The sequence below is a fragment of the Somniosus microcephalus genome, chromosome 2 (genome assembly GCF_052327205.1).
Source record: "Somniosus microcephalus isolate GS21.2 chromosome 2, FLI_Smic_1.0, whole genome shotgun sequence".
Classification (NCBI taxonomy): domain Eukaryota; kingdom Metazoa; phylum Chordata; class Chondrichthyes; order Squaliformes; family Somniosidae; genus Somniosus; species Somniosus microcephalus.
Window position 1 is genome coordinate 292,861,893 of NC_140988.1, and position 72,089 is coordinate 292,933,981.

A 72,089-nucleotide genomic window follows, 5' to 3' on the forward strand; every position below is an offset into this window, starting at 1 on the left:
CTTAAGGTGATGGACTACTTTTTGATGGCTCCTGTACATTGTAGTACCGGTGGTGACCACACCGGTATATAAACCCTGCAGAGCAAAGTGTATCCCAGTTCAGCCCTGACCCTCAATCACTAAAGACCTGTTTTATTATTTCTGTAGTCTGTGTCCTGTTATTCAGCATAACTACATTTGAAAACACAGACTCAACAGTGGCGACGAGTCTGATCTTACCTAGCGGCAGTTGCATCAAAGGAAGCTTCGTCCTCTGAAACAGGCGTCGAAAAAGGACATCCATCCTCAACATCCTGCTGGGCACTGCATCGCACGGGAGGCCATCGGGAACCCGGGTTGGTTTCTGGCCACGAAGTCAAACATCAGTGAACATCCCTTCGACGACAGCGGCGGGTAAGCCCGATCGAGCGGCACGGGGGGGAAGTCGGCCGAGTTGTCAGTAAGAGAAGGGGAGGGAAACGATGAAAAGGGCAGAGAACACGACTGCAGCCGGTGTCAGGGGCTGGACTGCAATCGGGGCAGAGACGCGCAGCAGCCAGAAAAGCGTTTATGACCACAAGGACCGCGGGCACGGCGGGGAACAAGAGCAGCAGCGTAGGGGAAAATAAAGGACCACTGGGAGGCGTGAACGGCAACAGCGCGGGAATCACCATTTTGAGTCGGCGGGGGAAGAAGACAAGCGCGGGAAAAGCCGCCAAGCGCGGGAAGCCGCCATTTTGAAAAAAAATTAATAAATAAATACAATAATAATCATATCCGAAGGAAAGGAAACTCAACAAGGATGCCAAAAACGGGTAACATCACTGCTTTTGATAACGATGTGGAAGATTGGGCCACTTATGTGGAACGCATCGAAGTTTACTGTACATAGATACATAGATACATAGAAGATAGGAGCAGGAGTAGGCCATTCGGCCCTTCGTGCCTGCTCCGCCATTCGATGAGATCATGGCTGATCCTTTAATTCAGTATCCCGTCCCCGCCTTCTCTCCGTAACCCTTAACCCCTTTTGCCCGTAGAAATATATCTAATTCCCTCTTAAATATATTTAATGAGCTGGCGTACACTGCCCTCTGTGGCAATGAGTTCCACAGGTTCACCACTCTCTGAGTGAAGAAATTCCCCCTCATCTCTGTCCTAAATGGTTTAGCCCTTATCCTTAAATTATGTCCTCTAGTTCTGTTCTCACCCGCCAAGGGAAACATTCCTTCTGCATCCAGTCTGTCTAGACCTGTCAGAATTTTATACACTTCTATGAGGTCCCCTCTCAATCTTCTAAACTCCAGTGTGTACATCCCTAAACTACATAGTCTCTCCTCATAGGTCATTCCCGCCATTCCTGGTATCAGCCTGGTGAATCGCCGCTGCACCCCCTCCATGGCAAGAACATCCTTCCTCAGATGAGGCGACCAAAACTGTACACAGTACTCGAGGTGTGGTCTCACCAGTGCCCTGTACAGCTGCAGCAAGGTATCCCTGTTCCTGTATTCTAACCCTTTTGCTATGAAGGCCAGCATACCGTTTGCCTTCTTGACCGCCTGTTGCACCTGCATGCTCGCCTTCAGTGACTGGTGTACAAGAACACCCAGGTCTCTCTGTACTTCCCCCTCTCCCAATCTATTGCCATTTAAATAATAATTTGCCCTCCCGTTCCTGCACCCAAGGTGGATAACTTCGCACTTGTCCACATTATAGTGCATCTGCCATTTATCCGCCCAATCGCCCAGTCTGTCCAAATCGCTCTGGAGCTTCCTGGTCTCTTCCTCTGAGCCCACCCCCCCTCCTAGTTTAGTGTCGTCTGCAAATTTGGAAATGCTGCATCCGACTCCCTGATCCAGGTCATTAATGTAAATTGTGAACAGCTGGGGGCCCAGGACAGATCCCTGTGGTACCCCACTTGTTACTGCCTGCCATTCAGAAAATGAGCCGTTTATTCCAACTCTCTGTTTTCTATCTGACAGCCAGTTCCCTATCCACGCCAAAACTTTCCCCTTTATCCCATGAGCCTCAATTTTCCATGCTAATCTTTTATGTGGGACCTTATCGAAGGCCTTTTGGAAGTCCAGGTACACCACATCTACTGGCTCTCCCCCATCTATTCTACCAGTTACTCCCTCAAAAAATTCCAATAGATTAGTCAAGCACGATTTACCCTTTGTAAATCCATGTTGACTCTGTCCTATCCTGTCCCCATTTGCTAAGTGCTCCGCTATTTCATCCTTAATGATGGACTCCAGCATTTTGCCCACAACTGATGTAAGGCTTACAGGTCTGTAATTACCTGCTTTTTCCCTACCCCCCTTTTTGAATAGTGGGGTAACGTTAGCTACCCTCCAATCCATCGGCACTGTTCCCGAGTCTAATGAATTCTGAAAAATCATCCTTAGTGCATCCGCTATCTCTAGGGCCACCTCCTTCAGTACCCTAGGATGCATGTTATCAGGCCCTGGGGATTTGTCCACCTTCAATCCTTTTAGCTTCCTTAACACCATATCCTTAGAGATATTGATTTGCGTCAGTTCCTCCTTTGCCAATGTCCCTATTTTTCCCGATATCCCAGGGAGGTTTTTTGTGTCTTCCTTCGTAAAGACTGACCCAAAGTATGCATTTAGTTGATCTGCCATTTCCTTATTTCCCATTATATATTCCCCCGTATCTGACTGCAATGGACCAACAACGAATGAGGTACCGGAGGATAAGAAAGCACTAACCCTATTAAACTCGATGGGTGCGAAGACGTACGGGTTACTAAGGAACCTTGTAACACCAGATAAACCAGTAGGGAAGAGTTTCACGGATATTATTACTATCCTGCAAGAGCATTTAAACCTCACGCCGCTGCTGATAGCGGAACGATTTAAATTCTACAAAAGAATTCAACTTAAAGAAGAAAGCAATGCTGAATTCCTAACCGAACTGCGCAAGTTATCAAAGTACTGTCAGTTCGGTACAGGACTAGCAGACGCACTGAGAGATAAGTTTGTGTGTGGGCTCCTAAGGGAAGGAACCCAGAAGCGACTGCTAGAGGAAAAGGACCTTACGCTGGACAAAGCTTTCAGCATTGCAGCATCGCACGAGGCAGCAGCACGAGGCGCTGCAGAGATACAGCAAAGGCCATTGGAATTCAGCACCAATGAAATGGCATTGGGCACAGTAAAGTGCTATCGTTGTGGAAGGACAACGCATGACCAGAACCAGTGCTGGTTCAAAGATAAAGAATGCAGGCAATGTGGCAAACTTGGTCACATAGCGAGAGTATGCCGGTCAGGAAAGAAGACCAGCAGCAAAAAGTCACCGCAGGAGAAGTACAAAAAGGTACACAAGGTGACAGAGAACAGTTCGGATGAACAGAAGACGGATTCAGACTCCAGCAGTAAGCAACTGGGTTGTCTGAAAATACATAATGTGGGTAACACAGCAGACCACCAAACTATCTGGGTCATGCTTCGGATAGCAGGAGTCCAAGTGAAGATGGAATTGGACACTGGGTCGCCATTAACGGTCATGAATAAGCAAGATTACAAAAGGTTATTCTCGCACATTCCCCTGAGGGATACGGAGATTGTATTGAAAACATACACGGGGCAAATAGTATACCCCAAAGGAAAGATAAAGGTAAACGTGGTCTACAATGGTAAAGAATTTCAGAAAATGGACTTGTATGTGTTACCTGATGGAGGTCTGCCACTACGGGGACGGGAATGGATCCGGAGAATAAATGTGGACTGGCATTCCATACAAGCACTGACTGTAGGTGCCTGTAAGGAGGACGACGTCAAACCTAAACGACTGTCCAAAATCTTAGACGATGCTAAGGAGGTGTTCCAACAAGGACTTGGAACACTGAAAGGAATTACGGCAACCATCAAGGTTGAAGAACATGCAAACCCAAAATTTTTCAAAGCCAGACCGGTGCCTTATGCGATACGACCTGCTGTGGAAGCAGATCCGGAAGGGCTAGAACATTCAGGGGTACTGTCCAAGGTGGACTGGAGCGAATGGGCTACACCCATTGTTCCTGTCATGAAGCGTTCGTTGAACAACAAGCCGGGGGAACCTGGGAAGGTTCGCATCTGTGGCGATTTCAAGATCACTGTTAATCCGGTGCTTCACACGGTGCAATATCCGCTTCCACGGATTGAAGATATCTTCGCTTCGCTGTCTGGCGGGAAACACTTCACTAAGATAGACCTGGCGCAGGCATACCTACAACGGGAAGTTGATGAAGCGTCACGTCAGTATCTCACGATCAACACGCATAAGGGCTTATACCAGTATAATAGACTGGTTTTTGGAGAGGCATCGGCTCCAGCGATTTGGCAAAGGGCCATGGAGCAGGTATTGCAGGGAATTCCAGGCACACAATGCTACCTGGATGACATCCTGATTACAGGAGATAACAATAACGATCACCTCGCGAATTTGGAGCAGGTGCTCATCAGATTGAAAGAATATGGGCTCAGAGTTAATCGCCAGAAATGCGAGTTCTTTCAAAAGCGAATCTCGTACTGCAGCCACGTCATTGACCGGGAGGGGCTCCATAAGTCACCTGACAAGATCGAAGCTGTGGTAAAAGCTCCTGCACCGGAGAATGTATCCCAGTTGAGGTAGTTCCTCGGGTTGGTTAACTATTACCATAAGTTTCTTCCAAATTTATCCACGGTGTTACACCCGCTAAACACTCTTTTGCAAATGGGAATACTTATCTCCCGCCAAATCATAGTCCTGTCTTTGTAATAATTTTGGCGGGCAGAACTCTCTGCAGGGGTGTTTTGTCTTCGTAACGGGAGTCGGTGATAGCTTAACTGGCCTTCCTGGGCCGATAATGTCTTTGCTTTGTTACCGTAACTTGGTTTGTATATTGATCGGTCTGGAGATTGCCCTGGATGGCTGTTAAACGGCTTCTCTTTGTACAGGGTAATGGGATAAAGTGTTCGTTCAATTGTCCACCCATTTCTTGATGGGTCTCATCCTGCCACCCAAATCTGTCCTGTACTTATAATCTAATCAATATGTATACTCAGTTCCATGAGTTTCGGCTTCCCGAAACTGGTTTCTGCGGGCTTTTAATGTCCTCAATCCACAAGCCTGTCTGGCTTGCAGTAACAGAAATTCAAATGGTCCCAGAAGCTGGTCACGAGGTCTGGCGGCCATTTTGTGTGCCCTTTTATCAAAGGTTTCTCTGTATAAGCTTCTTTTGGTCAATAAAGCTGTATATTTAACCCTATTTTTCTACGTGATTACTTAATGAAAAATTTCGCGAATCTTACAGTCTCTCAGCCTCGTGTGGGGACTTAAGAAATTTAACCATTACCTGCAAGGCCAAAAGTTTATGCTGCTGACAGGTCACCAGCCGTTGGTTTCCATTTTCAACCCTAAGAAGGGTGTTCCGGTAATGACGGCGCAGAGGCTTCAGAGATGGTCCCTTTTCCTAGGGGCACATCAATATGATATTGAATAAAAGGTACAAAACAACATGGTAATGCTGATGGGCTGTCACGCCTGCCACTACCTACAGCGGAAGAGGCACCGGCAGTTGACCCTGTAGAGATATTTCACTCGACCATCATCGAATGCTTACCAGTCACCAATGCGGGTATTGAGAGAGAGACCCGAAATGACCCGACACTGTCTCGGGTCTACGACTTGACAGTGAAGGGATGGCCAGCACATGGCGAACCACTGTTACCAGCATTCTCAGCCAGACGAGAACAGCTGTCCGTATGTCAAGGAACATTGATGTATGGTACAAGGGTGATTATTCCTCCAAAATTAAGAGAGAGAGTTCTGAAAGAATTGCACGAAGGTCATCTGGGGGGAGTCAAGATGAAAAGCCTTGCTAGAGCTTATGTGTGGTGGCCAGGTATCGACAAACAAATAGAGGATCTGACTAAAAGCTGCTCAGGGTGCCAAAAAGTTCAAAATGCACCTCCAATTGCACCGCTGCATCCGTGGGAATGGCCTTCAGCCCCATGGCAACGTGTGCATATCGACTTTGCAGGTCCATTCATGGACTCCATGTTTTTGATAGCAGTAGACGCACATTCTAAATGGCCAGAAGTGATTAAGATGTCGACCACTACCTCTGAGAAGACGATCACAGTTCTAAGAACCATATTTGCAAGGAATGGGTTGCCGGAGCAAATATGTTCAGACAACGGACCACAGTTCGTGTCAGAAGAATTCCAGAAATTCATGAAAAAGAATGGGGTGAAACACTATACATCTGCCCCATATCATCCGGCTACAAATGGGTTGGCCGAGAGATTTGTTCAAATGTTCAAAAAGGCGATAAAGGCCATGAGTGAAGACCATATTCCACTACAACACAAGGTGGACAATTTCCTGATGGCGTATCGAAACGCCACGCATTCAGTGACAAATCAAAGCTCTGCCATAATGTTCTATAACAGAAGGTTGCGGTCCCGGTTGGATTTGTTAAAACCCAATGTGCGAAGGGAAGTCGAAAACAAGCAATTCCAGCATGTAAATAACAAGGCCACTCGTAGTTTCGAAATAGGACAACCAGTGTTGGCCAGGGACTATAGGGATGATAAATGGCAACCTGGAACAATTCGTGCACGACAAGGACCCTTGATGTACATGGTAGACGTTGGAGGGAACGTAATACGACGTCATGCTGACCAACTTGTGGAATCGAGAACAAGGGTCGACCCCATGTCTACGGCAGAGACACCAATTGAAAAACTTATGGAGCCTGTAGCATCTACCTCAGACTCGAACGTACCTGATGATGTTCAATCCATAGTAGATCAAGTGGATGAGTCACCCCAGCAACGAGAACCAGAGACCCCTGAAAGGCGTTATCCGGGCCAGATCAGGAGGCCTCCTCAGAGACTGAATCTTTGAACAGTTGTGTGTAAATTGTATATATGTTATCCATGTAATGTTTAATTTGGGGTGTACACTGTTAAGCTAAAAGGGGAGGAATTGTAGTGTATGTAACCTGTACCACCTTAAGAGGATACCTTAAGGTGATGGACTACTTTTTGATGGCTCCTGTACATTGTAGTACCGGTGGTGACCACACCGGTATATAAACCCTGCAGAGCAAAGTGTATCCCAGTTCAGCCCTGACCCTCAATCACTAAAGACCTGTTTTATTATTTCTGTAGTCTGTGTCCTGTTATTCAGCATTACTACATTTGAAAACACAGACTCAACAGTACCCTTGTTTTAAAAGGGAGAAAAGGATAAACCAAATAATTACAGACCAATCAGCCTAACCTCGGTGGTGGGAAAATTATTGGAAAGAATTCTGAAGGGCAGGATAAATCTTCATTTAGAAAGACATGGATTAATCAAGGATACTCAGCACGGATTTGTTAAGGAAAGGTTGTGTCTGACAAACTTGATTGAATTTTTAAGGAGGTAACAAGGAGAGTAGATGAGGGTAGTGCATTTGATGTAGTGTATATGGACTTTAGCAAGGCTTTTGATAAAGTTCCACATGGCAGACTGGTCACAAAGTTAAAAGCCCATCGAATCCAGGGCAAAGTGTCAAGTTGGATTCAAAACTGGCTTGGAGACAGGAAGCAGAGGGTAATGGTTGATGGGTGTTTTTGTGACTGGAAGGCTGTTTCCAGTGGGGTTCCGCAGGGCTCAGTACTAGGTCCCTTGCTTTTTGTGGTATATATCAACGATCCTGACTTAAATATAGGGGGTATGATTAAGAAATTTGCTGATTATTCTAAAATCGGCTGTGTGGTTGATACTGAAGAAGGAAGCTGTAGACTGCAGGAAGGTATCAATAAATTGGTCAGATGGGCAGAACAGTGGCAAATGGAATTCAATCTGGAGAAGTGTGAGGTAATGCATTTGGGGAGGGCTAACAAGGAAAGGGAATACACATTAAATGGTAGGACACTGAGTAGTGTAGAGGAACAAAGGGACCTTGGAGTGCATGTTCACAGATCCCTGAAGGTAGCAGGCCAAGTAGATAAGGTGGTTAAGAAGGCATATGGAATGCTTGCCTTTATTAGCCGTGGCATAGAATACAAGAGTTAGGCCTCAGCTAGAGTACTGCGTGCAGTTCTGGTCACCACATTACAGGAAAGATGTGATTGCACTAGAGAGGGTACAGAGGAGATTTACAAGGATTTTGCCGGGAGTAGAGAATCTTAGCTATGAGGAAAGACTGGATAGGCTGGGTCTGTTTTCCTTGGAACAGAGGAGACTGAGGGAAGACCTTATTGAGGTGTATAAAATTATGAGGGGCATAGGTAAAGTGGATAGAAAGGGCCTATTTCCCTTAGCAGAGGGGTCAAAAACCAGGGGGCACAGATTTAAAGTAATTGGGGGAAGGTTTAGAGGGGATTTGAGGGGAAAGTTCTTCACCCAAAGGGTTGTGGGGGCCTGGAACTCACTACCTGAGAGGGTGGTAGAGGCAGGAACCCTAACCACATTTAAAAATACTTGGATGTGCACTTGGGATGCTGTAACCTGCAGGGCTATGGACCAAGAGCTGGAAGTGGGATTAGGCTGGATAGCTCTTTGTTGGCCGGCGCAGACACGATGGGCCGAAATGGCCTCCTTCTGTGCTGTAACTTTCTATGATTCTAGGGAGCACTTCACAGATGGCAAGCTTTTCTAGTGTATCCCGTGCAAGAACGTGAAGGTGTTAGAAGAGCAAGAGCTGATATAATTTAATGGATTTGGGCTTTTTCAGGAATGAAGAGCTCTTGAGATGGAAATCAGTATTTGCCACAAAAGAGGAAAACAAGCTTCTTGGACATAGTTTTAGCCATGTTGTTGTGGGAGTTACATTTGAGATCATAAGAGATAGTGAGGTAAAGATGTCACTAGATGAAGAAAGACAATGGGGTGAATCTTAACCCCCAAAAATGGATGGGTTGGGGTCAGGTGAGATGTTAAGGGGGAGAAATTTGTCTGGTTAAGGCCTCCCGTTAGTGCCTGGCATGGTGAATTCAGCGACGCCGGCAAACTTCAGTGCCGGATTAGCGCTGGCGCTAACTCTTACAGTCTGGGCCTCTTGCGCCTCGCAGATCATGATGTTTTAAAATGCGCAGCACCCCGTTATCGCCCCGGATGTGAAATTGCCTCCCGCCCCCTGCTGTATCGCCAGGCGTGAACAAAGGCAGGAATCTGAGGCATTGTCACCTTGGCTGGCCACTTGGGGAGCACTAATTAAAGGGAATGGTTTTCAGGTTGGCCAACCTTTATTATTTGCACCAGTCAGCTGCCTGCTCAAAGTTTTTGATGTTCCATTGCTGCAACATTTGCAAGCCCTCCATTTTGTGAGAGTGTTTGGGGCTGTAATGGCAGTGGCGCAGGTCGCCTTGCAACGCAGAACAGCTGACAAGTAGGTTGCACACCATCATTGGCCCTTCCACTCAAACAAGGGAAGCAACTTCTGATACCATTAGCAATGCACTCCAAATTGTTCAGCGCTCTGCCGCTACTGCCCCACTCTCGGACTTTAGCACCCTAAGAGAAGTGGTTAGCACTTGATTTAGTGCTCCCCTTCCCTCTTGGAGCACTAAAGCTGAATTTCCCACCAAGAGAGAATCATTAGCGCATGGTGCTACTTTTTCTACTTTTCAAAAGTTAGCGTCTCAATCGGTGCGCTACGGAATTTCTAGTCCTTGATCTTTAAGAATCTCAAACTCAACCCAACTCCAACCCACCCACTTCCTGTTTTAACAGGGGTGGAAAAAGGGTCGGGCAGCCAACCCACTCCCAGAAGGTGGGTTGGCAAGTTAAATATTTTAACGAGGCTGGTGGTCTCTGATTTAACCAGCTTTGCAGGTTTAACCCTGGCCAGCGGGTTTCCCAGGCCTCAGGAAACCCGGCAGCTGAAGAGAGGCAAGGACAGCTTCAGGGAGAAGGTAACTGCTTCTCTCTGGCCCCCCAAGCTCCCACGCCCTTCAGACCCCTCCCTATAAACCCGCCCCCCTCTGCCCTGGAGTCAAGGGTTGGCTTCCCCTGGGGTTGGGGGCCGGACCACCCTCCCCCACGCTCCCACTAGCAGCAGCAGGTGATTTACCTGCACTGCAGCCTGCTCCAGAGTGCTCCCTGCCCGACTGGAAGCCAAGCCTGTCAATCAGACTGACTTCGGGCAAGATCCTGTCAATGTAAAACTGCACACGCTGTGAAGTCAAAAATATACGAGTTCACAATAGAAATTTTGTTCCCTCCCCCATCTACGCTGCCCACCCCTGTCAAGATCGGGGCCAACGAATCCCATCAAAGGGGAAAGGTAGTAGCTGCTGGTTGAATGTGGGAGAGAAGCTCTGCCTTTGAATGAAAGAGTTACATTTATACACTGCCTTTCATATCCTCAGGATGTCGCAAAGCACTTCATAGCTTATTAAATACTTTTGAAGAGTAGTTGCTGTTGTTATATAGGGTGCTAGAAATTAGTGTCAGGAGATGGCGCTAAAGTGCCGTTGACAGCTGTAACGACAGCTGATGCCAGTTCCAGTGCTGCACACCATATCGGTGTTGCCGGTAGCGCTGCCAGTAACCTCGATCACCAGGGAGCTCGCCATGATGGAGGTCATGACGTCAGTGAGTGTGCAATGCTCACTGGATGCCTGATCTCCCAACTTCATTTTAGCCAAGGTTCGTACCGGCTGGAGAAAGCAATGACAGCTTCAAGTGGCGTGCAGCAGCAGGAAGGGCTATTTAAAGGGGTTCTCACCAATTACTCGCACCTGTGTGCTAATTCTTGCTACTGGAAGAATTTTCCTTAGTCATTTCAAGATTGTTTTGTATCAGGGAGTGTTCTGGCAAGTACAAAACTCCCTCATTATTTTTGAAAGACTTCATAGTACAATACTTGCTAAAAATCACTCACTCACTTAATGTGCAGTTGGTGCATGACTACAGACAGTGAATCCTCACTATCAATGCCTGCTATCCTGGATCCATGCCACAATGCCTTCATCCTGAGCCAGCACTCTTCCAGCCACCACATCAAGCTCGAGGGTGGCTGCTCGGAGACCAGGGCTATCCGCTCTCCACCTGGATCATGACTCCCCTGCGCAACCCCAACACTTGTGCCCAGCACTTATATAATGAGAGCCATGCTGCCACCAGGAACATCATTGAGCAGACCATCAGCTTATTGAAGCAATGGTTCTGCTGCCTTGAATGCTCGGGAGGAGATCTCCAGTACTCGGCGGAGCGGGTGTCTCATTTCTAGCGAGCCACTCAGTGGTATTTAAGAAGGTGGCTCACCACTAAGGGCAATTAGGGATGGGCAATAAATGCTGGCCACCCAAGCACCGTCCATATCTTGTGACTGAATAAAAAAAAACACCAGGCCGTGCAACGCTGCCGCGTTCAAAGGCTCCTTCCCTCCCTTAAAGGGAAGGGCCATCGCTGCCGGCTCTGCAATATAAAAAGTACCTACCTGAACCACCAAGGCAACCACGATCCCGCGCGATCAGCCCGGCACTCAAGCAGAGTGCCAGGCTGATCGATCGGCGGCAGAAACCCTAAAAACAAACTGGAACAAGAAAGGTAAGATTTTTTTACTTACCTTGGTCACCTCGCCTTTAATCATCGCCCCCAAAGTGGCCGGCCGCCCGATGCACGCTTCCTGCAGCTGGCGGTGTTTTAGACCGGCGCTGCTGCAGGGGGCGGAAGTCAATTTCGTGTCCGTGGCGTTACTGGAGCGATGCGCACATCGATGATGTCATGCTCTCCAGACGAAGGAGATCGGGGCGCAATGCCGTAGCACCGCCGCAAAACTCCCGGCAAATATGGCGGGAGCCGATGCCAGCGCCGCGCCCATTCGCAAAGCCATTTGCACCCCGTTAGCATCCCCCGGGGGCACTAACAGGAGGCGCAAAGGTACCCAGTTTTACCCCCTCTGACTCAGAGTTGAGTGTTATCACTGGGGAGCGCTCTTGCTCCTCCCAGCTCCACGGGAAGGGTTTTGAAAAGTAATACTAATATTTTAACTTACCATTAGGTGGCAGCCACGGGGGTCGTTGAATAATCCTGAACGGGGCAGACTCGCAGCTCAATGATAATACATTTTGTTAAGGGGTCCTTCAACAGGAGTTAGGTCTCTCATTAACATATTCAAGGAGCCAAACATCCCACAAATATAGCAATGGAAACTACATCTACGCAGAGGCTAAATTGGTCTGCTTTGGGCTCATTTGATGCCCGAAAAAAGGGGCACAATGCATACCAATGTCTATTCCAGCATATCAAAGCACAAAATTGAGGGATTATATAGAGTGAGATGGTGGACACACAGCTAAAATTGTGTAACACCATAAAACAACACCAGGTATTGCTCAACTAACAATACTGTAGTTGTTTTTTTGTCAGTTTTAATTCAGGTTTTGGAATCCTTAAGAGCAAGAATTGAGGAAATCAACACTGGAGGTTTGAGTTGAAAATCTTGGCTTCAGTTCAATCTAATACTCAGATGCAGACAATGTTCACCTCCCGCTGATTTATGGAACAGTCTGCTATTCCACTCTGCTCTGTCTCCTAGCCAGATTAATTGTGGCTGCAGTAAGAAAAAAGGCGAGGGAGCTGAAAGCAAGGTACATGGTGGATACTGGGACCTTCAACTAAATATCAGTGACCTTATTTCAAAGCAGTGCTGACCAAAAAGAAATGTCATACTGTAATAAGCATTTTTTTTTGCTGTCAGAAGGATTCAAGCCAATTTTGGAGTTCGCGTACTCTAATCATCTTTTTTTCCCCTTGGTTCCTTGATTACAAATTCATAAGTTCCAGTACTTCAGTGTGTGAGGCAATGTAAAAGATCACCATCCTTTCTTCCATTTGTACTCCCTCCTGGGAGCTGCAGGGACTACAACCATCAAGTTAAATAGACACCAGTTTCAGTGAATAGACTCATAGGAGACCTTATAAATCATACATGTCAAAAATCTTGAAAGCATCATTAAAGACTGAAATCAATCCAAAACCCATTACGCTTTTTATCAGGCGCTTAAACTGTAACTTTCTTATATAAAAAAAATAGGTTTTGCAAAAGGCCATACAGTATGAATAAATTGTATTTTTAAACAACAACTTCAAGTCATCTGGAACAAAATCTTCAACTCATTTTGTGATAAAATAATAATAAGCCATTCACTGGCCCTGCTAAGTACACTGACCAGGCACGTACTCATCTGTGCATCTCTCCTTTGTACACATTGTGATGAGCCCCTCAGGCTAACTACTGGGAGATTCTAATCATGAAAGTAATCTCCTGCAATATTTAAACACTACTGAATGGTTGAGGCTGAAATACAGACATCTGCGATCATAAACCATTGGCCCAGAATTTCCTGGAGATATGTGTCCTTGTAATGGCACAGCTACATCACGGGGCCTGATTTACAGCACAAAAGTCACAGGAAATTATGACGTAAGTAACTTCAGCCATTACTTATGCCACTCCATAAGTTCCTGAGACTTTCCTGCCGTTGTGCCATTTCGCTTGCCGAAACCGTTGAACAGCTAATTATCATAGCTCCACCCATTAAAATCAATGGCGAGATCACTGGGATCACCTCTGCCACTTAAACCATTGTGGAATGCATCTGGTGGGCTCAGTAAGTTTAGTGTAATCACAGCAATCGTAGTTTACTGTTTAAATTAAAAATAATTGTGTTGCTCTCATTAGGTGCTTTTTTTATTATTCAGTAATGCAGTTCTGACTGTGTTGAGGGTCACTGGTGCAAAGTGCAAAGCAACAGAAATCATATATATCGGGGGGGGGGGGGGGGGGGGGGGGTGGCGGAGCGGATTGACAGTCCCCAGCCTTAAATTACCATCCGAATGTGACTTTTTTAATATGTAATTCCGATCATTAATTCTCTATGTTGTGAATGTAGTCGTTATTGATCAAAATGTGTCCATTTACATAGAATTACATAGAATGTATAGCACAGAAACAGCAGAGTTGGCCCAACTGACTATGCCAGTGTTTATGCTCCACACAAGCCACCCTATTCACAGCTTATTAAAATTCAACAGCAAATCAGAAATAGCACTGGGATTACAGACTGCTTGAGCAACTGAAGACTAAAAGCCTCTGGTTTCTGTGATGTCGTACAACTGCAATGGGAAGGGGTCAGGCGTTATTGTTCCATCTAATGAACTTACCAGACAGATATAAAAACAGTTCATAAGGCGAATCAGCTCTCTATAATTTGAATTTGTGCCCGTTTCTGTCTGTCGGTTCAACCTTCAAACATCTATTTTAAAAACTTCCGGGCCTGAATTGCATTACATCGCTACGGGTTTTTTAATTGGCCATTCGCTGTGCCACTTCTGATCCATCACTATGTGGTGTATGCTAATCAGTTCTTCGGCAAATTAGCGTAAATTCACCAATGGAGATTTGGGGCACACAATGCTCTAACTGATGGCATTTGTTACCAGAATCGCCGTTGCAGTATTTCCTGACCAGTATTTCTTGGTTTAAGTGTGCGTAAGATTGGTGAAGGCGCTAATGTATCTTCAAGGGCCAAAACAATGAAGGACCTATTCTCCATCTGTAAAATGCCTCTGACCATTACTATTTGCTGTGATCGCTGAATTAATAAGCAAAATGGAATGCATTGCACTAGAATAATCAATGCAACAAATGAGAAGGCAGCTTGCAGCCTTAAACCTTTCTTTAACCCAAAATGTAAACTGCTAGGGCATGGCTTAGTTTCTCATAATCTAATCAAAGAAATACTGTAACTGAGAAAAGACAATCCCGGATTTTCATTCCTGTGTGCAGCCACCAAATTGTGGGCTGACAGATCCCCAATTGTAAATGATGTGGCTGCCTGTTTACTTAGTTATCACTGACTGGCTGGCAATGGTTGGGACGGACATCGTTCAGAGCACTCAAAAATGTAAAATGTGACAATTCTCTTTCAGAGTTCACATGCCAACAGGAATGAAAGTGCAAATTCATCTACAAGGTCATGTTGTCTGCATACAGTTTGCTCGCTGCATGCAACTTATTCAAAAACTGACAACCAACAAAGAATCCAACACATTGCCTACTGTACATAATTAAATGCTGTTTGTGAAATATCAGGTAAGACAAAATGGGGAAAGCTTCCAAATATGGGTATTTACAATGTGTGCATACAAAAAGCTACATTGTGCATGCCCAAATTGCAAATTTTCACTGAGGAAAATTATTCAGTTATCTCAACTAATTAAAACAAATGCAAAGAAGCAGCTGCATATAAGCTACTGGGATTGACAGTGAGTATGCTTCCTGCTAGTTTGAAAAATGGCATACTGATCCAACAAAAAGCATAACTCACAGAGTTATCAGGCAATTGTTATAAATGTATTTCTGGTGGAATTCAATTAACAGCATTAATCTAAAAACAGTGTACCTATAAATGAAGCTTTTATTAACTACATTTAAATACCCTCACACATACATATGGATTACAATGAGCTCGCAGGTCAGCATCAGAGATAATGGTCAGAAAGAGGAATGCTTTCAAGTAATATAATATGGATCGTTATTTATATGAAGTTTCTGTTTGTTCCTATAGCATCTAATGATCTATTTTTGAATAAATAATTTCAGCAGCCATTATGATCTTGCCAGCTTGATCAGCTCTTACAGATTATCTATACCTTTTAATGTATTTTACTCTCAGAACCAGATTCGTCTTTTTTTGAACAGTCATTCATTTCAAAATTTGTTTTCTGTCAATTGCACAAATCCGTCTGAGCTTCGCATTGTTTATGACTCGTGTACATTTCAACTTGATATATAGCAGCATCAGCACAGCAAAGACAAAGGAAGCTAGGTACACCTCACTAATGTGAATAAAAATCCAAACTCATGCTGCAGAGTCCCAGACCGACGTATGAAGGAAAACAAATTACTCTATGAAGAGATCGGAACGATATGTTAAACAGGAAAGTTATTTTAATGGGAGACTTCAATCAACCAAATATAAACTGAGTAAACCCATGTGTTTTAGAATCAGAGTTTGTAAATGTAAAGTATGGCTGTTTCACGACCCAGTACATGAAGGAAGCAAAAAGAGGACATGATCATCTTTACCTGGTACTTGTAATGAATGTAGACCATGTACAGGAAATTGAAGTTATAACACCCCTAATGGACAGCAGGATAATGTTTAGCATGATCTTTAGTATATCATTTTAAAAGGGCTAAATTCAATGAAATGATTTACCTCAACTTCTTTGAAGAAGTCCCAAGGGGACTGTGGAAAGCCCTGCGACATAGTGGCCTGAAGTACCAAAGGAGGAGATTGCAGGGGCTCTGACACAAATTTTCAGAACCTCTCTGGCCACAGGGGATGTGCCAGAGGACTGGAGAACAGCTAACGTAGTACCATTATTCAAGAAGGGTAGTAGGGATAAACCAGGGAATTACAGGCCAGTGAGCCGAACATCAGTGGTAGGGAAATTATTGGAAAAAATTCTGAGGGACAGAATTGGTCTCCACTTGGAGAGGCAGGGATTAATTAGGGATAGCCAGCATGGCTTTGTCAAGGGAAGATCATGTCTGACCAATTTGATTGAATTTTTCGAGGGGGTGACTAGGTGTGTGGATGAGGGTAGTGCAGTGGATGTGGTTTACATGGTTTTCAGTAAGGCTTTTGATAAAGTCCCGCATAGGAGACTGGTCAGGAAGGTAAGAGCCCATGGGATCCAGGGTGCCTTGGCACATTGGATCCAAAACTGGCTTAGTGGCAGAAGGCAGAGGGTGATGGTAGAAGGTTGTTTTTGTGACTGGAAGCCTGTGTCCAGTGGGGTACTGCAGGGATCGGTGCTGGGTCCCTTGCTGTTTGTGGTCTACATTAATGATTTGGATGTGAATGTAAAAGGTATGATCAGTAAGTTCGCAGATGACACGAAAATTGGTGGGGTGGTAAATAGCGAGGCGGGAAGCCTCAGGCTACAGGACGATATAGATGGGTTGGTCAGATGGGCGGAACAGTGGCAAATGGAATTTAACCCTGAAAAGTGTGAGGTGATGCATTTTGGACAGACTAACAAGGCAAGGGAATACACAATGAATGGTAAGACCCTAGGAAAGACAGAGGATCCGAGGGACCTTGGTGTGCATGTACATAGATCCCTGAAGGCAGCAGAACAGGTGGGTAAGGTGGTTAAAAAGGCATATAGGATACTTGCCTTCATTAGGCGAGGCATAGAATATAAGAGCAGGGAGGTTATGATGGAGCTGTACAAAACGCTGGTAACGCCACAGCTGGAGTATTGTGTGCAGTTCTGGTCGCCACACTATAGGAGGGATGTGATTGCATTGGAGAGGGTGCAGAGGAAATTCACCAGGATGTTACCTGGGCTGGAGCGCTTCAGCTATGAAGAAAGACTGGACAGGCTGGGGTTGTTTTCCTTGGAGCAGAGAAGGCTGAGGGGGGACCTGATTGAGGTATACAAAATTATGAGGGGCATAGATAGGGTGGATAGAAAGGAACTTTTCCCCTTAGTAGAGGGGTCAATAACAAGGGGGCATAGATTCAAGATAAAGGGCAGGAGGTTTAGAGGGGATTTGAGGAAAAACTTTTTCACCCAGAGGGTGGTTGGAATCTGGAACTCACTAACTGAAAGGGTGGTAGAGGCAGGAACCCTCACAACATTCAAGAAGCATTTGGATGAGCACTTGAAATGCCATAGCATACAAGGCTACAGACCAAATGCTGGAAAATGGGATTAGATTAGATAGGGCTTGATGGCCGGCGCGGACGCGATGGGTCGAAGGGCCTCTCTCTGTGCTGTATAACTCTATGACTCTATGACTAAGTTTCCACTCGGTTGTGCTGTTTTATTCAGCGCAACAATCCAGTGCAAAGATTGCGGAATTTCAAGCAGAAAATACGTCCTGCACAAATTGAGTTTCCGCGATCTTTTGCGCTAGTATAAAAAATATTATGCTCGAAGCTGGCCCCACCCACGAAATTGGCAAAGCCTCCCCAGATCGAATTAATTACCATTGGGAGTTTCCGCTAATTGCACTCATCTGCAGGCCTTCGAGGAGGCTCTTAAAATTAAGTTGGTTCTTATGGGTGCATTTTAAAAGCATTTGAATAGAATTTTTTTTAAATTTACTAAGAAACTGACTACACAGTCATTTTCAGTTATTTAAAATTGGGTTACTCACAGGTGGTGGACTAGATCTCTGATTAAAAATGCTTATTTTTTGTGACAAACCTATTTTCAGCTGGATTAAACAAACTGCATCAAGTCACCACTTTTAAATATATCAAGGAATATTTTTTAAGGCTACAAGTCAAACTCAAAGCTGTGGGGGTTCAGGATAAACTCTAGGAATGCTTAAGAAACTGGCTGAAGTGCAGGAAGCAACAAGTACTCATTAGAGGAGTTACATCGGGGTGGGGGAGAAGGGATGCTGAGTGAGGTGTCCCAGGACACGGTGTTGGCACCACTACTGTTTCTCATTTCCATAAACAACCAGGACTCAGAAATTCTACACAATGTGGTTACATTTGCTGCTGATATAAAATTGGATGGAGCAGTGGAATCATAGGAGGCAGCTCAGAAAATACAGAGTGACTTAGACAAAAAAGGGCAGATCAGTGACGGATGAAATTTAATGCAAATAAGTACAAAATAATGCACACAAGATGGAAAGATAAGCAACATATACTCAATGAATGAAGCGTAAAGTGATACTAAACATGTCTAATCAATGCAGAGCAGCAATCAACAAAGTCAATAGAATGTTGAACTACATAGCCAAAATAGGTGAGTGTAAGTCAGAAGAAGTCATGAATCTGGTCAGACCATAACTTGAGTATGTATTCAGTTTTGGTCGCCAAGACTCAAGAGAGATATTTAAGCACTAGAGACATTGCAGGGAAGAGCCACATGGCTGATCCCTGGTATCACTGATCTACATTATGAGGAAAGACTGAAGAGAATCAGGCCGACCAGCCTAGAATGGAGGCATCGGAGAGATGATCTTACAGAGGTATGTAAGGCAGAAAGAGTAAATCCGGAATATTACTTTAAATTAATTCATGGGAGTAGGAAAGAGGACACAGATTCATACAAGTAAAAGGCAATTTTAGGCCTGGTATCAGGAAGTCTTCACACAAAGCTTGATCAACACTTGGTAGAGTGCCGGAGGTAAAACCCTGAATGCATTTGGATGGATGAACTAAAATGATCCTCATCCATAATTACGTAAGGATGTACAGGAGTAGGGTAGGGAAGGCAAAGTGATGGGGATGTGATGAGTGGCACCGGAGGATGAGGTTGAGCGTGGCTTTGCAGTAATGTTTTGTGATCTACTGAGATCATTGAAAGGTTTGTGTCACTGCAGCCTGGTCCTCCTGACAACATCCCTGCTTGTGTCCTCCTGTGCAATGTGTAATCAGGCTGCGTTGGTGTCCTGGGAAGGTCTCTTCCACCCATTGGGAGTCCTGCATGCTGTGACTCCCTCCATAAGCATAGAGAGCCTGGATGCAGCTGTGCACCTCTGTGCAGTGCTTGTCAATGTTTGCAGCACCTCAATACTGCAGAACACTGACAGCACAACTGTCAAAATGAATGTCGATGTGGCCCCTTTAAGGAAACCGGCTGATGACGCGTCGACATCATCAGACCCGCTTCCTTTTAATTGGCCTGGAACCTCGCAGGGCAAAATCAGTTGGAGGAGGTGGGATGAAGACGGGTGCGGGGTTTGAGGCTGCTGCCTACTCTGGCCATACCGGACTCGCTAGCGAAATTGCAGACTCTGTTGTCTCTTGGTATAGCTGCTATCAGGCATGAGTTGCAGGCTAGGCTGGAGTATTCTGCCTGATTCCTCCTCCCACTACCAAGAGATACCATAGCTTCTACTCAGTGTGTCTACAACTGGGAACTAAGCCAAGTGGGATAATGGATGTTTGTTCTCCCACTCAGTTCCTCACATCAATGCCCCAATATAATTAGACAGTGATAATTAATAAATGTTCTACAGTTCCTGTTGTTTCTTGTGCATAGCCCAACTAAGGGGCAGGCCTGCACCTGGAGTCTATCCAGGCCAGTCCATCCCAGATGCATGCTGTCTGTTGGGTGCCCATAAAGGAAAATCTCCCAATGTAAGTCGACTGTGAAATTACTCTGCATGTTGGCACAGTGTCCTCACAAGTGCCGCTTCAGGGTCATTCCTAAGAACCAAAACAGCCCACTGGCATTTTTGCTTTGTGAACTCCTTTCAATCTCAGCTGACCATATTTTACCCTTGCAGCGTCCCAATCTATTGCAACAAATGTATGCATTATTACAAAGCTAAGGGACTTTGCTCAAAGAACACGGTAAACTGAGAGCCACGTGGGTCATCGCATTTTTCATATCTATTGGGGAAGTGATTGGCATAAAACCCATGTAAAATGGGAATAATCTGAAGGGGTGCGTGAATAGTAGAGAGCAGCCTTTTGAAAAAAAAATGAAAACATCAAAATGCTGGAAACACTCAGCAAGTCAAGCAAGATTTGCAGAGAGAGGAAGGTAGGGCTAATGATTCCAGCCTATGACCCTTGATCAGAACCGGAAGATGTTATAGATGAAAACAACTTATAAGGAGGAACAGAGCTGGGAAACGTGGGTGGGGAGAAAAAAATTGGTGAAGGACAGCAGATGATTAAATGACAGAAGTGATAATGGTGCAAGATAAGGAGGGAATAAAGAGAGAAATTAAAAAATAGAAAATGGTTACAGCAGACTAGTAGAGGGGAGGAAAGCATGGAAAATCTGGCTATTTGGAAACTGTTCCAGTGGCCCGGGAGTGTGGCAGAAGAAAAATGCAGACACCAGTGGTGCAGACCACCCAGCTAGTAATTTTTTTTAATTCGTTCTTGGGATGTGGGCGTCGCTAGCAAAGTCAGCATTTATTGCCCATCCCTTATTGCCCTTGAGAAGGTGGTGGTGAGCTGCCTTCTTGAACTGCTGCAGTCCATGTGCTGAAGGTACTCCCACAGTGCTGTTAGGGAGGGAGTTCCAGGATTTTGACCCAGCAACAATGAAGGAACGGCATAATATTTCCAAATCAGGATGGGGTATAACTTGGAGGGGAACTTGAAGGTGATGGATTTCCTATGTGCCTGCTGCCCTTGTCCTTCTAGGTAGAAGAGATCGCGGGTTTGGGAGGTGCTGCTGAAGAAACCTTGGTGAGTTGCTGCAGCGTATCTTGTAGATGGTACACACTGCAGCCACGGTACGCCGGTGGTGGAGGGGGTGGCACTTTAAGGTGCGGGATGGGGTGCCAATCAAGCGGGCTGCCTTATCTTGGGTGGTGTTGAGTTTCTTGAGTGTTGTTGGAGCTGCACTCATCCAGGCAAGTGGGGAGTATGCCATCACATGCCTTACTTGTGCCTTGTAGATGTGGAAAGGCATTGGGGAGTCAGGAGGTGAGACACTCACCGCAGAATACACAGCCTCTGACCTACTCTTGTTGCCACAATGTTTATGTAATTGGTCCAGTTAGGTTTATGGCCAAAGGTGACCTCCCAGGATGTTGATAGTGGGGGATTTCACGATGGTAATGTCATTGAATGTAAAGGGGCGATGGTTAGACTCTCTCTTGTTGAAGATAGGCATTGCCTTACACTTGTGTGGTGCGAATGTTACTTGCCACTTATCAGACTAATCCTGAATGTCATCCAGATCTTGCTGCATGTGGGCATGGACTGCTTCATTATTTGAGGAGTTGTGAATGGACCTAACGCTGTGCAATCATCAGCGAACATCCCTACATTTGACGTTATGATGGATGGAAACTCATTGATGAAGCAGGTGAAGATGGTTAGGTCTAGGACACTGCCCTGAGGAACTCCTGCAGTGATGTCCTGGGGCTGAGATGATTGACCTCCAACAACCACAACCATTTTCCTTTCTGCTAGGTATGACTCCAGCCAGTGGAGAGTTTTCCTCCTGATTCCCATTGAGTTCAATTTTACTACGGCTCCTTGATGCCACACTCGGTCAAATGCTGCTTTGATATCAAGGGCAGTCACTCTCACCTCACTTCTGCAATTCAGCTATTTTGGCCATGTTTGGACCAAGACTGTAATGAGATCTGGAGCTGATGGTCCTGGTGGAACCCAAACTGTGCACCGGTGAGCAGGTTTATTGGTGAGTAAGTACCACTTGATAGCACTGTCGAAAACACCTTTCATCACTTTGCTGATGATTGAGAGTAGACTGATGGGGCGGTAACTGGCCAGGTTGGTTTTGTCCTGTTTTTGTCGACAGGACATACCTGGTTAGTTTTCCACATTGTCAGGTAGATGCCAGTGTTGTAGCTGTACTTGTAGAAATTGGCTAGAGGTGCGGCTAGTTCTGGAACATAAGTCCTCAGCACGACAGCCGAGATGTTGTCGGGGCCTATAGCATTTGCTGTATCCAGTGCGCTTAGCTGTTTCTTGATATCACGTGGAGTGAATCGAATTGGCTGAAGACTGGCTTCTGTATAAGAACATAAGAAATAGGAGCAGGAGTAGGTCATTTGGCCCTTCGAGCCTGCTTCGCCATTCAATGAGATCATAGCTGATCTTCTGCCTCAACTCCATTCACCAGCCCTATCACCATATCTCTTGATGCCCTTACTAGTCAGAAATCTATTGACTTCTGTTTTGAATATACCCAATGACTAAGCCTCCACAGCCCTCTGGGGTAGAGAATTTCAAAGATTCACCACCCTCTGTGTGAAGAAATTTCTTCTCATCTCAGTCCTGAATGGCCTATCCTTTATCTTGAGGCTGTGGCTCTTGGTTCTAGACTCCCCAGCTAAGGGAAACATTCTCCCAGCATCCATCCTATCAAGCCCTGTAATAATTTTTGTATGCTTCAATGAGACACCCTCTCATTCTTCTGAATTCAAGAGAATACAGGCCTAGTTTACTCAATCTCTTCTCATACGACAGTCCCGACATCCCAGGAATCAATCTCGTGAACCTTCGGTGCAATCCCTCTATGGCAAGTATATCCTTCCTTAGGTAAGGAGACCAAAATTATACACAGTACTCCAGGTGTTGTCTCACCAAGGCCCTATATAATTGGAGTAAGACTTCCTTACTCCTGTACTCAAATCCTCTTGTAATGAAGGCCAGCATACCATTTGCCTTCCTAATGGCTTGCTGCACCTGCACAGTAACTTTCATTGACTCATGTACAAGGACATCCAGGTCCCTTTGAGCACCTGCATTGCCCAATCTTTCACCATTTAGGAAGTATGGTGTGGACCTCAGGAGGAGGCCGATATGAATCATCCACTCAACACTTCTGGCTGAAGATGGTTGCAAATGCTTCAGCCTTGTCTTTTGTAATTGCGTGCTGGGCTCCACCATCATTGAGGATGGGGATATTCATGGAGCCTCCTCCTTTTCGTAGTTGTTTAATTGTGCACCACCATTCACGACTGGGTGTGGCAGGACTGCAGAGCTTTGATCTGACCTGTTGATTGTGGGATCGCTGAGCTCTGTCTATAGCATGCTGCTTCTGATGTTTAGCATGCATGTCACCCTGTGTTGGAGCTTCCCCAGGTTGGCATCTCATTTTCAGGAATGCCTGATGCTTTTCTGCACTTCTCATTGAACCAGGGTTGGTCCCCTGGCTTGATGGTAACAGTGGAGTGAGGGATATGCCAGGCCATGAGGTTACAGCTTGTGGTGGAATACAATTCTGCTGCTACTGATGGCCTGCAGCGCCTCAATAATGCCCAGTTTTGAGCTGTTAGATCTTTTCTGCATCTGTCCCACTTAGCATGGTGGTAGTGCCACACAACACGATGGAGGGAGTCCTTATTGTGAAGATGGGACTTCACCTCCACAATGACTGTGTGGTGGTCACTGCTACCAATGCTGTCATGGACAGATGCATCTGCGACAGGTAGGTTGGTGAGGACGAGGTCAAGTAGGTTTTTCGCTCGTGTTGGTTTTCTCAACACCTGCCATAGTCCTAGTCTGGCAGCTATGTCCTTCAGGACTCTGCCATCTCGGTCAGTAGTGGTGCTACCGAGCCACTCTTGGTGATGGACATTGAAGTCCCGCACCCAGAGTACATTCTGTGCCCTTGCTACCCTCAGTGCTTCTTCCAAGTGGTGTTCTACATGGAGGAGTACTGATTCATCAGCTGAAGGAGGGTGGTAGGTGGTAATCAGCAGGAGGTTTCCATGCCCATGCTTGACCTGAAGCCATGAGACTTCATGGGGTCCAGAGTCATTGTTGAGGATTCCCAGGGCCACTCCCTCCCGACTGTATACCACTGTGCCACCACCTGTGGTGGGCCTGTCCTGCTGGTGGGATAGGACATACCCAGGGATGGCGATGGAGGAGTCTGGGACATTGGCTGATAGGTATGATTCTGTGAGTATGACTATGTCAGGCTGTTGCTTGAGCAGTCTGTGGGACAGCTCTCCCAATTTTGGCACAAGCTACCAGATATTAGTGAGGAGGACTTTGCAGGTTGACTGGGCTGGGTGTAACACTGTCATGTCCGAAGCCGGTGCCTAGGTTGATGCCGGGCCGTCCATCCGTTTTTATTCGTATTATTGTTTTTTGTAGCAGTTTATTACAACTGATTGGCTTGCCAGGCCATTTCAGAGGGCAGATAAGAGTCAACCACATTGCTGTGGGTCTGGAGTCACATATAGGCCAGACCAGGTAAGGACGGCAGATTCCCTCCCTAAAAGACATTAGTGAACTGTTGTGTATGTGCCTTTAAGAGAAGAACTGATTCTATACTGTAGTACCGGCAGTGACCACCCCTGTATATAAAGCCATAGCAGGCTTCTGTATTTCAGTCTTAAGTTACCCTCTGTTACAGCATTGCTGGCTGTGCAGCTGCAAGCACAAGCAGAGGGGGCAGCCAGCCTAGGAGAGTGGACTAAAGTGGTGGTCCCCTAACCAGGCAGAGGAGGAGAATGCTGGACCACCACCACCTCCACCTCCACCTCCACCATCATCACAGCAACTGAGGTGCCTGGAGAGAGAGGACAGAGGAGGAGAAGGAGAAGGGAGGCCTGCAATAACATCAACCGGGGAGAGGCCTTTCCCATTACTGCCTCCCCAAATTGGCCTCCACTTCAGGAGAGGGAGAGAGGGGAGAGAAACCACCATCAACCAACACCAACTGTTCGGAAGGAGGGAGGAATATCATCTTTCAAAATATCTACAGGTGGGTGTAATTTGGGGCACTCTCCCAAAGACTTTGTATTTTAGGTGGGGGGAGAAAAGAAGAAACAAGGCCGGAACATCAAGGGGTGTCTGTGTGTGTGTGTGTGTCTGTGGTTCTTGTTAAAAACTAGGCCACACACACCACTAATAAGCATCCCTTCTATTGCCTGACCTGGGACAGCTGGAGCTGCCTAGGTGAAGTGGTTAATTCCATTAATTACATCGTTAAGACCTGGTGCAGGACTGAGCCTGGGCGTCTCCAGCTTTCCCAGGTGAAGACATCTTCTCCCCCTGCCAGAAGACCACCACTATCAGAGACTTTAAATTTCCATCAGGAGAGTGCACCCCTGCCAACACCCACCCACCCGCCATCCTGAGTGGTGACCCTGCCTTTGCGGCCTCCCTCCTTCCCAACCCCCCTCTCTCTTTGTCTCTCTCTGCTCTCTCTCTCAAGAGGCACCTCTACTAATCTTTTTATTAATTGCCACTTGAGCAGAGGGGAGAAGGCCCCTCTCCCAATTCCAATCAATAGGGGGAGAGGTGTGCCTTCAATATAACAGCACCCTCTGCTCAAGGGAGGACTTTTAACGCGAGGCCATTAACACCTTCAGGCCTGTGACTTGGGGTGGGTGTGGCTCTTTTTTTAAAAACCACACCATAATGGCGTCTGCTTCATCGCCGGTGGCGGGGCCAGCCAGGACTTATGCGGGAGTGGCAGCCACAGCCACAGCTGCTCCCGCTGCTTCTGCTGCCTCGTCACCTTTTAGACTAATAACCAAAAAGCTTGGGGTGAAGAGCTACACTCACCCCACTATGACCATTGAGGCCTGCGTTAAAGCCATGGCTGGGGTTGTCGGCCCCTCAGTCATCGTAGCGGCCTCAAAAATGTATGGGAAGGCTGTGTTCTTCCTGGGGTCGGAGCGGGCGGTGTCCCTGGCCGTCACCAAGGGGCTCACCGTGGGCGGGACCTTCCTGCCGGTGGACCCCCTCGAGGCCACCGCGCAGAGGGTGGTTATTTCGAACGTCCCGCCCTTTGTTCCTGGTGAGCTCCTCCTCCCCCACCTACGCCAACTCGGGGAGGTGAGGTCGGGAATTACACCCATCCCGCTCGGCTTCCGGGAAGCCAGCCTTCGCCACGTCTTCTCCTTCCGGCGCCAGCTGTTTATCCAGCTGCCGCGGGAGGAGGACACCGACAGGGCTTTCGTCGTCCTCCACGAGGGGACCGCCTATCGCGTCTTCTGGACGTCGGACGGTGTGCGGTGCCACGCCTGCAAGGAGGCGGGGCACATCAAAAAAACCTGCCCCGCCTCCAAGGCCGCCAGATCGTCTGGCGTGGCCGAGGCTGGTGCCGCCACCGCTCCTCCCCCCGGTTCTGTCCGCGCGTCGAGAGCCACTGATGCGCGGTCGGAGGCCGGTGCCATCAGGGCCTCCGGCGGGGGGGAGGGACCGCGTCCGGGCGGAAGGAAGGCGTGGCGAAAATCGAAACACCTCAGGGCGGGTCCCCCCGTGGATGGCCAGCCCCTAAACTTAGAGCCCCTGACACCCACGCTCCTCGCGGAGTTGGTCGGGGCAGACGCGAGTGGGAGGGGCCTCGTGCCCGAGCCTGTGGCCGCAATCGCCGTAGCGGAAATGCCATTACCTGTGGCCGGGCTCGGGCCCGAGGAGCCTGACAAACCTGCTCCACCGGAGGGAGCTGAGGAGAAGGCCTCTGCAGACATGGAGGTCTCCCTCGCTCCCTCCGTACTAAAAAGGCGTGACCCCCTGGAAGAGGAGGAGGACCGGGAGGAGGAAGGTCCCTCCGAGCAGGGGGAGTCGTCGCCCGCCGCGGGTACTGCGCACCCCCCCCCCCGCTGTCGTCATCACCAGCGATCGGCAGGGTTCGCCTGTCCCTCGGGAGGCTGAGGCAGATGTGTCTGTCCGGCGCGTGCCTCCCGGGGATGGGGACGAGACTCTGCCCGTGGGGGGGGTCGCGGAACAACCCGCGGCGGAAATTGACATTCTATCGGTGCCGTTACCCCTCGCCGGGTCGGGCGGCCTGGGGTCTGGGTCGGGCGAGCTCGAGGATAATGAGCTCGCCCAATGCGACCCGGACATCTCGCAGGGGCTGCTCGTCCTGGTAGAGGTTTTAATTCAAAACACCCCATCCGCTGGGTCGGAGGTTGGTGGCGGGGAGGAGGATGGCCCCCTGGCTGCATCTCTGGTGCCGGACGAACTGGAGGAGCTGGGAATTGTTCTCTCCCCGGTTTCTCTGGTCGTTCCGGCATCTGGGGCGGAGGGGAGCTCTGAACCGTCGCCGTCTTCTGGCCCAGCACCCCTAGAGGAGCCCAGGGAGGAGTCCTCTGCCGCCGATCCTGGGGGTGGGATCCGGGCGGAGGCGGGGCTGGCTGGTGCGGCCAAGCCGTTCACTGCGCACTGCGCGGCGGATGGGTCGGCCGCTGGTGACGACCCCCTGGAGGAGGATGGGGACTCGGTGATGGGCACGGAGGACGATTCGGACTCCAGCGCCGACGTGGCGATGGATGACCTCGTGCCCCTTGCTGAGTCTCCCCTCATTCCCGTAAGGGAACTCCGCGATTTTATGGCCACGTGCCTGGGTCGGTGCAATAAGGTCCGGCTGGCCCTCGACAGGTGGTCGGTGCTGGCGCTGCTCATCGTATCCGTCCGCGCCGCCGTTAAGATCATGGGCGCGGATGAGGGTGTGAACCCGCTCGAGCTGCGTCGGCTCAGAACGTTTCTCACTGGGCTGCTGAGGAAGTGGCAGCTGACCAGCGGCAGCGCTTCCTCCTCCCGTTAGGTGCAGGTAGAGGTTGCACTATGCTTCTGGCATGAAGATAACCACAGCCAGCCTCAACATCGACGGCAGCAGGGAGGCGTGCCGCAGATTCAATAACTTCTCGGTCCTTCGGGACGGGAAGTATGCGGTGTGCTTCCTGCAAGAAACCCACACCGTTCTGGGAGACGAAGCCACATGGCTCGTGGAGTGGCAAGGAGGGGTCAGCATGAGTTACCTCTCCAACAATTCCAGCGGGGTGGCTATCTTGCTGGCCCCGCATTTTCAGCTGGAGATCTTGGGGGTCAAGGAGCACGTGCCGGGCCGCTTGCTCCAGGTCACTGTTCGCCTGGGGGGCGTGCCGCTCCATCTAGTGAACGTGTACGCCCCTCAGACTGGTGCGCAGCAAGTGCGCTTCTTCGAAGAAGTGTCCGCTCTTTTGGGCTCCGTCGACGTGGGCGAGTGCGTCAACCTCGGGGGGGATTTTAACTGCACCCTCGAGGCGAGGGACTGTTCGGGTCCCCCGCGAAGCCCAGCGGCGACGGAGAAGTTGAGGGACCTGGTTGGGTCCTTCGACTTGGTGGACGTCTGGCGAAATCTCCACCCCGACTCCAGCGCCTTCACTAGCGTGAGGTCTGGGGGAGGAAGGTCCAGAATCGACCGCCTTTACATTTCCCGGGCGTACATCTCCTGCGTTCCGGCGGCTTCCATGAGGCCGGTGCCATCCACGGACCACCACCTGGTGTGGGCGGAGCTCGCTCCGCTGCGCGCACGGGGGGGTCCGCGTACTGGCATTTTAACAACCTGCTGCTGGAGGACGCGCGGTTCCGGGATTCGTTTTGTCGGTTCTGGGCCGACTGGAGAAGGAAGCGGGGGGGCTTCCCCTCCTTGAGGCTATGGTGGGACGTGGGCAAGGCTCACATCCATCTCTTCTGTCAGGAGTACGCGAAGGGGTTGACCAAGAGGTGGGAGGCCCGGGTCGGGCGGTTGGAGAAGGAGGTGCTCGACCTGGAGTCCCGTCTCGGGCAGGTCGTCGAGGACCCGGCCCTGCAGAAGGTGTATGAAGAGAAGAAGGGTGCGCTGAAGGACCTGCAGCTCATCGGGTCCCGAGGCGCGTATGTGAGGTCGCGGATCCAGCTCCTGCGGGACCTGGACTGCGGCTCCCCCTTCTTCTACTCGCTGGAAAAAAGACGGGGGGCCCGTAAGCAGCTCTTGGGGCTGCTGGCCGACAACGGATCTCTGGTCTCGGATCCGGAGGGAATCAGCGCGGAGACCCACGCCTACTACGGGGCTCTTTTCTCTCCGGATCCGTCCAGCGAGGATGCGCGCAGAGTTTTGTGGGAGGACCTGCCGAAGGTCAGCCCGGAGGGCGCCGAAAAATTGGACGCTCCGCTAAGCCTGGCGGAGCTGACCGGCGCCCTCCGCCAACTCTCTAGGGGAAAGTCCCCGGGGCTGGATGGGCTGACCGTGGAGTTCCACAGGGCATTCTGGGATGTCTTGGGGGGCGACTACGCGCGGGTCCTGGGGGAAAGTTTGGCGACCGGGGAGATGCCCCTCTCTTGTCGCAGGGCGTCCATTGTCCTGCTGCCTAAGAAGGGTGATCTCCGCCTCCTTAAGAACTGGCGCCCGGTCTCCCTCCTCAGCATAAAATCTTTGCCAGGGCCATGTCTGCTCGCCTTGGCACCGTGCTGGCCCACATGATCCACCCCGACCAGTCCTACACGGTCCCGGGCCGGACCATCCACAATAACATCCATCTGGCCCGGGACCTGGTCCACCACTCCCAGAGGGCTGGTCTGTCGGTCGCCTTCCTTTCCCTGGATCAGGAGAAGGCGTTCGACAGGGTGGATCACGAGTATCTCTTCGGGACTCTGCACGCATTCGGGTTCGGGACGCATTTCGTCACCCGGATCCGACTTCTGTACGCCGCCGCGGAGTGTCTGATTAAAGTTAATGGGTCCTTGACGGCGCCCCTTCGCTTCAGGAGGGGGGTGCGTCAGGGATGCCCCATGTCCGGTCAGTTATACGCCGTTTGCGTGGAGCCATTCCTGCTCCTCTTGCGGAAGAGGTTGACGGGACTGGCTCTGCAAGGGCCGGGCGTGGAGGTGGTCCTGTCGGCTTACGCCGACGACGTGCTCCTCACGGTCACGGATCCCGCTGACTTGCGTAGGGTGCGGGAATGCCAGCAGATTTACTTGGACGCATCCTCCGCCAAGATCAACTGGGAGAAATGTTCCGGACTCCTGGCGGGTGGACTCCCTGCCGGAGGAGTTCAGGCCTTTCGCCTGGAGCACCACGCACCTCCTCTATTTGGGAGTCTACCTTAGCCCTGCCGAGGATGCCTGGCCGGTGAACTGGCAAGAGCTGGAGGCCAAAGTCATCGCTCGCCTAGGACGCTGGACAGGACTGCTCCGAGTGTTGTCCTACAGGGGTCGAGCGCTGGTCATAAACCAGCTGGTGGCCGCCATGTTGTGGTACCGGTTGGTCACTTTGATCCCTCCCCCTGCGTTTGTCGCCAAGATGCAGAAGAAGCTCATCGACATCTTCTGGGACAAAAGGAAGCACTGGGTCTCTGCCGCGGTTCTATGTCTCCCGCTTAGGGAGGGCGGTCAGGCGCTGGTGTGCCTTCGCACCCAGGCCGCGAGTTTCCATCTTCAGGCGCTGCAGAGATACCTGTACGTCGAGAATCCTCTGAGATGGTGTGCGCTGGCGATGTTTTTCTTTTGCCAGCTGCACGGCCTCAATTACGACACGCAACTCCTGTTTGCGAAAGTGGGCGGCAGGCGTGCCGGCCTGCGGGAGCTGCCTGTCTTCTACCAGGAACTACTATGGGTTTGGAACTACGTCGCTTCCAGGCGGAGCTCTCCCCCACCAGGAGCAGCGGCTCTCCTTCGGGAGCCGCTGCTCAGGAATCCGCACCTCCATGAACGCGGGTTCGGGCGGCTGGCGGAGGGCAGGGCTGTGCCTGGCAAGGTGACCAGAGTCGGGGACCTGCTCGATGGTGGAGGAGCGGGCTGGATGGCGCCGGAGGAGCTGGCGCGGCGCCTGTCCTGGGCCAACGTCCGGCTCGCGGTCGAAGCCATCGAATCGGTGAAAGTGGCACTGGGCCCCGACTCCACTAGGTGTATCGAGGTGGCTCAAGCACGTGGGGCGATCCCGTCCGATCTTACCCCCGTTCGGACGGAATTCCTCATCGGCGCCCGGCCCCGAAACTCCCCTCGGGAACCGGCGCCTCACAACTTGAGCCGTCTCGAGGAAATACCCTCTGTGCCTTTTGATTCCGCGCGGAGGGGTTTCCTGTACGGGCTGCTCCTGCACACTCTCCACTTTGCCATCTTCGTCTACCGTCCGGAGACGCCTTGGCGTGGCGTCTTGCTGACTGGCGGTGGCGGAGGTCCCCAGTGGAGGGCTCTCTACGCGGGAGTCCTCCCTTGTTCCATCGGAGATTTGGCCTGGAGGGTGTTGCACGGAGCGGTCCCGTGCAATAAGGTTTTAAGTAGTTTCACGGACTCCCAGGCCGCCTGCATTTTTTGCGGCCTGGAGGAGTCCGTGTTTCATGTTTATATGGAGTGTGAGAGGTTGCAGCCCCTCTTTCACTACTTGAAGGGGCTGCTCCTCGATTTTTGGTTGCACTTCAGTCCCACGCTCTTGATCTACGGTCACCCGGTGCGGAGGGGAGCGGACAGGTTGGAGGACCTCCTTGTGGGCCTGCTCCTGGGCCTGGCTAAAAGAGCCATCAATTGGTCCAGGCAGCGGGCGGTCGAGGGGGTCGTCCAGCCGGATTGCCTGCCTCTCTTCCGCGGCCATGTTCGCGCCCGGGTGGCCCTGGAGATGGAGCACGCGGTGTCCGCCGGCGCGCTTGAGTATTTCTGCGACCGCTGGGCGCCGCGGGGACTGGAGTGCATTATCAACCCGGAAAACCAAATTTTAATTTGATTTGTTAAGTTTTAGTTGAACTTTTGTTTATTTACAGTCCAATTGGTTTTTTTTTGTGTCCAAACAATAAGAGTGCCCTCTGTTCAAGCAAATACCTGTTTTATTGTTCTCCTGCAGTCTGAGTATTATTGATCCTCGGACACTACATGAACCAGAAGGGTTTTTACAACAATCCGATAGTTACCATTATTGTAGAATGGTTACCATTACTAATGCTGGCTTTTTATTCCAGATTTATTTAATTAACTGAATTTAAATTCCACAGCTGCCGTGATGGGATTTGAACTCACTTCTCTGGATCATTAGTCCAGGCCTCTGGATTACTCATCCTATAACATAACCACTATTCTACCATTCCCGTATACTGATAGGAGATCCCCATCCCAAGCACCAGCCCATAACTTCCCCCATTCCCAGAAGTGCTGGTGCACTCATCCTACATTATCAGCCCCTGCTGTCTGAGAGAAAATGGGAGCAGTGGTTAAGTTCTGGTTGTTAAAATCAATTTTGAGTACGGAGGGCTGTAAAGTTCTAGTAGAAAGATGATGAGCTGTTCCCCAAGCTTGCGTTCAGCTTCATTGGAACAGTGTCGGAGGCCAAGGACAGAAAAATCGGAGTGGGTGTAGGATGGAAAATTAAAGTGGCAAGCGACCAGTTCTGGCTGAAGATTGTAGCGCAGGTGGGGTCGCAGCAAGCAGGTAAGGTGCAATACTTGGTTCAGTCAGTTGCCCATCAGCTAGTTTTTCTGTCTTCCCATCATATTTTCAACCTGTCCATCCCTTTTACCTGCCTTGCGGAAGGCGGTAGTAGGCCCGGGGTAATGGCAGTAATAGCCTCACTATCTAAAAATGATGGGGTGGGGGACTTGTCCTTATAATCCAAATTGGTTCCCAGCACTTGCCTTAGTAGGCCTTCTTTCATTTGAGACTTTTCTGCAGCTGCTTCCTTTGTTTATGCAGCAGCATCCCCATTTAACTACTGCCTCAGATTCTGCTTCAACCTGGTGTGCTCCCTTTTGAAGGTGGGAGCCTGCCCTGCATGGCCCTGATCCAACAAAGTGGCTCAGGTTCACGGTGGTCAGAGAAGATAGACAGACATGTTACTCCACTGCCAAAAATCCAGCCTATAATGTCAAGTCTGGTGAACAACATTGAAATCTGTCGATTGTCACAGTGCAGGTTTGGGGTGCTTATGCATTGTTTGTATATTATCACCAGAGGCTGTGTCTTTCCAAGAATTTGCCAGAAGGACCTGGAAGAAACTGTTTAGAATGCACTCACACTGCAACTGTAGCATCAGGGTAAAGTGGTTGAGGAGGGAGCTTGAGGATTATAAAGACAGAACAATACTGATTTTTCGAAGGGGTAATTAATGTTCCTTAAAGTAGTGGAACAACAGGTGCGCTGGGAAGGAAGTCCATGATAGAAGAACCATAGAGGAACTCTGAATAAAGTGGGATTGATGGCATTCACCTTTTTCCTCATTCTGAATTTTCTTATGTTTGTATTCTTATGGCGATGAATGATTTAAATAAGATAAAGGTCCCTGAGCAGCTTTATTTAATCTGAGCTCATGTAGTTTGCATTTCATTCACTCTGTGCATGGTCATTATCATTCTGCAAAGACCTAAGGTATGTTTCATCTTATGATACATTTATTTAAAAAATTGAAAAAGACTTCTACAATACACTGGATTCCCAATAGGTTCAGAAGCTTGGTAGCAGGTGTTATGGTGCAAAGCTGTTTCCTGCCCATTAGTTGCATTCATTTTATTAAGAAAACCATGTGTTGGAGCCTGTGGCATTACGATATGAAATGTCTTATGCATTCATGTATTTGTGCCTTGGATATTATATGCAATCAGTACCCTTTGTGTCCTCAATAGTTAGAAACCAAACAACTAATAGTGACAGATATCTTGGTTACTTGCACAACATTCCAGCAAACCAAATATATCTCTACAACCTCCACATAACTCTTTATTACAAAACTTATCTCTGGTACCCACTGTAGGGGGTGGCGGGTGTGGCGCATGCACCCAGTCAGTTATGCCCCTGACTGTTGGTGAGCGGTTCGAATTGCTCCCACGCCCCTGGGTTCTAGACACTGGATTTAGGTACAGGCGGCGATACAGAAAACTCGAGTAGACAAGTGGTTTGGTGTAAGAAAACCAAGATTTTATTAAAACAGAAAATAAAACAGTCTTATGAGAAATCACTAGCATAAAATACAGGCAATGCAAGATAACTATACTTATTCGGGGAATGGGGAACACACGGCACATCGAGGGAAAACAAACTACATTAACAATCCTCTTATCCTTATCCCACCCCCTATACCTAACTGGATTAAGCTATGAGGGGCCAGAATTCATGCTCACCAATCCAAAGCAAAGCCAACTGTTTTAACGGATGCAGGTTTTCAGGTTTGGTCTTCTGTCCTTTTAAGTACCCCGTCGCCACGTGGTCTTCAGGGGCGCAGTGCTGGGGCTGCTGCTGCGCCACACCTTTCTTCTCCTCCGCTACCGTCGTCATCTCGTCGCGATGGGTTCTCCTCTTCTTCTCCCTTGGGCAGTCGGCGGCGGTAACGTTGTGCCTATAGGGCAGTTGGCAGTCTTAACTGCCTAGATTTTGCTACCCAAGCGTTAAAACGCCAGTATATTCGTTGTGGCGTGGACACCTGCGTTTTCGCAGTGCTCAACAAAGATGTTCATCTCACTGAGCATCAGCTTATGGCTAGACGCTTGGCCTCATCAATACGTTTTTCGCTGCCCTGCTCTGCTCTTATCGAGTTGTTACCTTCTTCTTCGTCTCTTTTCATCTCGTCTTGTTCGGTTACTGTACAAGTCCTGGGCTGCCTACTCACTTTTGTCTCGCCCCCTTTTTGCGGCCTGGGCGTCCTGGATGACTATGGACTCGGGTCTCGTTCCCCTCCCCTGCAATTGATATGGTATCCTTAGCTGTTGAAACTCTGCTACGGGGAGTGAGGAGAGAACCCACCACGTGGCCAGGGCACGAGTACAGGCGGCGGAAGCCCAAGAGGCCGGAGCCACGAGAGCAGGAGCAAAGGCAAGAGCAAGAGAGCAAGAGAGAGATTGCTACCCAGGGCCTGCAGTTATACTCCTTTCGATGGCCCCTTATCTGCGCGCCAAATCAGGTTAGTTCATTGTTTCAATTTTGGCGGGCTGCTTTAAATGATTATAGCAATCTAAGTTAACTGGTTTTAGATGGCCGTTTATCGCACCTAATGGCCTGATGTGTGGGCTGTATTGTCATTAATGCATTCTAATTGGCCTGTCCAGCCTTGATGGCTCCCATAAGCTGTTTCCGATTATTTATGCGGACAACCCAATTATCTCATGTTTAGGCCTAACTGGTTTTGATCTGCCTATGATCTGATGTAATGCATATTCAATGTTTGCTGTCTGGCTTCCAAAACACAAAATCGTTTTTCACAGAAACTGCATTTTAAGTTTCAATATCCGCAAAGCTGCTTGTGCTGCTACAGAGTCCAAGCTTTTAAAATCTTGCAGGCTTTTGGTCACGCGGTGCGGACGCCATCTTTTGGGTACCCTTTTTAAAATGTCCATGCAGGGTCCCTTTTATTAATAACCTTGGGGGAATGTGGGAATTTTGCGAATCTTACACCACTCACGGGGATAGATTTTGTTTTTGTGCAAGTGCAAAATGGGTGATAGTGAATCGGCAGACTGTTTTACATCTCTCCTGATATTTATTTCCACTGAAGCCAATTTAAAATAAAATCAGGAGAGGTGTAAAGCAGGCTGTCGATTCGTTAATCACCCGTGTCACACTATCGCACAAAGTTGACATCTACCACGTGATCTGTAAAAATCAGGATCAGAGTTCAGGCCTCAATAAGATGAATTCAATATAAGAAACAATTTGCTGGTCTAATGTTTAATAACATAGGGGGAGAAATTCAGTAGGTTGCGCTAAGTGGGTCGCAAGCCAACTGGCGCCCGGGCACTGCACTGCTCACGCCTCCCGCTAAATTCCATGGGACATTAGTGGTGGCGCTAACCATTACATAGAAACATAGAAGATAGGAGCAGGAGTAGGCCATTCGGCCCTTTGAGCCTGCTCCGCCATTCAATGAGATCATGGCTGATCATTCAATTCAGTACCCTGTCCCTGCCTTCTCCCCATATCCCTTGATCCCTTTAGCCTCAAGAAATATATCCAACTCTTTCTTGAATATATTTAATGAACTGGCCTCCACTGCCCTCTGTGGCAGAGAATTCCACAGGTTCACCACTCTCTGGGTGAAGAAATTCCTCCTCATTTCAGTCCTAAATGGCTTACCCCTTATCCTTAGACTATGACCCCTGGTTCTGGACTCCCCGGCCATCCGAAAAATGCTTCCTGCATCTAGTCTGTCCAGACCTGACAGCATTTTATAGGTTTCGATGAGATCCCCTCTCAATCTTCTAAACTCCAGTGAGTATAAGCCCAATCAACACAATCTCTCCTCATACGTCATTCCTGCCATCCCAGGTATCAGCCTGGTGAATCTTCGCTGCACTCCCTCCATGGCAAGAACGTCCTTCCTCAGGTAAGGTGACCAAAACTGCACACAATACTCAAGGTGCGGTCTCACCAAGGCCCTGTACAACTGTAGCAAGACATCCTTGTTCCTGTACTCGAACCCTCTTGCTACGAAGGCCAACATACCATTTGCCTTCTTAACCGCCTGCTGCACCTGCATGCTTACCTTCAGCGACTGGTGCACAATAACACCCAGGTCTCTTTGCACTTCCCCTTCTCCCAATCTATTGCCATTCAAAAAATAATCTGCCTTCATGTTTTTGCCACCAAAGTGGATAACCTCACATTTATCCACATTATAGTGCATTTGCCATGTTTCTGCCCAATCACCCAACCTGTCCAAATCGTACTGGAGTTTCATGACATCCTCCTCACAGCTTACCTCCCACCCAGCTTTGTGTCGTCTGCAAATTTGGAGATATTACATCCAATTCCCTCGTCCAGATCATTAATATATATTGTGAACAGCTGGGGTCCTAGGACCGATCCTTGCGGTACCCCACTAGACACTGCCTGCCACTCGGAAAATGACCCGTTTATTCCAAATCTTTGCTTTCTGTCCGCCAACCAGTTCTCTATCCAAGTCAATACCTTGCCACCAATCCCATGTGCCTTAATTTTGCACGCTAATCTCTTATGTGGGACCTTATCGAAAGCCTTCTGAAAGTCCAAATACACCACATCCACTGATTCTCCCTTATCTATTTTACCAGTTACATCCTCAAAAAATTCCAGTCGATTAGTCAAGCATGATTTACCTTTTGTAAATCCATGTTGACTTTGTCCGATCCTGTCACTGCTTTCCAAGTGCTCTGCTATTACATCTTTTATAATAGACTCTAGCATTTTCCCCACTACCGATGTCAGGCTTACCGGTCTATAAGTCCCCGCTTTTTCTCTACCACCTTTTTTGAATAGTGGGGTAACATTAGCTACCCTCCAATCCATGGGTACCGTTCCAGAGTCTATCGAGTTCTGGAAGATGACCAGCAATGCATCAACTATCTCTAGGGCCACTTCCTTAAGTACCCTGGGATGTAGACCATCAGGCCCTGGGGATTTATCGGCCTTCAGTCCCATCAATTTTCCTAACACCATTTCCCTACAAATGCTGATTTCTTTCAGTTCCTCCCTTTCATCAGACCCTATGTTCCCTGGCATCTCTGGGAGGTTATTTGTGTCCTCCTTTGTGAAGACAGAACCAAAGTATGTATTAAGTTGGTCTGCCATTTCCTTGTTTCCCATTATAATTTCCCCTGATTCTGACTGTAAGGGACCTACGCTTGACTTCACCAGTCTTTTTCTCTTCACATATCTATAAAAGCTTTTACAGTCAGTTTTTATGTTCCCTGCATGCTTACTCTCATATTCTATTTTCCCTTTCTTAATTAATCCCTTTGTCCTCCTCTGTTGACTCCTAAACTGCTCCCAATCCTCAGCATTATTGCTTTTTCTAGCCAATTTATATGTCCTCTCCTTGGATCTTATGCTATCCCTAATTTCCCTTGTTAGCCACGGTTGAGCCACCTTTTTTGTTTTATTTTTATGCCAAACTGGGATGAACAAATTCTGTAGCTCATCCATTCGGTCTTTGAATGTTTGACATTGCCTATCCACTGTCAACCCTTTGAGTGCCATTCCCCAATCAATCCTACCCAACTTGCTCCTCAGACCATTGTAGTTTCCTTTATTTAAATTGAGGACCCTTGTCCCTGAGTCAACTACTTCATTCTCCATCTTAATGAAGAATTCGATCATATTGTGATCGCTCCGACCCAAGGGGCCTCGTACAACAAGATTGCTAATTAATCCTTTCTCGTTACATAATACCCAGTCTAAGATGGCCTCATCTCTGGTTGGTTCCACTGCGCCGCTGCTGATGACATTATCGGTGTGCGCAGCGCCCCGCTGATGCCCCAGCCACGATATTCGGCAGCGCCCCCTGATTTACCGCCGGACGCTATGTCCGACGGGTTCAGGGGGACCTACCTGTGGCCGGGGAGGCGCAAATTAAAGGCGAGGTGTGGGGCGGCCATTTTTGTTGTTGCCGCCTGCCAGCACCTGCCTGCGCTCCCGTCGCCGGCCTCCTGAAACCCCCACCCCGCGGAGTACCAGCTGCGCTCCAAGAGCCTGGCACTTCTCTTCAGTGCCGGGCTCTTTTGCCTGCACACCTGATCCTCGGGGGCCCAGCTGGGCCCCAGGTCATGCTGCACAAGGCCCCTCCCCTTTAAGAAGGGTAGTAAGGCCTGCAATACCGCAGCGCAACGTGCCGCAGCGTATGGCGTGTGTGGCGCTGCGGCACGTAGCGCCACGATATTCACTCGCAGTGCCCCAAGAGGGATGCGGGCCGCCTCCAGTAGCGCCGCGCTTCCCTTTGGGGCACAACCACTCAATTTCCGGTGCATGGGCGCGAATGTTTCCGGGGCGCTACTTTTAGCACCCTGATGAGGCTGGCGCCCCAAATGGGGCTATACTCAATTTCTGCCCCATAGAATCTTACACCACAGAAGTAGGCCATTCGGCCCATTGTGCCTGTGCCAGAAACATGAGCCAAAAATTTCATTCGAGCTGCTCCACCACCATAACTTCACCAGAAGTGTGGTGGAAACTCAGTTTACGTGTGTAAACCGGATTTCCGTCACACATCCAGTGAAATTACGGCAGCAGAGTGGGAGAAGCTCTGAGGAAATTCCCGGCCATTGGTGTAACTGTAAGGGCCTGGAATTTGTGGTGGGTAATAACAGTGAACGAACAGTGTTCGCTGTTATTACCCCTTTCAAACTGCTCCGACACTAGCTGCGCTCACACCTCCGCCCCCCCACCCACCCCCACCCCCATAGCCGGCAATCAGTGTAATCAGGGAAATCAGTGAAACTGACGAGAACTTCAGCTTTTTCACGGTAATATCGCTATTAAATACCCCATTAAAAGTTAGGCTCTTTTGGATTAGGTGTAACTGGGGATTTCACCATGTATTGACTGCTAAACAAATGTTATGGCCCTGAAAAACTAATTTCAATTTATGGAGTGTCAAATTTATCCATCTTAATAAAAATTACAATTTTTAAGAAACTTTAAAATAAAATTAATCTTTGTTTTGCTCTCTATAACACTTTTAAAAAGTTAGAATAAAAGGAGCTTATTCACTTTCTGGTTCCCAGTCTGTGAGAATTCTGCATTGTGATTGTCTGCTTAGACAGCTTGCTGACATCACAGCAGCTCGCGTTAGGGATTCCCCATTACCTTACACTGATCTCAACCGAACGTCGGAAAAGCCGAACTTCTCGCCACAGAGATTGCAAGATCTTTGTGGGAAGCTTAATTCGGGGCCAGTGGTGAACCGCCTTTGCTTCGCCGCTGACCACAAATTACTCTTCCCTCAGAGTGCAGCAATTGTCCCAATTCTGGCCCCCGGGGAACACTGCAATTTACATCACTCCAGTCCAAGAAACATCCATTAACACCTACTAGCTGTTTTCAGTCCTTTACCTGAGTTTCTATCCATGCTGCTGTATTCCCTTCAATACCTTATCAAACACTTTCTGAAAAGCCATCAACACAACAAGTGCCATTTCCTTTGTAAATACACTCCATTATTTCCTCAAAGAACTGTGTTAAATTTGTCAAACATGACTTTTACAAAATCATATTATCTGGCTAATATCCATATCCAAAAAAGTTTGAAAGATTGTGGTCAGGGCTTTGGCTATTTCCTCTCTGAATTCCCTGAACATTCTCAGATGCCCTTTATCAGGGCCCTGAGCCTTTTCCACTTTGAGTGTCACTATTTTTTTTCAATACTACTTCCTTATCTATAGTTATCCTATATAATTGCTCCATCTCCACCTATTGTACCCTTTCATATCCACTACCCCACTCCGGTGAAAACTGTGGCAAATAACTTACAGTATTTAGTATATCACCCATTCCTTCATCCTCCATAAGATTTGTTTATTAATCTATATATGGTCCTACCTTTTCTTTTACTATTCTTTAACTTTTCACGTGTTTATAAAATCCTTTACTATTTATTACAAAATTTACTATTTTACTATTTTTATGTAACCTGTCAATCTTTCTTCATACCTCCTCTTAGCCTTTCTAATCTTTATTAGCTCCTCTATATCTTTTCCATTTAACTCAATATTCTCTTATTTTATTAGCCCTAGATTTGTCATGTCTTTTTTTAAACTCATTTTAATTTCTCTACTCAACCAAGGAACTCCAGTTGTTGCTTCTTATGGGAATATGTCTAGTCTGTATCCTAATCATTTTCTGTTTAAATGTTTCCCATTATTTGTGCACCATCTTATTTGCCAATTTTTCTGGACTAATTCCCTTTCTTTCCTTGAAATTGTTATTTTTGCAGAACCCTTTTCTGTATATGTTATGGCCTCTATTATGGCCACCTTACATTATCCAGTTGTCCCATTTATTTTCCTAGAACTAGATCCAGCACTGTCTCATATTGTACTAAAAATGTACTGATCTAAAAAGCAGCCATGTGCACATTGTAGGTACCATTTCCTTCTTTGCCACTTCCATTACTCTTGGCCCAGTCTATCTCTGGATCATTTTTTTTTAAATGGGCCAGTCTACCTTCAGGTTCTGTTGCAAAAGCTACACTGCTTTTTAGTCATCTGGTATTCTATTTTCTTTCTTGACTGGTCACAGCCAGAAAGTCATTAATAAATGGGTGTGAAGCGTTTATCAATTACGGAGACAAGCCTCATTATTCACATTCCACGAGGAAGCCACATCAAGGCTTGCTCATTAGCAACTTACCCACCTACTCTCTCAAAACCCTTTTCTTTCCTTGTAATAATTCACATCACTTTCAAAATACACTAAAAGTAAATCTTTTGCCAAATCCTTTCTGTGAAAAAATGATCAAAAAATCCTGAAATTTGATACTGCTGTATCAGCCTCCTCCCAATCATAGAATTGCCAAGTCCCCCACCATCAACATCGTGGGGTTACCATTGGCTAGAAGCTTAACTGGACCAACTCTATTAACGCTGTGGTTACAATAGCAAGGCAGAGGCTGGGGACTTTGCAATGAGTGGCTCAATCTTGACCCCTCAAAGCCTCTCCACACTCTACAAGACTTAAGTCAGGAGTGTGATGGAATATTCGGCAGTCGCCTGGATGGATGAAGCTGAAACAACACACAAGAGGGCTGACACCATCCAGTACAGAGCAGTCTCCTTGATCTGTGCCCCTGTCACTGGATTGAATATCCACCCACTCCTCAACAGTGCACTGTAGCTGCAGTATGTACTGTCTACAGGTCATGCAATACATTTTCACACAGCATTTTAAGAACATGGTTAAATAAAACATCCCCCTTTTTGTTGATCCTGGGGTCAACTACTAACAGTGGGATCCCTGTGATTTCCAGATATAAGCAAATATAAATACATGATGCTTTTTATTTTCTGTCAACGTGAATTGACTTTAAAGTATGTTTGCATGTCACGTCAATCATGTTAAAGTAACTGGCAGATATAAAGTAATGGGGGAAAAATATGCACAAGGTGCAAGCATAATTGTACTTTTAACCAAAGCATGCAGACTTTATTCAATTTAAATGATCAGGCTTTATTATAAACTGACATGCAATGAGACTGAGGGAAGGAATCCTACCATCCATCAACCTCTTATTGTATTTCCTGGCTGATAAATGTTCAAAGTTAAGATGGAAAGTGCAGTAATGCCAACCCCACTGTCTCATAAATCATGAGACAAACTCATAAAAATCATGAGATTTGGTAAGAATCATGAGTTGTTAATTTTTGGTTTATAAACCTCATTAGTGGCTTTATTTAATTGCTAACAGGTCAAAGCTCTTTACAAAAACTATATTACGGCATCTGAAATATTGGGAAGACCGAAGCCATTGTCTTCAGCCCTCACCACAAACTCCGTTCCCAAGCCACTGACTCCATCCCTCTCCCTACCATCTGTCTGAGGCTGAACCACACTGTTCACAACCTTGGTGTCATATTTGACCCTGAAATGAGCTTCCGACCACATATCCGCCGCACATCTAAGACCGCCTATTTCCACCTCCGTAACTTCGCCCATCTCAGCCCTTGCCTCAGCTCATCCACTGTTGAAACCCTTATCCATGCCTTTGTTACCTCTAGACTTGACTATTCCAATGCACTCCTGGCTGGCCTCACAAATTCTACCCTACGTAAACTTGAGATTATCCAAAACTTGGCTGTCCATGTCCTAACTCGCACCAAGTCCCGTTCATCCATCACCCCTGTGCTCGCTGACCTGCTCCTGGTTAAGCAACGCCTGAATTTCAAAATTCTCATCCTTGTTTTCAAATCCCTCCATGGCCTCACCCTTCCCTATCTCTGTAATCTCCTCCAGTCCCACAACCCCCCCGAGATATCTGCGCTCCTCTAATTCTGCCCTCTTGAGCATCCCTGATTATAATCGCTCAACCATTGGTGGCCGTGCCTTCTGTTGCCTAGGCCCTAAGCTCTGGAATTCCCTGACTAAACCTCTCCGCCTCGCTACCTCTCTTTCCTCCTTAAAGACGCTCCTTAAAACCTACCTCTTTGACCAAGCTTTCGTTATCTGCCCTAATTGCTCCTTATGTGGCTTGGTGTCAATTTTTTTTTGTCTTATAATACTCCTGTGAAGCATCTTGGGATGTTTTACTACATTAAAGGTGGTATATAAGTACAAGTTGTTGTTACAAAAAACTTTTTAAAAATCCTACCCGTTATCAGCACCCTTCACCTGGTGCCCAACACAACCACCATGCAATGCAGTCCCTGCAGCTGCCAACCAAAGATAAGTTTTGGGGGGAAAAAAATCAAAAACACCTTCTCATAGAGGCAGGGGCGGCGATGTTCAGGAACAGAGGGTGAGTTGGAATTTCTTCACAGCTCCACCTCTTCAAAATTTGCCTTGTTTCTCAACTTCTTCCATCACCCACAGAACAGTAGCCCGCTGCAAGAGGCCGAGGACGGTGAGGTCTGAGTGGGAGTGGAGTGGAGAATTAAAGTGACAGGCGACCAGAAGCTTGGGGTCCCCCTTACAGACTGAACGGAGGTGTTCCGCAAAGCGGTCACCCAATCTGCGTTTGGTCTCCCCAATGTAGAGGAGACCGCATCGTGAGCAGCAAATACAGTATACTAAATTGCAAGTGTACAAGTAAATTGCTGTTTCACCTGGAAGGAGTGTTTGGGGCCCTGGACAGTGGGACGGGGGGAGGTATAAGGGCATGTGTTGCATCTCCTGCACTTGCACAGGAAGGTGTCGGGTGAAGGGGAAGGGGTGTTGGGGGTGATAGAGGAGTGGACTAGGGTGTCGCGGAAGGAGCAGTCCCTATGGAATGCTGAAAGGGGAGGTGAGAGGAAGATGTGTTCAGTGGTGGGATCACGCTGGAGGTGGCGGAAATGGCAGAGGATGATTCGTTGAATGTGGAGGCTGGTGGGGTGAAAGGTGAGGACATTGCATCATATGTGGTGAAGTAACAGTGTTTCTATTTCAGGGCCCAGAGATTCTCAACCTCTTTGCTTCTGAGGACCCCCCTTCCATGTTATAAAAATTCTACGAACCCCCTGTAACACAACACAAGTATTTTTTCTGTATAAAAATTAGTTAGACAATTAAACATAAATATTTATATAGCGAGGCTCACACCACTCCCCCTCCCTCGACCTGTACAGACTCACTCTGTGTCCTGAAGATTAGCCCAAGGGGTTTTTCTCAGAATGGAGCCCACCACGCCCGTAATCTGAGACTATAGACAAAAAAAGAAAGATCTGACATTGATATAGAACCTCTCCCATCACCAGAAGGGCACAAAGTGTTTCACAGACCATGGATTGTTTCTGAAGTGCCGACACTGTTTTTTTAGGAAACACAGCAGCCAATTTACTCACAGCAAAGTGCCACAAAAAGCAAATGAGGTTTGACAGAATGGGGCGTTTCTGGTCAAGTTGGTTGAGAGAGTGATTTTGGTCCAAGACACCGGGAGAACTTCCAGCTCTTCAAATAATCCCACCAGATGTTTTCTGCCCCACAAACAGATAGACAGGGTCTCTGTTTAATGTTTCATCCAAAACATGACACCCCCAACAGTGCAGCACTCCCCCAGTGCTGGGCTGTATGTACTGGAGTGAGGCATCAACCCACAACTTGTTCACTCAACTCCCAACTGAGCCAAACTGACACCCAGCTACTGACATAGAAACATAGAAGATAGGAGCAGGAGTAGGCCATTCGGCCCTTCGAGCCTGCTCCGCCATTCAATGAGATCATGGCTGATCATCCAAATTCAGTACCCTGTCCCTGCCTTCTCCCCATATCCCTTGATATAGAAACATAGAAGATAGGAGCAGGAGTAGGCCATTCGGCCCTTCGAAACGGGTCATTTGGGACGACATCCTTGTTGCCGTAATCGGCAGGATTCAAACCTGCGCGGATAATCCCCAATGGATTTCTAGTCCATCGCCTTAACCACTCGGCCACGACTACCCCTTTTAAAAACCCGGATCATTTGGGACGACGCCCTCATTGCCGTAGTCGGCAGGATCACTTGGTCACTTCACCACTCGCCTCCTCTACTTAGTCTGTATTCTCATCTCCCGATCTCTATGAATGGTGCAGTTTTATTCTAATTCAATAAAACAATTTTGATCCCATTCCTCCACTCATGTTATGAAAAATTAACACATGTCTAGGGATAGGTTCCACTGACACTTCCAGTATTGTTCCCAATTCACCATTCTTCATCTGTGAGACTGGACAGTAAGTGTAGGGGGAGAGGGACTGAAGGAGCTCCCGCTCCTGTCCTCACACAGAGTTTCCTCTCCAGAGTACCTGGGTACTGAGGCCAATTGTAGAGTCTCCCAACCAGGTCAATGATCTGGCTGAGATCCACCAACTTGGGCAGCAGCCAGTAATTTGTGCTTTTAGTGCTGGTCTGTTTGGATCAGCGCACGACACCGATCATTCCCTCTACCTGTTCAGTTGGCCACTAAGCAATCGGGGGATTTACCTGCAAAACTGGTTTAGATTAAATTCTTCAGTCTCTCTTACAATCTCACAACCATCTTCATTCAATCCAATCAAACCACGATGTTCAAACAGAGAATAAAATAGTTTAAAAATGAAACTGTCCGAACACTGGCTGCTGAGAGCAGTATTGCCAAATCTCAGGATAAATGACGATTTGCACATGAGCAAAGGAAAATACCTGATTCGTGCATGTACAAATCATGTACTTTTCCACGTATGCGCAAATTGGCGTATTTTTTCCGCCCAATTGGATATAGCCACGAAATGGGCAGTGTTAAGGCCAAACAAGGTTAAGCTGCGCCACCTGAAAATGGTCTAGGTAGCACGCAAAATTCGTGCTCACTCTTCATTAACAAGATTATGATCTTTGGCTGCAATTTTGCCGTGTTCAGAGGCAGGTCAGCTGTTAAATTCAAAATGATTGATGGCGGGTTGGAAACCCGCCGCGATCCCACCTCCGTGTGAGTTTCCAAAGTGTCCAGCACAACAGATCCGACACCAAGCGGCAGGTGAGGGATTTAAGACACTTAACTCCTTGTTAAGTGCTTGTTAACTGCCATTTTGACAGCCTTTTCCTATTTTCCCACATTTTGAACGGGTTTCACGACGTTTGGAGATCACGCCAGGTAAGTATGTTGGGAGGACCAAGGAGCTGCATAGTTCACAGCTGCAACTGCAATCTAAAAGCTGCACTCTCACATCTGTTCACTTTCAAATGTCAGAGGTTGCTGATTTCAGGATTTGGGAGACACATTCTTGAGGCTGTAAGGGCTCGAATTTATCAATGGGGAGCTTTTGGAGGCGGGACTCCCACTTTTTGGGTTGTAGTCCCGCCTCCATCGACTTTTGCCCAACCCATGCTATTTTCCCTTGATTGACCTTGTTAAGCCCACCCAATGGGCTCAGCAGGCCAATTAAGGGACACCTGGTTACTGGTGACGTCAGCGATTGACATTTCATCTGTCAAGAGCTTTTGACAGTTGAAAAATCAGCGTTTGACAGCTCTGTGAAGCTGTCAAACACGGACAATCTGTCTTCTAACTTGAGTCCTTCTACTCAGACTCAGTTAGAGAGCTCTCCAGACCAGAAAGCAGAGGCTGCAGCTTTTGACAGTTCAGCGGCCATTCTGCTTTCTGTGCCGGTGAGCTGAGGAACTCCCGAGAACTGCAGGACAGAAGCCTGCAGGAGAAAGTAAAGGTAAGTAAAACTTATTAAACCACTTTACACTTACCTCACACACTTACCTCTGCACACATGCACCCATCACTCACCTGCACAATGGACATCTTGATCCCTCCAACCCCTGCAGACCGACGGTCCGCCTCGCTAACTTGGTTTGGAGCCATCGGACAGCCCACACTTCAGGGCTAAAAATAGGGATTAGGCAAAAAACTGCCCGTTAACTACCTGTTAACAGGCAGTTAATTGGCACTAATCCCCTTCCCGCCTCAGGAAGGTGCTCCCAGCACAGGTCGGGTATCCGCCTCCTGGGACATTGGCACGGAAGCGGGTTGGGGGCGGGATGGGTTCCTGCCCCCCAATTCTGCAATTTTCCCACCACTCCCGCCTCCAAACCTGCCTCCTCGGGGCTTGGAAAATCGAGCCCTAAGTGTCTGTTGCTAACTCTATATCCACTGTCACCTCCATTGCTGGACATAAAAGGCGCTCTCACCCTTCACTGTGCCACTTCAAATTGTGAGCACACATATGGCAACAATGTCAAACATTCACAGAACATTAATTTATTGCAGCAGAACAAAAGATGATAAACTCAACATTGATTTCTAGCAGAACACCCAAGTGAGTACCCTTGTGACTATTTACGTGGCAGCTTTCTCTTACACGTGCTTCTACGTAGTGCCACCCCTGTGGATTCAGCAGATGTAGAGGCAGCCTGCTCACTTCCCTGCTGCACCTGCTTAGACGCCTTTGATGGTCGTCCTCTGGGTTTTAGAGCCTATGATGGCCCTGCCAAAGTCTGCTCCTCCTGCGGCTGTGCAGAGGCAGACTCGGCCATCACCCTTGGGTTGGCGGAGGCATCTGGGGCTCTGACCGAGGGGTTGGCAAGGGGATGGAAGATGGAGCGCTTGAAGAGGAGCCCCCACTTGCATGTCCCCTCCCACCATCATCCCTCTCATGGGCCACCCGCACTTCTCTGCTAGCAAGTAGCTGGTGGGCACATTGCTGCACATTAGTGGGGCCATGAGGACCCGTGTCTGTACATGACATCCCTAATAACGGGGACGTCCATGGACCTCTGGTTCCTCTCCGTGATAGATGCCCATCTATCCTCCATAGCTGACCATCTATTTAGAAGTGTTACCATGTTGTTCTGTGTCTGGCGATTTATGTCCTCCATGGAGGTTGCCATCCTTTCCATGGCGGCACCTACATTTGCCATTGTTTGAGATGGACTCCTCCATTCTCTGCACAGTCGCAGTTACCATGGTTGCAAACCCAGTCAGAGACTCCGGCACTTGTTCCTGAAGCTCCAGCACAACTCTCTTTCAGCGTCTACATGCAGCTGAGCAGAGCAAGGAGCATCCTGTGGCCTCCGACGCAAACTCTCCACTGCTGTCCCTGTCTCCACCATCTGCTCTTGCTCACTCATGAGTTGAGATACACCAGGTTACAACACTACTCTATGTCGCATATGACCCACCGAGGTGTGCGTCCTTGCGCTGGTGCTGGGTGTGCTCAATTCTGGTGAAGCTGCTCCCTCAGAGGATGTAAAGGAGTCCTCCTGCTCTTCCTCCTGGACAATAGGTAGGGGGGGCTCTTTATGGTCCTGTGTGAGAATCATGAGTTAGACATGTGATATACAGATTGCAGACACATTCCATTGTGCACATGATGAGCTTTCAATTTCTATTGACATCAAATCCCATATGATTCACTCAAGAATGCCAAATAACATGGATGAAGAATTATTTTGTCACCAGGTTGTTCTACTGAGCCCCTCTCTCCGTCCCCCACTTTGAGCTGTTCGACTGTTCCCGCAATGTCGAATGCCGCCTCCTCAGCGTGGGTGAGCTGTGAAAATGATGGTGCTCCTCCTCCTTTTCTCTCCCTCTCACTCTTATTGTGGGCTCTCTTTTCCTGTGATGAGGGAAAGAAGTGGAGTTTCAGTGAGAGTGATGGAATGAGTGTAAAGAATGGATAGGATAGATGTTTAGAGGGAGACTACGCTGGAGTGGGTTCCCATTACCAAGTTTCCTCCTTTGGAGTTGTTAGTTGTTGTCATTGCATAACATTGAGGGTGTGTGTGAGGGGTGTATAGTAAGATGGGGATGTGATTCTGTACATAGGGAGAGAGGGATGGGTGACGGTGCAAGAGATGTTGGGGTGAGTTAGGATGTGCAGGAGTAGGGTTGGCAATGCAGAGTGATGAGGATGTGATGACAGGCACAACAGAATTAAGGTAAGTGTGCTTTTATACTTACTTTTCCAGAATGCAGGACCTCTTCCTGCATTGGACCCAGGTGCGACTGAACAGACACCTTGCAGTTATCTCCTCAGCTATTTGCAGCCAGGCTGCCTTTGTCTGCTGATGAGATTTCCTTCTTCCATCCCCCTGGAATAGTACCTTCCTACGTCCTCTGACTCCCTCCACAAGAACATGGAGGGAGTCATTGTTGAAGCGGGGAGCAGCCTTTGGTCTCTCTGCAGACATCGTTGACAGCACCAGCACTCAGGAGCATCAAAAATGAAGTGAGAGCGAATGGGAACACGGCCCCCTTAAATACACCAGCAGGAAATGCGTCATCGGAGCAGCTCAGCAGACCCGCACCTTGTGATGAGGCCGGGTAACGCGCACGGCGGGCTTAACACGCCCAATCAACAGAAAATTGTGTCAGCAGACCGGCTGGAGCCGGGACCAGGACCGGAACCCGCCGACTAACATTCCCGATGCCAACCCGCCTCCAATCGGAAAATCCAGCCCACGATCTCAGCGCTAAAACTGATGCTCATTGGCTTAACACTCATCAGGTGGACCAACAGCGGGGCCAGTCTAATTCACAGTAATGTTTGCCACAGGCTTTTCCACTATTAAAGGGGAGGTGGTAAAAATTGTTCATCGACAGAAACCTGCCATTGTCACCGCAGCTTCGGGTCTACGGCTGCTGAAAATGGCCACAGCGCTACCGGACAAAATTTTGTGCTGGGGCTAGAGATTTGTAGTGCAGCACTAACTTACTGTGCAATGCCTTCCTGATGGTGTTAGTGGCAGCATCCGACCCAAAGTTGCCATCCAGGAGCGGCGTTGCAGCTTCTTAAATCATCTGGGAGCGAGGCTGTGGAGTTCGCAATGAATTGTGGGCAATTAAACGGGCTATGATTCAAAGGGGTAATGCATTCAGAACTAATAAAAATTAAAATCAAGTGAAAAAATGCAGTTATCAGCCCTTACTGCCTTTCAAAAAAAAACATAAGCATTAAAAATAATTCCCAAATGGCAGTCTTCAGATCTTAAAGCTGAATTAAGAACATAAGAACATAAGAAATAGGAGCAGGAGTAGGCCATTCGGCCCTTCAAGCCTGCTCCACCATTCAATGAGATCATGGCTGATCTTCTGCCTCAACTGCATTCACCGAACCTATCGCCATATCCCTTGATGCCCTTACTAGTCAGAAATCTATCAACTTCTGTTTTGAATATATCCAATAACTGAACCTCCACAGCCCTCTGGGGTAGAGAATTCCAAAGATTCACCACCCTCTGTGTGAAGAAATTTCTTCTCATCTCAGTCCTGAATGGCCTACCCTTTATCTTGAGGCTGTGGCCCCTGGTTCTAGACTCCCCAGCTAAGGGAAACATTCTCCCAGCATCCATCCTATCAAGCCCTGTAATAATTTTGTATGCTTCAATGAGATCCCCTCTCATTCTTCTGAATTCAAGAGAATACAGGCTTGGATTACTCAATCTCTTCTCATACAACAGTCCTGCCATCCCAGGAATCAATCTCGTGAACCTTCGTTGCACTCCCTCTATGGCAAGTATATCCTTCCTTAGCTAAGGAGACCAAACTGTACACAGTACTCCAGGTGTGGTCTCACCAAAGCCCTATATAATTGGAGTAAGACTTCTTTACTCCTGCACTCAAAACCTCTTGTAATGAAGGCCAGCATACCATTTGCCTTCCTAATGGCTTGCTGCACGTGCACATTCACTTTCAGTGACTCATGTACAAGGACACCCAGGTCCCTTTGAGCATCTGCATTCCCCAATCTTTCACCATTTAGGAAATACTCTGCCTTTCTGTTTTTTCTACCAAAGTGGATAACTTCACATTTATCCACATTGTATTCCATCTGCCATGTTCTCACCCACTCACTGAGCCTGTTGAGATCCCCTTGAAGGCTCTTCACATCCTCTTCGCAACTGACACTGCCACTTAGCTTTGTATCATCAGCAAATTTGGAAATGTTACATTTAGTCCCCTCATCCAAATCATTGATATAGATTGTGAATCTTCTTTTCCTTCTTAGGCAGTCCCTCAGAACTGGGGATGACTTGCTTCCACATTAAAAATGAGTTCTCAGGTGACTGATGAGTCCAATGCGGGACCTACAGTCTCTGTCACAGGTGGGGCAGATGGTGGGTGGGGTGCTTGGGTTGATGTGTGCTCCTTGCGCTGCCTGCGCTTGGCTTCCGCTTGTTCCCGGCGAAGAGTCTCGAGGTGCTCAGCACCTTCCTGGATGCTTCTCCTCCGCTTTGTACGGTCTTGGGCCAGGGATTCCCAGGTGTCGGTGGGGATGTTACACATTTTCAAGTAGGCTTTGAGGGTGTCCTTGAAGCGTTTCCTCTGCCCACCTGGGGCTCTCTTGCCGTGCCGGAGCTCCGAGTAGAGCGCTTGTTTTGGGAGTCTCGTATCGGGCATGCGGACAATGTGACCCGTCCATTGGAGCTGATTGAGCGTGGTCAGAGCTTCGATGCTGGGGATGTTGGCCTGAGCAAGAACACTCACATTGGTGCGCCTATCCTGCCAATGGATTTGCAGGATCTTGCGGAGGCAGCGTTGGTGGTACCTCTCCAGTGCTTTGAGGTGCCCGCTGTACATGGTCCATGTCTCTGAGGCATACAGCAGAGCAGGTATCACTGCTGCCCTGTAGACCATGAGCGTAGTGCTAGGTTTGAGGTCCTGGTCTTCAAACACTCTCTTCCTCAGGCGACCAAAGACCAAATGTTACATTTAGTCCCCTCATCCAAATCATTGATATAGATTGTGAATAGCTGGGGCCCAAGCACTGATCCTTGCGGTACCCCACTAGTCACAGCCTGCCATCCTGAAAAAGACCCGTTTATCCCTACTCTTTGTTTTCTGTCTGTTAACCAATTCTCAATCCATGCTAGTATATTACCCCCAATTCCATGTGCCCTAATTTTGTTCACCAACCTCTTGTGTGGGACCGTATCGAAGGCCTTCTGAAAATCCAGATACACCACATCTATCGGTTCCTAATTGACTTTCGCAACTTGAAAAATGATAAAAGTGCTTCAGCACTAACAAAAAGACTCATCAAGCAAGGAAAGGGGCAGCCAAGTTCTCGCATGCAGCACTCCAGCTTTTTGCAGAGGGTCAACACTGCAAGAGAGGTCCTCTACCCACAGGGGCCAGGAAGCCCTCCAGAAACAATGATGTGGGACCAGATCACTGAGGCGGTCACTGCCAGCAGTTTTGCCCCCACCACCTGGGTCCAGTGCCCAAAGAAGTTTCATGACCTCAGACCAGTGTTCAAGGTCAGTGAATGCATCTTCAAAAGCGATCTCCTGCCAACTGCACCACTAGCCTCACACACTGCTCAATGCACAATGCCCACCCACCCCCCACAATCACTCACCTACCAACAATCTGTACCAATCACGAGGTACATCTCCCATTTTTAGCCTCACCTCACCCCCTTGGAGGAGATCGTGCAGGCCATTCTTGGCATGGGCATGGCTGATGTAAAGTCTGTGGTTTATATGTTGAATTAATACACAGACTACAAGAGTAACTTTAACAGGACTTTACTATTCGAAGGTCAGGACGAATCTGCCCAATAAATCCTTACACAGCACTTATATACCGGTGTGGTCACTCCCGGTATTACAGTATACAGCAGCCAAGATAAAGTAGTGCAACACCTAAAATAGTTCTCTTAAAGGTGGACGGTTACATACAATAGTCCTCTTAAAGGTAGAACGGTTACATACACTACAATCCTCCCTTTTTAGCTTACAACATACTTAATCCCCATTAAACATAACATATATCCAACTTCATGTAAAAACAGTTCACAGATGTAGTCTCTGCGGAAACAGTTCACAGATTCAGTCTCTGCGGGAAAACAGTTCACAGATTCAGTCTCGGTGTAGTCGGTTCACGTTGCTGGAGTGACTCATCCAATAGTCCTTCACTGGACTTAACAGCTTGAACTTCCGTCACTTCTGAACCAGCATTGTTGACTCCTAAAAGCTTGAGTACCTTGGGAAGTTTTTTATACTTCCAAACTGATTTGGCTCCATACGGAGAGACCACGTGCGTGACCTGGTAGAGGTGATAATGGTTCAGATGGTCATCATCTTCTGCTTCGTCTTTTCCTTTTCTGCTTCTTGGAGACTCTCTGGGCTCCACTGTCAGCTGCCAGCTGCATGCACCGTTCCTCCTTCTCGTCCTCCTTTTTCCGTAGTAGCGCCACCATCTCCCGATGTTCCTTAGACTTTAGGTGATTCTTCATGGTTTCTGCACTTTGGGAGTTTTCATCATAAGCTGGGCAGAGCAGGTCATCGTAATATTCGGTGTCGTCCAACAGGTCATGGTAATATTCGGTGTCGTCCTGAGCTAGGCCAGCGAGAGGGTCTTCTATTTCCTCCATACCCAGCTGGACGTTAGCCAGCTTTTGTTCCAAATCCAGACATCTTTCCTGAAGAGACTTCTTCATGCGTTCAGTTTCATCCAGCTTTTTCTGGGCTTCCTGCAAGTCTTTTACTAATGACCTCATTCGTGATTTCAATACTTCAACTTCATTGGGAGATTGATTGATTGTATTATTCAATCCCTCTACTGGAGCAGCTGTTTCAGCATTCTGTTGTTCAACATTGACGTGAATCAGCGTACTTTTGGCATCCAAGGCTTGCTCTGCTGCCATCTTCTCAGTCTGTGTTGCAACCTCAGCTATTCCAATAACTTTTGGGAGCTCCAAACCCCTCTCCTTTGAAGATTTAGACTCATGTCCAAATTGTTCCCATTTCAGAGTCTTGTCCCTCAGCATATAAAGGAGTTGGCTGACCGTTGACTCTTCTGACCTCATCCGTTTCCCAGTAGCTGCAGGGCTGTTTATAACCTTGCCCTGGGGCTCCTTTGCTGTTTCTACTTCGCCATCATCCGCAGCCTCCACCATTCGAATTTCCACAAATGAATCGTCCGGTGATGCTGCACCCAACTTCAGTAGGAGCTCGGAATTCATGGCGACCAACTCAGCCTTTTCTGCCTGCAATCTGCTAACAAGCACCTTCAGTTGCTGAACATCTTGCTCCACCAGATTAGAGCACGCACCTTCAGAAACCGAATCAGCTTTGTTTCATTTGGCCTCCTTGCGCAGACGGTTTGTGTGCTCCTGCTCCCTTTTCTCCCTCAGCTGTTTCTGTTGTCTTTCCAGATTCTCCCACTCTGTGTCAAAGAACGTTTTCATTGCTTTTATCTCTTGCTCGAGACGGCAACTCAATTGTTCTAATTGCTGTTGTAATTTGAAATGGAGTTGAGTTCGAGCCCGGTGTTCCTCAGACTTGTGCATGTCTGTAAACTGGACAGACTCAGAATTCTCTGCCAAACTATGTTGTTGTTGTTCAGTGGAATTCTGTTCTGAAACTTTGTTCTCCTTTGAAGCATTAGTATTTATGCACTCCTTCGTTTTTCCAACCTTAGTCAGCAAGTCCATTTTAGACTTGTCTTTCGCACCTGGGCTGGTCTTGTCGTCATCCGTTTCAGAGTCTGAGCTGATTGTCTTCACCGAGTTCTCACTCGTTATTGCTTTTAGGTAGTGCCATTCCATGTTTATTTCCCTGATCCACTCCCGTCCCAGAAGTGGTGGACCTCCCTCAGGTAGTACATATAAGTCCATTCCTTGGTGTTCTTTGCCCCTGTCTCTCACCTTGACTTGTATCTTTCCCATGGGGTATACTTTATGCCCCGTGTATGTCTGCAACACGATCTTGGTATCTCTCAAGGGTGTATGTGAGAATAGCCGGTTGTAATCCCTTCGATTTATGACTGATAGGGCTGATCCTGTGTCCAATTCCATTTTCACTTGGACTCCGGCTACTTTTAGTGTGACCCAGATAGTTTGTAGGTCAGCTTCCTTACTCACATTGTAAATTCTCAGACTACCCAGTTCCTGGCCGTTCGGGTCTGAATCCGAATTCTGTTCATCTGAACTCTTCTCAGCCACCTTGTGTACCTTGCTGTACTTTTCCTGCGGTGACTTTTTTCTGTTGTTGGTCTTCTTTCCTGACCAGCATACTTTAGCTATGTGACCAAGCTTGCCACATTTTCTACATTCCTGGTTTTTAAACCAGCATTGGTTCTGGTCGTGTGTTGTCTTCCCACAACGATAACATTTTGTTGCACCCGAAGTCATTTGATCCACGCTGAGTACCGCTGCCTTCAGCTGCATTTCCGCAGTGCCTCTCGCGGCTGCTTTGTGTGATGCTGCAATAAGGACAGCCTTGTCAAGCGTAAGATCGTTCTCTTCGAGCAGTCGCTTTTGTGTTCCTTCCTTCGACAACCCGCACACGAACTTGTCTCTCAATGCCTCTGTCAGATTTTCCCCAAACTGGCAGTATTTCGCTAGTCTACGCAGTTCGACCAAGTATTCCGCGTTGCTTTCCTCTTTCCGTTGCGTTCTCGCATAAAATTTGAATCGTTCCGCCAACATCAGCGGTGTGGGGTTCAAATGATCCTTCAGGACAGCAACAGTATCAGCGAAAGTCTGATCCGCCGGTTTAGCTGGTGATAGAAGATGCTTCAATAGCCCATATGTCTTCGCCCCCATTGCGTTTAATAAGGTGAGAGCTTTATCATCATCTGCTATTTTATTGGCCTCACAATATATCTCGATGCGTTCTACGTACATGGCCCAATCTTCCACCTCGGAATCGAAGTTGTTGATGTTACCATGCTTAGGCATCTTCACTATCTTTTTGAGAAACCACAACGAATTTGTTCGTTACTATTTTTTTTCCAAAAATGGCGGTTTCCCGCGCTTGTCTTCTTTCCCGCCCACTTTCAAAATGGCGGTTTCCCGCTTCTGTCTTCTCCTCCGCCTACTGGCGGCTTCCTGCGTTTCTTCCCCTGGCGGGAGGGGTAAGCTTTCCTTCGGGCGACGACCGCTGGCTTTCGGAGTTCGCAGCCTGCGCGCCGGCTTCAGTGCGTTCCTTGTTCCCTTTTCTCGGCCGGCAACCGGCGCTGGGGACAACCCGTTGGCGGCGAACAGTTCCAGCCGCTGGGCATCTCGCTCGGTCTCCCTCGCTCGGTCCCGTTCCCCCTTCACTCGGGCTCTGTCTCTCCCTCAGCGGCTTCCAATCGCGCCTCCCAGCCCTCTCGCAGTCCGGTCCTTTCCTCCCCCGGCTGCGGCTGAGTTCTCCGCGGTTTTATTTATTTTTATATCTTCCCGCGCCTTACGATCCCGGTCGCAGCGCCTCGTGGCCTCGGTAGCTGCCCGGCCTTTTTCGCCGGTCGCGGTCTAGCTGTCTCACGACGCTGTTGCGTCTCCCAGCCCGCTTGTAGCCCGGTCTCTCACACCGGCTGCATTCCCGCTTGTAGCCCGGTCTCTCACACCGGCTGCGTTCCCGCTTGTACCGCGGCTTCCGTGCCCTACGCTGCCCCAGTCTCAGCGCCTCTGGGCCCGACTTCTGTCCGGCTCCTTTCCCCCGACCGTGGTCGAGTTCACCACCCTTATCCTCCGTTTCTTTTTATTTTCCCCCTACTCACAGCCAACGTGGCCGACTTGCTTCTCTTGACTGATCGGCCCACTCACCGCCGTGGCAGAAGGGACAATAACAGCCTGTTGCTGATGGAAGGCTTCGTGTCTGAATCCTTCCTTCTTCCTTGCTCTGCAGACTCGCGTCTTCTCTCAGCAGAACGACGAGGGCGGATGCCTCTTCTCGACGCTCGTTAACTGCTTCGGATGTATCGCTGCCGCAGGGTAAGATCGAACTCGTCGCCACTGTAAAGTCTGTGGGTTATATGTTGAATTAATACACAGACTACAAGAGTAACTTTAACAGGACTTTACTATTCGAAGGTCAGGGCGAATCTGCCCAATAAATCCTTACACAGCACTTATATACCGGTGTGGTCACTCCCGGTATTGCAGTATACAGCAGCCAAGATAAAGTAATGCAACACCTAAAATAGTTCTCTTAAAGGTGGACGGTTACATACAATAGTTCTCTTAAAGGTAGAACGGTTACATACACTACAGCTGAGACCCTGGCCAGCGGCGGGGCTGAAAGGATACAAGATGCTGGTATCCTCGTATGTTATCCTCCTTCTGGCATGCACCTCTTTCTTTCCCGCCCTCCCCTCACCACAACTCCACCCTTGTGCCTTCCTCATTTCACATACCCAAGAAATGCAACCTGCCCAGCCAATGATTGGTCAATAGATGGAGAGGAGAGTGAAGAAGAAGCAGAAGAAGAAGATTGATTTGACACTCCCAGCCACCAGCTCCTCAAAGCCAACCAGCAAGGCCATTTGTAGTGTCCCCCACTGAAAGTCAGCAGCCTTCCACCAGCCATGATGCAGCCACTGGGTTAGCACTGCGTGACAAAAGTAGGATAGGCAAAGGCACAAAACAAACAGTCATTAAGGGAATGCATACAGGTGATGAGTTGATTTCTTGATGTCATATTGGATGGATAGATGTATAAAGTTGGATTGGAAAGTTTGTTTTGTGGTGGCTTTTATTTCATCATTGTGGCCAAGAGGATGCAGTGATGGTCAGTGAAAGAGGGAAGGTAAGATGTGGGACTAATGTTGAAAGGGGAATTGGGGTTGTAGTCACTGGGACTGCAGTGGGATGATTCCATGCCGGATATCTCCGCCAAGAAGGGGTTGTCTGGGATGCATTCTGCCTTCTACTTCCTCCTCTTCGGCTTCCTCCTCCTCAGCTTCTTTTTCTTCTGTCTCTTCCTCTTCTGTGTCTTCCCCTTCCCTCTGTGAGCAGATGCTGTAAATTTGAAATGACAGCTGGAGATACACAGCAGGTCAGGCAGCATCTTGAACTGAATCATAAACTCTGTTTCTCTCTCCACAGATGTTGCCTGATCTGCTGAGTATTTGCAGCATTTTCTGTCTTCTCAGAGGCCTTCCTTTACCATCTGAGGCCTTGCAAGTGTCCAGCAGCACTCCCTACACACTTAAATGTTTTTTTAACATATATTGAACAAGCCACCACTTCAATAAAATCAAAAAAAAACAAACCAAAAGTTTAAGTGCAAACTTTTCTGAAAGATGTGTATGTCCCTTTAAGGCAGCTCTGAGAAATCAGCGCTCGGGTTGAAGTTTGCAGTGGTGATGTTAAGTCAGTGTTGCATTCCGACAGATGTCACCACTCCGCCATTTTTTTTCAGGGCACTACTTAAGAGTGGCAGCACTACCGGCACGTCGAAAATGGAAGTTATTGCGGGACCCACCACCCGCTGGCAGAAGTGCGTTCTTGACTTAACGCCAGGCTAACGGGTGGTGCTAAGGTACATTGATGCTGCAGCACCTCATTGTCAGGGCAGTTGGGTTTGCAGCTGCCCCAACAACCAGAAGAAGATGCTCAAGGACAAAGAAGAGATCTGTACACATCGTGATGGCAGATTGTCGCCCCAGGGAGAGAGCCGAGAGGTTCTCCATTGAAGCTGTGCAGGCACTGGAATTCACGGTGGAGGGGAGGCGAGCTGTCCTCTACCCACAAACTGGCAGAAAGCTCTCGCCCTAATCATGCCAAACCATGTGGCAGGAGATTGCGGACCATGTGACTGCCAGCACTGTGGTCCCCAGGTCTGCCAACCAGTGCAGGAAGATGTTTAATGACCTCCCATGGGTGGTCAAGGTGAGTGAAGGCTTCAGAAAATGCCATATCCCACCATCTGCACCATAAGCCTCACACACTGCGCAATTCACCACACCCCCAGCACTCACCTACCAACAATCTCTACCTATCACCACTCACACCTCACAATCAGAGCTTCACTTCACCCTCACAACATTACCACTGCTACAACACTCACACCCACATCTCTGGCCTTGCACACACTGACAGCTATTCAACTATGGAAGGGACATCACCCAAACACATTGCACCACACTCACTCACACACTTCTCTTTCCCTTTCTCTTGCAGGCCAAGCTGGCACATAATCACCGAGAGCAGCAGCAGACAGGTGAGGGCCAGGCAGACATGCAGGGCTTCACCCAGCTGGAGGAGTGAGTACTCCAGCTAATTGGGTGCCATGTGGTCGATGCCATGGCAACCGGTGAGGTTCAGTCCCTTGGGGACGATAACAATATGTTCATTCCTAATCCTTCTTCTCACATCTCACTTCCCCCTCAGCCAACAATCTTTTGTTACTTTCAAGCTACTCATGCTGTATGCAAGCATTTCTGGCTTACCCCCCACTCCCCTCACCACAACCCAACTCTTGTGCCTTTCTGCTTTCAGATAACCAACAAGCACCCGAGCAGCCTGTCCCCGAGGTCACCGCAGAGAGCGAAGGGGGAGAAAAAGAGGAGGAAGAAGACACTGTGTCACTGTATCATTCACTCACAGACACCAGCTCAGAAAATTACACTACGTGAACTTTAGAGGCTAGTGTAGAAGCGAGACCTGTATAGGGTGAGGCACTGGGGATGAGTGGGTTGCAGCAAGGCCAGGGGGAAAGGTTGGTTTGGGTGCCAGCTTCCTGGAGGCCAAGTTCACATGTGAGTTCTGCTGCACAGGACTCAGATGAGGACCTCGATGGGGAGGCCTTCGGAAGAAGGGTGATGGGCATTCACACAGAATTGATGGGTGCAATGGCAAGCCTGCAAGTGAGCATCTGGGCGATGTCAAGGAGCATGGAGGTGTCTGCCTCCAACATTGCAAGGGCTTTGCGCAGAGCTTGGAGCCCAGGATTTCCAGCCTGGAAATGATGGTACACTCCCAAACAATCCGTGGCGACCCAATTGTGATGGTGCGCATGATGAACAATGTCGCACCTTTGTAAGATTCGCAAAATTTCCACATTTCCCCCAAGGTTATTATTAATAAAAGGGACCCTGCATGGACATTTTTAAAAAATAAGGGTACCCAAAGATGGCGTCCGCACCTCGTGGCCAAAAGCCTGCAAGATTTCAAAAGCTTGGACTTTGTGGCACAAGCAGCTTTTGGGGAAATCGAAACCTAAAATGCAGTTTCTGTGAAGAAGGACTTTGTATTTTGGAAAGCAGACAGAACTTTGAATATGCATTAAGCCAAATCGTAGACAGACCAAAACCAGTTAGGCCTATACTTGAGGCCATCAAGTTTTTTGCATCTATAATCGGAAACAGCTTAAGGAAGCCATCGAGGCTGGACAGGCCAATTAAGATGCATTAATAACAATACAGCTCAGACATCAGGCCAGTAGGTGCGATAAACGGCCATCTAAAAACAGTTAGTTTAGATTGCTACAATTATTTAAACTAGCCCACCAAGATTGGGACAATGAACTAACCTGATTTGGCGCACAGATAAGGGCCATCCGAAGGAGTATAATTGTAGGCCCACCAGCAACTGACGCTCTCTTGCTCCTTGCACCTCGTGGCTGCTGCTCCTTTCCCCTCCCACGCTTGCCGCCTGGCCACTGCCCGTGTCTTTCCCCACCCCATCAGGGACGCCCAGCATTGCACCAGGCGAACACGGGCAAACCAGGCCAGGCAAGGCGGGATGAGACGAGGCGAGGTGAGGTGAGATGAGATGAAACGAGACGAATTGGGAGAAGATTGAAGAATGCTTCGAATAACTGGGCCTTCAATTCAGCCGACCTACGACTATTTTCATGCAAACTCCAACTGCCGCCCGAGGAAGAGGAACCATCATCCCTGCGGGGTAAAGTACCCAAGCAAAAACTTTAACCTTGGGGTACTTTTGCCTGGACGATGCCCTTGCAGCGCCCTGAGACCACATGATGATGGCAGGCCCCAGAGAGCACAAAGAGCAAACCCCAAGCCCCACCGTTGTTTGAGCTCAGCAGATTTTGACTCGATGAGCATGAATTCTGGCCCCTCATAGCTTAATCTATTTAGGTATAGGGGGTGGGATAAGGATAAGGGGATTGTTAATATAGTTTGCTTTCCCTTGATGTGCCGTGTGTTCCCCATTCCCTGTATAAGTATAGTTATTTTGTATTTGCATGTAATTTTATACTAGTGACTCCTCATAAGACTGTGTTAATTTCTATTTCAATAAAATCTTGGTTTTCTTACATCCAAACCGCGTGTCTACTCGAGTCTTTTCTGTATTGCCGCCTGTACCTAAGTCCGGTGTCTAGAACCCAGGGGCATGGGAGCAATTCGAACCGCTCACAAACAGTCAGGGGCATAACTGACTGGGCGTACGCGCCAACCACACCACCCCCTACACTTTCCATTGCAGCACAGGTGGAAGCGACCCAACATCTTAGTGCTGCAGCAGAAGCTCAGACTGATCTCATTCAGTCTCAGCTTGAAGCCACCCAAGCTCTGACTGCTGCACAGGAGTTAGATGAGAACCTCGATGGGGTGGCCTTCAGAAGAAGGGTGATGGGCATGCACACAGAAGTTGACTGGAGACAGCTACTTGAAGGTAAATCAGTATCAGAGCAGTGGGAGGCATTCAAGGAGGAGATAGCAAGGGTTCAGAGCAAATATGTTCCCACAAAGAAAAAGGGTGAGACTCCCAAGTCTAGAGCCCCTGGATGTCAAGGGGCACACAGGGTAGGTTAAGGCAAAAAAGGGAAGCTTATGTCAGATACCGAGAGCTAAATACTGCCGAAAGCCTAGAGGAGTATAGAAAGTGTAGGGGTGAAATTAAAAAGGAAATTAGGAAAGCAAAGAGAGGGCATGAAAAAATATTGGCAAGGAAAATCCAAAAATATTTTATAAATACATAAAGAACAAGAGGATAACTAAAAAAAGAGTAGGGCCTATTAGAGACCAAAAAGGAAGCTTGTGTGTGGAGGCAGAAGACACGGAGTGCTAGCAGCAGAGAGTGCCTTTTGAAAGTTTGGCCTCAGGATTAGCAGACATCGCGGAGGCGGAGCAGTGAGGCGAGGCCCAGTTGAGGCAGCCGGGAGCAGCAGCGGGTGTCGAGTCGGAGCAACGAGGCGAGGCAGCCTAAACAGACTCCACAGGCAACATTCCAAAGGGAGGTCAGAATTCAAAAGTGACATCACAGCCAAGCTGGTAGGTGATTGGCTGGTTGGTGAGTACTTTTCCTTCCATTTTAAACCTTTATAAGTTGGTAAGTTCAATTAAATAGAGGTGTGATATTCATCATCTAGAATCGGGGCAGAGGGTATTTAAAAATAATAATAATAAATTTAATTAATTACATAGAATGGCAGAGCAGGTGATGTGTTACTGCTGCAATATGTGGGAGCTGGTGGACATCATTGATGCTCACGGTGATCACATTTGCAGTAAGTGTTGGCTGCTCGAGGAACTCCGGCTCCGTGTTGATGAGCTGGAGTCCGAGCTTCAAACACTGCGACATCTCAGGGAGGGGGAGAGTTACCTGGACTCTGTGTTCCAGGAAGTAGTCACACCAATTAGATTAACTAATTCAGATGTATTCCGTGGTCAGGGGGGTGTGACTATCAGTGAGGCAGGTACGGGGATCCAGGAGGTAGTGTTGGAGGAGCCGCAGCCCTTGCTCTTGTCCAACAGGTTCGTGGCTCTTACTCCCTGTGAGGACAGGAACAGGGACTGCAGGGAGGATGAGCAACCTGGCCACAGCACCGTGGAACAAGGGGCCATTCAAGTGGGGGGAGTAAAAAGAAATGTTGTAGTGGTAGGGGATAGTATCATTAGGGGGATAGATAGGGTTCTTTGCAGCCGAGAGCGAGAGTCCCGAAGGCTGTGTTGCCTGCCCGGCGCCAGGGTTATGGAGATCTCTTCTGGGCTGGAGAGAAACTTGGAGTGGGAGGGGCAGGATCCAGTTGTCGTGGTCCATGTTGGTACCAACGACATAGATAGGACAATGGAAGAGGTTCTGCTGAGGGAGTAGGAGCTGCTAGGGACCAAATTAAAAAGCAGAACCACAAGGGTAATAATCTCTGGATTACTACCTGAGCCATGAGCAAATTTGGCTAGGGTAAATAAAATCAGAGAGTTAAATGCGTGGCTCAAAGACTGGTGTGGGAGAAATGGGTTTTGCTTCTTGGGACACTGGCACCAGTACTGGGATGGGAGAGAGCTGTTCCATTGGGACAGACTTCACTTGGCCAGTGCTGGGACTAGAATCCTGGCGAATCGAATAACTAGGGCTGGAGAGAGGGCTTTAAACTAATTAGTTGGGGGGAGGTTTCAAGAGAGCGAAAAATAAAAATGTCAGCGGAGAAGGCAATAGAGCAAGGTAGCAGTGGGGGAATTAAAAACCAGAGCATGTCAGGAAGGGACAGAATGTATAAAGATAAAGGTAGAGTAGTAAAGGGGGTAAAAGCAGGAATAAATTGTCACAAAACATATTTAAAAGTTCTTTATCTGAATGCACGCAGCATTCGTAACAAAATAGATGAGTTGATGGTACAAATAACTACACATGAGTATGATCTGGTTGCCATTACAGAAACATGGCTGCAAGGTGACCATGGCTGGGAACTAAACATCCAGGGGTATTTGACAATTAGGAAGGACATATAGGAAGGAAAGGGAGGTGGGGTGGCTATGTTAATAAAGGATGGAAACACTGCAATAGTGAGAAATGATATTGGGTCAAAGTATCAGGATAGTGAAACAGTTTGGGTGGAGATAAGGAATAATAAGCGGAAAAAGTCACGAGTGGGCGTAGTCTATAGGCCTCCTAACAGTTGCAACTCTGTTGGTCGGAGTATAAATCAGGAAATAGTTGGGGCTTGTAATAAGGGAACAGCTATAATCATGGGGGATTTTAACTTTCATATTGACTGGACAAATCAAATTGGGCAGGGCAGCCTTGAGGAAGAGTTCATAGAGTGCATTAGGGATGGGTTCCTTGAGCAGTATGTAACTGAACCAACCAGGGGGCAGGCAATCTTAGATCTGGTCCTGTGTAATGAGACAGGATTAATAAAAAATGGCGTAGTAAAGGATCCCCTTGGAATGAGTGACCATAACATGGTTGAATTCTGAATTCAGTTTGAGGGTGAGAGAGTTGGATCTCAAACCAGCACACTGAGCTTAAATAAAGGAGACTATGAAGGTATGAGAGCAGAATTGACTAAAGTGGACTGGGAAAACAGATTAAAGTGTAAGACGGTACAAAAGCAGTGGTCTACATTCAAGGAGATATTTCACATCTTTCAAGATAAATATATTCCACTGAGGAAAAAGGAGAGTAAAACAAAAGACAGCCATCCGTGGCTTAGTAAAGTAATAAAGGATAGTATCCAACTGAAAACAAGGGCATATAAAGTAGCCAAATCTAGTGGGAGGATAGAAGATTGGGAAGCATTTAAAAGCCAGCAAAGAATAACTAAAAGATTAATTAAGAAAGGGAAGATAGATTATGAAAGTAAACTAGCAAAAAATATAAAAACAGATAACAAGAGTTTCTACAGTTATATGAAAAGAAAAAGAGTGGCTAAAGTGAATGTTGGTCCCTTAGAGGACGAGACCGGGAAATTAGTGGTGGGGAACATGGAGATGGCAAAAACGCTGAACAAATATTTTGTATCAGTCTTTACAGTAGAGGACACTAAAAATATCCCAACACTGGACAAACAGGGGGCTATAGGGGGGGAGGAGCTAAACACGATTAAAATCACTAAGGAGGTGGTACTCGGTAAGATAATGGGACTAAAGGTGAATAAATCCCCTGGACCTGATGGCTTGCATCCTAGGGTCTTGAGAGAAGTGGCGGTAGGGATTGTGGATGCATTGGTGGTAATTTTCCAAAACTCACTGGATTCAGGAAAGGTCCCAGCAGATTGGAAAACTGCTAATGTTACGCCCTTATTTAAAAAGGGAGGCAAACAAAAGGCTGGAAACTATAGGCCAGTTAGCCTAACATCTGTGGTTGGTAAAATGTTGGAGTCCATTATTAAGGAAGCAGTAACAGGACATTTGGATAAGCATAATTTTATCGGACAGAGTCAGCATGGTTTTACGAAGGGGAAGTCATGTTTGACAAATTTGCTCGAATTCTTTGAGGACGTAACAAACAGGGTGGTTAAAGGGGAACCAGTGGATGTGGTGTATTTGGACTTCCAAAAGGCATTTGACAAGGTGCCACACAAAAGATTACTGCACAAAATAAAAAATCACGGGATTGGGGGCAATATACTGGCATGGGTGGAAGATTGGCTATCTAACAGAAAACAGAGAGTTGGGATAAATGGTTAATTCTCGGGTTTGCAATCAGTAACTAGTGGTGTTCCGCAGGGGTCAGTGCTGGGACCCCAACTCTTTACAATCTATATTAACGATTTGGAGGAAGGGACCGAGTGCAACGTATCCAAGTTTGCTGATGATACAAAGATGGGAGGGAAAGCAGTGAGTGAGGAGGACATAAAAAACCTGCAAAAGGACATAGACAGGCTAAGTGAGTGGGCAAAAATTTGGCAGATGGAATATAATGTTGGAAAGTGTGAGGTTATGCACTTTGGCAGAAAAAAATCAAAGAGCAAGTTATTATCTAAATGGAGAGAAACTGCAAAGTGCTACGGTACAAAGGGATCTGGGGGTCCTGGTGCATGAAACACAGAAGGTCAATATGCAGGTACAGCAGGTGATCAGGAAGGCCAATGGAATCCTGGCTTTTATTGCAAGGGGGATGGGGTATAAAAGCAGGGAAGTCTTGCTGCAGTTATACAGGGTACTGGTGAGGCCACACCTGGAATACTGCGTACAGTTTTGGTTTCCATATTAAAGAAAAGATATACTTGCTCTCAAGGCAGTTCAGAGAAGGTTCACTCGGTTGATTCCGGAGATGAGGGGGTTGACTTATGAGGAAAGGTTGAGTAGGTTGGGCCTCTACTCATTGGAATTCAGAAGAATGAGAGGCGATCTTATCGAAACATGTAAGATTGTGAGGGGGCTTGATCGGGTGGATGTGGTGAGGATGTTTCCACTGATGGGTGAGACTAGAACTAGGGGGCATAATCTTAGAATAAGGGGCTGCCCTTTCAAAACTGAGATGAGGAGAAACTTCTTCACTCAGAGGGTAGTAAATCTATGGAATTTGCTACCTCAGAGAGCTGTGGAAGCTGCGACATTAAATAAATTTAAAACGGAGATAGACAGTTTCCTAGCTGATAAGGGAATAAGGGGTTACGGGAGAGGGCAGGGAAGTGGACGTGAGTCTAAGTTCGGATCAGCCATGATCCTATTGAATGGCAGCAGGCCCGAGGGGCCGTATGGCCAACTCCTGCTCCTACTTCTTATGTATGGTTCTTGTGGTGTATGTAACCTGTTCCACCTTAAGAGAACTTAAGCCTGTTCCACCTTAAGAGATGTACTACTTTCTCTGGCTGCTGTATACGTAATACCGGTGGTGACCACCGGTATATAAGTACTGTGTAGTGATATTGTATTTAGTATAGTCCTGACCTCCAACTAGTAAAGACATGTTGAACTTTATTCTTGTAGTCTGTGTCAGTAATTAATCTTAATACAACTGGAACACACAGACTTAACAGTGGCGACGAGTCCGATTCTTACCCTGCGGCAGTTTATATCCACGACGGCTTCGTCCACAGAACGGGCGTCGAAGAGAGGCATCCACCCTCATCACCCTGCTGGAAGACACGTCGCGCGGCAGGCATCGAGAACCCGGAGTGCAGAAGACATCCTGAACTCGAAGCCTCCATCAGCGGCAGTCAGCTATCTTCTTTCTACCTCGGCGGTGGGTAAGCCGGTCAGCGACGCGAGCAGAAAGTCGGCCGCGTTGGCTGTACAGACGGGGGGAGGAAGACGGAGGAATAAGGGCGGTGAGATCGATCGCGACCGGAGATAAGGGCCGGGCCGCATTCGGGCCGAATGGCGCAGCGCGGGGACATCGATCGCGGCTGGTGATAAGGGCCGGGCCGCTTTCGGGCCAAAAAGGCGCAGCATCTGGGGCGACTGAAGGCGCGAGAGCCGCGGTGAAGGCGAACGCAGCTGGTGCTAATAACCGGGTTGCAAGAAGGGCTGCGAGGCGCGACATCGGGGAAGCGCGAATGCCCGAGGGAGCCGCGGTGAAGCGGAGACAGCGTCGGGGGAGTTACTAACCGCTGGGAAAGGGGAGCAGCAGTGGCACGCCAAACGCCATTGCAGCCAGTGGGTGAAGACCGCCAAGCACGGGAAAACTGCCATTTTGTAGGCGGAGGACGAAGACAAGAGCGGGAAGCCGCCATCTTGGGATAAAATAAATTGCAACGACGCCTAAACATGGGAACATTGATACCTTTGTTGGCGACATCGAAGATTGGGCCATGTATGTAGAACGCATACAAAATTATTGTAAAGCAAATAAAATCCCAGATGCAGAGAAAGCACTAACGTTATTGAACTTAATGGGTGCGAAGACATATGGGCAATTGAAACACCTTTTATCACCAGATGAACCGGCGGATAAGACGTTCGAGGAGATTGTTACTGTCCTGAAAAAATCATCTAAACCCCACGCCGCTGATGCTAGCGGAACGATTTAAATTTTACAGCAGAAGGCAGCTGAAGGATGAAAGCAATGCTGAATATTTAATGGAATTGCATAAGCTAGCAAAGTACTGTCAGTTTGGAACGGGACTAACAGACGCGCTAAGAGATAAATTTGTGTGTGGATTATTAAAAGAAGATACACAAAAGCGACTGCTCGAGGAGAATGAGCTGACGCTTGAGAAAGCGGTCACTATGGCAGCAGCACACGAAGCCGCAGCGAGAGGCACGGCAGTAATGCAGCTACGGTCACTGGAACACAGTAAAAATAAATTGGGTTTGAGTACTGTAAAATGTTATCATTGTGGAAAGACAACACACGATCAGAACCAGTGTTGGTTTAAAAACCAAGAATGCAGAACGTGTGGCAGGCTTGGCCACATAGCTAAAGTATGCCGGTCAGGAAAGAAGACCAGCAACAAAAAGTCACCGCAAGGAAAATACATAAAGGTGCACAAGGTGACAAAGACCAGTTCGAACGAACAGAAGTCAGATTCAGACGCTAGCAGTAATGAACTGGGTAGCTTAAGAGTACACAACGTTGGTAAGGATGCAGATCTCCAGACAATTTGGGTCACTCTTCAGATAGCAGGAGTCCAAGTAAAGATGGAATTGGACACTGGATCGGCATTGATGGTCATGAATAAGAAAGATTACAAAAGGTTATTCCAACATATTCCCCTACGGGATACGGAGATTATATTGAAAACATACACGGGGCAAAAAGTGTACCCCATCGGAAAGATAGAGGTAAAAGTGGTCCACAAGGGTGAAGAAAGCCAAGTAATGGACTTATATGTGCTACCTGAAGGAGGTCCACCACTACTGGGACGGGAGTGGATTAGGAAAATGAATATGGACTGGCACTCCTTAAAAGCACTAACGGTAAATTCTGGGGAAACAGATGTCAAACCTAAACGATTGTCCAAAATATTGGATGATGCTAAAGAGGTGTTCCAGCAAGGACTGGGAACACTGAAAGGAATTACGGCAAACATCAAGATTGATGAACATGCACAACCAAAATTTTTCAAAGCCAGACCGGTACCCTATGCAATACGACCTACTGTAGAAGCGGAACTGGAAGCGCTAGAATGTTCAGGTGTACTGTCTAAGGTGGATTGGAGTGAGTGGGCTACGCCCATTGTTCCCGTTATGAAACGTCCTTCGAGCAACAAGCCAGGAGAACCAGGGAAGGTTCACATCTGTGGAGATTTCAAGATCACCGTTAATCCGGTGCTTCACACGGTGCAGTATCCGCTTCCGCGCAGTGAGGATATTTTTGCTTCGTTGTCTGGCGGGAAACACTTCACCAACATAGACCTGGCGCAGGCGTACTTGCAGATGGAGGTTGATGAAGAGTCACGCCAGTACCTCACGATCAACACGCATAGAGGTTTGTACCGGTATAATAGGCTGGTTTTTGGAGTGGCATCAGCTCCGGCAATTTGGCAGAGGGCCATGGAGCAGGTATTACAGGGAATTCCAGGCACTCAATGTTACCTGGACGATATTCTGATTACAGGTGATGGTGATGAAGAACACCTCGCAAACTTGGAACTGGTGCTCAACAGACTGAAAGAGTATGGACTTAGAGTTAATCGGCAGAAATGTGAGTTCTTTCAGAAGCGGATCTCGTACTGTGGTCATGTCATTGACCGGGAGGAGCTTCATAAGTCTCCTGACAAGATAGAGGCAGTTGTAAAGGCTCCCGCTCCGGATAATGTCTCTCAGTTGAGGTCGTTTCTGGGATTGATTAACTATTACCATAAGTTTCTACCGAATCTATCCACGGTACTGCACCCGCTGAACGCTCTTTTACAGAAGGGGGTACCATGGGAATGGAGCGAAAACTGTAAGAAGGCATTTCGCAAAAGCAAAGAATTGATCACCTCAGAGGAAGTGTTGGCTCACTTCAACCCGACACTGCCTATTCGGTTGGCTTGTGATGCTTCTCCATATGGTATTGGGGCAGTACTCTCACACAAGTTGCCAAATGGCACGGAAAGGCCAGTCGCGTTTGCATCCAGATCATTGACCTCTGCTGAGCGCAACTATGCGCAGATCGATAGTGAGGCTCTCAGCCTTGTATGGGGAGTGAAGAAGTTTAATCATTACCTGCAGGGCCAAAAATTCACACTTCTGACAGACCATCAGCCGTTGGTATCCATTTTTAACCCTAAGAAGGGTGTTTCGGTGATGACAGCACAGCGACTCCAGAGATGGTCCCTTTTCCTAGGGGCACATCAATATCAAATAGAATTCAAAGGTACAAAGCAGCATGGCAATGCTGATGGGCTGTCGCGCCTGCCACTACCTGAAGCAGAAGAGACGACGAAAGTTGACCCTGTTGAGTTATTTCATTCAACCATCATCGAATGTTTACCAGTCACCAATGCAAGTATTGAAAGAGAAACCAGGAACGACCCGACACTGTCCCGAGTTTACGAGGTGACAGTGAAGGGATGGCCAACACATGGTGATCCTCTGTTACCGGCATTCTCGGCAAGGCAAGACCAGCTGTCCGTCTGCCATGGTACTTTGATGTACGGGACAAGAGTGATTATTCCTCCCAAGTTACGGGAAAGAGTTCTAAAGGAACTGCATGAAGGTCATCTGGGGGGAGTTAAGATGAAAAGTCTTGCTAGGGCTTATGTATGGTGGCCGGGCATTGACCAACAGATAGAGGAGTTGACAAAAAGCTGCGCTGGGTGCGAAAAAGTGCAAAATGCACCTCCGATCGCACTGCTACACCCATGGGAATGGCCTTCAGCCCCATGGCAACGCATACATATTGACTTTGCTGGTCCATTCATGGACTCCATGTTCCTAATTGCGGTGGACGCACATTCCAAATGGCCAGAAGTGATCAAGATGAATACCACTACTTCAGAAAAGACAATTGCGGTGTTAAGAACAATATTCGCAAGGAACGGATTGCCAGAACAGATATGTTCGGACAACGGACCACAGTTCGTGTCGGAAGAATTCCAAAAATTCTTAAAGAAAAATAGGGTGAAACATTATGGCCTAGAAATTCACTGGCCTTAGCGCCGCTTTTGAGGCGCTAGAGGGCCTAGCGCCGAAGTTATGGCCAGTTTAGAAATTGATAGGGGCCCTAAATCGGCGTTAGGCCGGTAGCGCTGCGCCGGCACCGATGACGTCATCGGTGTGCGCAGCGTCCCGGTTGCCATGGTAACCCGCCCGAACTCGGAAATTGAGTTGCGGCCGCCTCACCCGTGGCAGCCGCAAGCAACGTTCTGGCAGAGGTGCCTTACAGAACTTTGCGCTGGCGCATTAAAGGCCCCACGGCGGCCGGCCGCTTTCCCGCCGGCCGCCTGGCCGCAGCTCCCTCCCTGGACTTCCCCCCCCCCCCCCCGGAACAGAAGCAAGCCCGGCACTTGTCCGAGGTGCCGGGCTCATTTTTAAAAAGATTATCGCGGGCCGCGGCCGGGTGCAGGCAGCTCCTCCTTAACGGAAGGAGGAGGCCTGCACTTCCCGAGCCTGCCGCACCGCAGCGGGCACCGCAGCGCCGGAATAGCGCCGCAATGTGGCGCGTGGCGCCAGTTTTGAGGCGCTGAGACCCCTCAGTAGCGCCGGCAGCCGTTTGGGCGCGGCGCTACTGAATTTTTGGCGCGCGCAGGGGGACTTAGTGCCGGCACAAACTTCCGGCGCTAAAGCCCTCGCTGCGCCAAAACCGAATTTCTAGGCCTATACCTCTGCCCCATATCATCCGGCGACAAATGGATTGGCCGAGAGATTTGTCCAAACATTCAAAAAGGCAATAAAGGCCATGAACGATGATCAGATTCCGTTACAACACAAGGTGGACAATTTCCTAATGGCATATCGAAACGCTGCTCATGCAGTGACTAACCAAAGTCCTGCCATGATGTTTTATAACAGGAGGTTGCGGTCCAGGTTGGACTTGTTAAAATCAAATGTGCGGAGGGAAGTGGAAAACAAACAGTTCCGGCATATTAATAACAAGTCCACTCGAAGTTTTGACGTCGGACAACCAGTGTTGGCAAGGGGCTATGGAAACGAAAAATGGCAGTCCGGAACAATTCGGGCCAGACAAGGACCTCTGATGTACACAGTAGATATTGGTAACAATGTGCTAAGGCGTCATGCGGATCAACTGGTAGAATCAAGAGCAAGGGTCGAACCCATGGTTGCGACAGAGACAACTGTGGAAGACGTTAATGAACCTGAAGCATCTACCTCGGCAGGGACTGTACCTGATGATGACGTCCAATACATAGGAAACCAACAAGAAGAGTCACCTCAGCAACAAGAATCAGAGACCACTGAAAGGCGTTATCCAAACCGAATCAGAAGGCCTCCTGAGAGACTGAACCTTTGAACTGTTTATACCTGAAGTTATATATGTATATATGTTATGATGTTATGTTAAATGGGGATATGACTGTTAAGCTAAAAAGGGAGGATTGTGGTGTATGTAACCTGTTCCACCTTAAGAGAACTTAAGCCTGTTCCACCTTAAGAGATGTACTACTTTCTCTGGCTGCTGTATACATAATACCGGTGGTGACCACCGGTATATAAGTACTGTGTAGTGATATTGTATTTAGTATAGTCCTGACCTCCAACTAGTAAAGACCTGTTGAACTTTATTCTTGTAGTCTGTGTCAGTAATTATTCTTAATACAACTGGAACACACAGACTTAACAGTTCTTAATGAATACTTTACATCTCTCTTCACAAAAGAGCGGGTGT